The sequence below is a fragment of the Pseudopodoces humilis genome, chromosome 10 (genome assembly GCF_049639895.1).
Source record: "Pseudopodoces humilis isolate 2021_Gansu_Grassland_sample_001 chromosome 10, ASM4963989v1, whole genome shotgun sequence".
NCBI lineage: Eukaryota > Metazoa > Chordata > Aves > Passeriformes > Paridae > Pseudopodoces > Pseudopodoces humilis.
The window spans coordinates 24,369,690-24,436,245 of record NC_142209.1 but is presented as its reverse complement, the minus strand read 5'-3'; the positions used below and the strand labels follow the sequence as shown (position 1 = coordinate 24,436,245).

Sequence of the window (66,556 nt, the reverse complement as noted above, 5' to 3'; positions counted from 1 at the left end):
TCACCTCCCCTTTTCCAGACCAGCACTGCCACTGCAATGCCTGTGCAAGTGGTATTTCCAGTGGAGTACCTGGTGTACCAAGCAGCCAGTGACAGCAGAGAATTAAGGCACTGGAGGCAGCACTCTGTTCACAGATGCAGCCCTTGGACCGCAAATCCCAGCAAAGGAAAGCTATTTCTGTGTTTTGCCAGGGAGCAGTGGTGCAGGCAGCCCTGCTCTGCTGAGCTCAGCTGAACCACAAGCAGGCAAGCTGGTGCTCTAATGGAACTGTATCCATGACTGGTAAAAACAGGCTTTACCCACCAGTGCTTCAAGCTACAGGTCAGGTTTCTGTGCATTACATGATTTTTTTTTTTTATTTTTCCAGTGTCCTGGTATCAGATTTTGTCAAGCTGCAACGCATATAAACCAGAACATTTTTTCTTAATAGTACTATTATTGCCAATCCTTAGAGACTGATGCTTGTAATCTCATAAAAATTACTTTACTGAAACTGATATTTCTGTGTTTTTGCATCTCAATGTATTTTGATCTATAAGCAAATACACCTGCTAAAAAAAATATTCTGATTTATATCATGGATAGAGAAAACAAGACAGAAGAGCAGATGTGTGTGCATATCTACAGACACACAAGAACTGAGCTCCCCTTTAAGTACTTGCTTAAATCCCAGGTCCTAACAAATAGGAATGCTCTTGTTACTCCTTTGGTGAGCTGAGTAAATACTTGGACTGTGTTTGTATGGAGTAGAGGAAGCAGGCAATGGCCATTTATGGACGATTACTCACAGCCATGTATTCATTTCCTATTTACGGGTGATACAGTGGGCTGAATTCTAATCAGCTCTCTCTATTGCAGGGTTTCATGCTTCTTCTTTCAGCAGTTAACACTTTAGAGATAGCTGAAATTAAATGAGCAGAATGGCTATGGATCAGGATTACACTCTGGTCCTAGCAATGACTTTGCCTATTACTTTCAGAGAAGAACAAAATACTGTCTCGTGGGTGGGCTCCTGGTAACAGGAAACACTGGAAACAGGTGCAGGTAACAACTAACAGTGAGCTGAGCCCAACTCAAACCACTTCTCAACCCAGATATTCACTCTCTCTACCTAATGCTGTTATGAAAACTAATGCAAAACAGAACAAAATGCTATGACTGGCATGCAGGGAACATTCTTATTTGGAGGTGCTTTACAGATGTTCAAGTGGGATAGTGGTAAGTGAAAAAAGGAAGTTCAGCCTTGTTCCCCACTCATCAGCAATTCCTCCAACAGCAGGAATGCCTACAAATGAACACAGGTTTTTAATGTTTTCTGAACAGGTTGTTTGGTAGGAAAAACATTATTTTCTTAATGGTCAGAACTAGAAACTACCCCTGCCTGGAGGAGCAATGCTGCCCCCTCCCTGGCCTCTGACTCTGGTGCAGCTGTAGTTCAAAGGATTGGCAGACCAAGTGCTCCAAGGTTTCAGGCAAAGCTCAGGAAGGCTCAGCTAAGGATTGTTGTGGGAATGATTCCTCTATTTTTCCTTGTTTTTAATTTTAAATATGCAGTACCTCAGAATGCTCTTCAGCAAAGACACAATCTTCACCCCTTTGTTCAAGGAGTGAAGAATAATTAACAGAGCCAGTACCTCTTCTCCTTGCACGATGCTCAGTTTGACCTTTCTACAGTGGTATTAAGATAAGAATCATGTACTGTACCCTGACCTCAAGTTACACCACAGCCCATCTGAATTTGGAGTCAGTCCACTCAAGTAATTAGAACTGACTGGGACTACGACTGGTGCACGCAGTGTTTGATATTTCTGGCATTTATAGTGCAGGCAGTCGGTGGGATCCATTACCTCACCCACACCTGCCCTCATGCCGCTCACAATGTGTTTATTACGCGTGGCACTAATCGCACAGCAGGAGATTAAATTGGAGAGCTTTTAAAAGGCAAATTGGCCTTTTACATCACCTAATTTGGGATGGGGGCCAGATTGCTCTGGATGATTTAGATACCTAACTCAATCAATGAGTATGAGACATTGAAATGCTTTTGTAAAAACAAAACAAAACAAACAAAAAAACCCTGCAGTCCCTAATCTTTAAATTTCATCTTTAATTTTGGAGTGAAATTGGTGCTTAGAAAATATATCTCAGGGATGGGCAGGGAAAGAAGAGTTCATTGAGCAAAAGTGAAATCTCACTGAGCCAGGGACTGTCATCAACCAAAGAGGAGATGGGAAATTAGCACACAGCTCAGGCTGGCTCACTCGCAGAAATAAACTGACAAAATCCATGCAAGAAGATGACGCCATCCAGCCCCTAAAAAATCTAAAGTCCTTTAAAATTAAGGCCCTAGGTGAGAGATACTTTTCCAGGCATTAAGACTCTGGCAGCCCAACCAAAGTACAAGATCAAGAAAATAAATTTGAAGGAGTTGCTTTTATTACAGATAACACTCCTTTTTCCAGATAGCCATGGTTCAGTTAAACTCACTGAACCAAAGGCCACATTGCAATTCACTTGGGAAAAACAGCTTGGCCTAAGATATGATACAGGACAAGAAAAATTAAAAATTTTGAGACATGCCATCGTAGGAAGAATGTGAGGAAAGTTTTTGATCTTCTTTTTATTGGGACTCTTGAGATCTCCTCCTGGGCTACTATTTAAGGCCAAACTTTCTTTGTGCTGCCTGGATACATTTTCCATAGCCTAGCACAAAAACAGGCCTCAGAAAAGAAAGCAGCACTATATTCTGCCATATGCAGTGGACCAAATGGAGAAGAGCCACTCACTTGGGTGTTACTCAACAGTGGGAAGAATTTAAGTGATTTTCAAGAAATGATGATTTAGTCCAAAAAAGGGCTTGGGGACATGGAGTCTTGAAAGATTTGGAGGCAAAATAATAGAGCTTTGCTTTAAAGTCAGCTTGAGATTGCAGAAAACCACTCTCAAATTACCTTCTGGCTTCAGGTTATCTTTGTGCTGGGAAGGAGATACTTCAGCTGTCTGTTCTGGGGCTAGTGAAAGATCTCAGCCTTCAGAGCTGCCTGTATTCAGCACTGCAGTTAAGTTGTGACAAATAAAATGGGATTTACAGAGGAAGAAGTGCCATTGAAGTGCAGTAATGGAGGTAATAAAGACTTTCCTCCTGCACACAGAAACAGGAATTCCTACTCACTTGACCAGCTTGAGAAGAGAAATGTTGCACATTTGGACACATTTGTTTGAGTCTAAATAAGAACACACCTGTTTTTGCATGGGCAGTCTGGGGTTAACAAAAGATTTCTGTCAACTTCCAAGCACGGCCAGTTTGTCCTCTGCTACATCTAGGAAATGTGAACAGCATAGAAATTGAGATCTACTCCTCATGAGCTCAGCTCTTATAGCTCTACTTTCATAACTTAGCTCCTTTATGTAACATGCTGTAGTGAAGATTATTAAAGCTGTCTTCACAATTTCCAAGTCCAATTCTTTTTCATTTTGCCAGGAATTAAACTTTCAGATCCCAAATGCACCTTTAAAATCTCCGTTTGTAGGTCAAAAACATCAGAGAGGTTTGTAACAACTTCCTCCTTGCCACAGGCTTTGTCCACAGACACAGCTCAATGAAATGGGACTCCAATGATGGATGCAGAATGTGATCAACACTTTGACCCTTCCAGGGCCTGGGACCACAATCCAATGGATGTGAGAACCCACAGCAGGGGGATGCAGCTGGCAGAACATGCACAGGCCAGTCTTAATGCAGGAAAGCTTCGTCCAGTTGCTCCTGTTGCTCTATTTTACCGTATTAGAGCAGTTATTTGATCTCCAAGAGCTGGACCATGCAAGATTCAAAGCGAGTGAGCAAAATTCCTGTCCAACACTCAGGCAAATGAGTATTAAATTCAGGTGAGCTTTTGATTGCACAGTGTGGCAGGCAGAGGACTTAAACAACAGGGAAGGTTGGAGTCAGTCACTACAGCATCAGCCTGGGTTGTGAGGATCCTTATACTAATTCCGTTCTCTGACCTCTAAAGTATTTTTTTTTAATATTGTTTCTATCTACATCAGTGTTCACAGACATCAAAACTAGATAAGAATAGACCAAAATCTGAGCTAGTCCAAGCCACCAGGTCAGTGAAGACACAGTTCAAGACAGCAGCATCATGGCCTATGCCCACGTGTTGACTGGAAAGAAGTCAGAGAAGGAACTTTACTTTCTGTAAAGTCCCATTCTGCTGGGGTTTGTGATCCATCAGGCCTTTGCAAGTCATAGCAGTTTAAATGTGGTCCCCAAACCCCAACTTTTTGGAAGAGAAATCTACTTTTTGGAAGCAGCAAAATTGCAGATTTAGATTGATGTTCTTTTTTATTTTGTGATCATAGCTAATTTAAAAACAAACAACAGAAACATATACAGATCCAAAAGTTTACTAGAAAAGAAACATTTTAGTTTAATTATGCCACTATGTTGTGTATGACACAGAGCCCACTGAAATCTGAATATTTGATGATCTCTGGAATTTGACTAAGAGCTCTTCAGCCTTAGGGAGAAACTTGACAATTACTAATCTACATATGCTGACAATATCAGGGGCCCCATGAGGGTCTTTAATTGCTCTGTAAACTTCAAACTGGAGTGTTCTTCAGTAGGACAAAACAAGATGATGCATTTGAGCTAAAGAAGAGTGGTAGTTGACATGTTTATTAAATACCCCCAGGCCCCGAAGGATTGCAGGGTGGAAGGTTCTCAGGGTAGAAGAAGTTATAAACACAGCATCCGATTTATTCCAGACAGAATAATTAAGCATTAATGCTCAGGTGCAGCTACAGCACGATGGATATCCAGGAAAACTTTCTGGATTTCCACAACTCCTAACTGGTTTTCCATTCTCTTGCTTCCACAGCTCTTTTTGCTGCATTTGCTTAAGCTTTGTGACTGAGCACACAAAATGTCTGCATGATGTGAACAGAAGTGGACAGTGGGTTCTACAAGGTGCAGACCTGACCTTTTTCGAAAGCAAAATGTGTGACATTTGCCTAGTACTGTTGCTTAATTGGAGGCAGTGAGTTTTGTCCATGTATCTGGCAGGGGAGGGAGTTCTGTCCTCCAACATACCTTCAATACAGGGCCTGAATTTTTGCCAGAAATTTTAGTAGGTCTGTCTCAAATCACAGCTGCAGGAAAATGGATCGTTTCATAGGAGAACTGATAGTTTCTTATTCTTTCCCTTTAATTTACAGCTTAGCACAAGCCCACATTTTGATGCTGAAGGTTACATGTGTGTTATGGCCAGCATAGAAGGTTATTCTAGCTCATTCTCCTGTTGCTGTATTAACATTGATGTTTACCTTGTAGGTTGTCAACATAATCACCAAGCAAATTCTGATTGCTCCATTTCTCATTTTATTTCTCTTTCAGGAATGTGTAGAGTTATCCTCCCACTGCTGTGAGGGTTCATTACCTCTGCTGAACTGGCCATAACTCGTGGAGAAAGAAATAACATTAACCCCTCCAGAAGCCACCTGAAACAGCAGCATCGATCTTGGAGAGTGCTTTTACAAAATCTTTCGACATTTCTGGGGAGCAGAAGGAACAGACAGAGTTTGGATCACAACCCAATGGGATGTGCAGCACTTCCCATTAGGGAAGCACCTTGCCTTGCAATGAAGTTGATCAGGAAATAAAAGGATGGAATAAATCCAGAAGGTTCCTGTGCCAGCTTCATTTTGGGCTCTAACAACACAATCCAAACCTTTCAATTTGGGATGGGAGAGTGTTATCGACACAACATGTTAAACAACCTTAACTCCAGTGAGCAATGGCACCAGTAAAACACTTGTTTATTAGCAGAATGCATCTGATCTCAAAGGCCTGCATGACAAGTTCATTACATATCAATTTAATTAGCTGATTTACATTTAATTTACATTTCAATTAATGTCTTTAGCAAAAAAACGTTGCCTTAATAGGGTAATTGCCTATTAGGCAATATGTAAAAGAATAAATAGTTGCATTCTGAGGAAGAATTCCTATTTTCAATTTTTTATTACCATAAATAACCTAAATAATTATTGCTCTTAAGGGGCCACGTCCTAGCTCCCTTCTGGGCCTAATTATAAAGACTTAGTACCTCATTAGGCAAAATGGTTTCAGAGTCACAGAAAAGCATTACTCTAATCGTGACTCATTAGTTTCAACAAAAGAGGGGAAAACTGAAAAGTCGGCAAATTTTGCCATATTAGTCTTGTGGCTCACAAGCAGCGGAACATTTGAGAAGTGGCTCTTACAGCTGTGTAGGTGTTTCTGCCACAAAATCCTGTTTTCAGAGGGGGTTTTTTGTGTAATTTTGGTCATTAAGAGAGAGTCACGTCCAACAGGAAAACCTGGCACACGCACCCCTGGCGTGGAGAGAGAACTTGAGCAAACTTTTGTGTTTCTGTTCCCTGGGAGCTCATCTTTTCCCCTCATGGCCATGAGCACGGGTGGCTTGGTTTGAGGCCATAATGTAGGGTTCATCTTCCACCACGCTGGAAGACTTGCTTTCATCACCATAATATATTCCAATGCATTGAGAATGGACAAATGATTTATAGATTTCATTTGAATTCAATAGCGTTTTATCACAGTGTAAAATTTACTGCAGGCTTGGGAGTGACCAAACTGCAACTTTAAGGCTCTCAGTGTTGCATCTACTGATGTAAAGCACTGATCTCATATATGCCCACTCAGATGGTTTAAATTTGTTTGAAAAAAACATGGAAGATTTGGCATAGTGCTGGTGGGGTTTATGCTACATTAGGCATCACCTCTCTGTGCTAAGCTAACATTAAACTGGATCCATAATCCTCTGTTCCTCTGGCAGCCAGTGTAAAGCTAACACGAGAGCACCAAGCTGGCACAAAGTGTGTGTCAGAAGCTCTGGCTGATTTGATGGACATGTCTGAGCTTTGTTTGGATGAAGTTTGTTCTGCTGGAGATTCAGTGGTGATTCAGAGATTCAGAACTGATGAGTGGAACTAAGGGCACTGATTGCAGTTGCTTAAAATTATGCCATGTGAGGAAATAAAAGGAGACTAGTTAAGATATTGTTTAGCAAACAATGAATTAATAATATTCTAGAAATATATAGAGCTTTTAAAATTAAAATGTTTAAATAATGAGAATACAACCTTTTCATACAGTGTTAGTTTTCTCCTTAACCTTTAATAATGATTCATCCATAAAACACAAACAGAGCTAGAAATAAGATTGTTAATTATAGCATTGTACAACCTCTAAGAATAGATGATCGGTGGGGTTCTCCTTTTTCCTCTTTTTTATTTATCCCTTTCTTTTCTTTTTTCTTTTTTCTATTTTTTTTTTTTTTTGTGACTAGGTGTTAGTGTCCTCATTTTACAGAGTGTTAAACTGGCAGCTCAGAAAATGTTTAGGGATGTTTCATATCTTAGAGCTGTAAGAAGACTCCCTACCCTTATACTCCAGCCATCCTGCTCTAATGTTTACTCAAGTCAACAATGTCTCTAGTGGATTCTGGAACTCATTTTGAACCCCAAGATCTTCAGACCACTCATGACTGTGCCACAGTGTGCCAGCTTCTTGCCTGGTGTAACTCACCCAACTCCAGAGGCAATTCATCTGCACTCCATGTTCAGGCAAATTTATTGCCAGAGACTGGGAAAGTTCTGGTAACTTTCCTATAACAAGGTTCTGTGTGTATGTACCATTAAGACAGTGAAAAAGAAAACAGGTAGGAGTCACTTTCTTATAATTTTAAGTGCACTCTTTCACTAGGGTAACAGTGCTAGAGCGAGAAAGAGAGGGGGAGAGAGAGAGAGAGAGGCTTCCACTTCCAAAAAATGTCTTATTACCTTCAAAAGTTAATTACTCGGGATTCAGATGTATCTTCTGCTATTCTGCATTTTATTTTGCCCCTACACCTGATGGATCTGGAATTCTCTTTTGAGCTGCTAACCCAAAAGCTCATTTAAAACCTTCCCTACTTTCCCATGTCTCTGATTAACACTAATCCACTCTACCCTTTCTTTTCCTACAGCTTCTTATGCTCACTCCTTGCTGCAGCCTGCAAGAATTCTAATTGGCATCTGCTCTTCTTTGTGGGTTACCATTTTTTTTTTTTTTTCATTCTTCCTGCTCCATTTTCTCTCTGTTGCTATCTGGGCTGCTTTATACCATCCTGTTATACTTTTTAGCCCAGATCTGCCTAGTGCTGTAAAGGATTTGATGATTTTCTTTAGGAAGAACTCTAATAATAGCCACAATCCTGCCCCTTTACAAATCTTCTTACAATGAAAATGTTCTGCCCTCCAAAGTGAATTCCATTGAAAACCAAAAGTTCTTGTCATAAAAAAATAATAAATATATATATATAATATTCCTCTCCATTCCTGATGGATTGGAGACATTTTAAAGGAGCAATGTTATAATTTAGGGGGAATTTGAGCATAGATCTCAGAGCTTCCTATTAGAAACTAGAACTTCAGTTATTATTTCAAAACATCATTTTAGCTTTTTTTTCCCTTATATAAAAAGCTAAGATTTCTAACAGAAAAACAAGCCAGCAAGAAAGTCCTTGAGGTTCTGTAGTAACTTTGCTGTTGTCAACCAAAATAACAGGAAAGATGCTCAAACATTGCTACTTTAATGGGCAGAGGGACAAAACTCTTGACACACTGCAGAGGCTTTTGGAAAACAAGTGCCTGATGCCATCTGAGCTGGGAGAGGCTGGCAGGAGCCAGAGCCTTTATCTGGATGAGATGGATTTTGAGCTTTCACTGCTGTTCCAGGTGTCCTGTGCCAAATCTGGGACTTCTCAGCCCCTCTTCAGCTGCTGCCTCAGCCTGGCTGCCCAGAGGTGAAGCTTTTCCCCCTGCAGATTCAGAAGCCTCAGAAGCTGGCATTCCCTGCCACCTCCCGGCAGCTCCCTGGGCACTGCCAGGTGCTGCAGGGCATGAGCTCCAAGCAAATGGTTCAGAGCCCTCTCTCCTGATCTCTGCTCAGTAAGAAGTGCTTTACCATTATTTGTTAAAATGCTGTACGAAGTCACAACATTTACACACACAACACACTCTTAGACCATCAGGGCAGCCTCCTGTACATCACAGGCCATTAAATACTGTTTTCAGTTCTCTTTTTGTTTGGCTAAAATATGTTTTGTTTCAACAAAAGCATTTATTCTGTCACCTTCTCATTTTTCTTTGGTATTGTCATGAAATGGAGAATTCACTTTGATAGCCTGTTCCAGTGGTCACTCCCTTTCTTTGTTGCAATATAATGCCAAATATCTAATTCAATTTTTTTCTAGCTTCAGCCTACAGCAACTGCTTCTTGCTATGCCTTTCCCAGTTAAATTAATTTCCATGCAGTATTCTGTTTTCCAACACAAAGGTACTATCTCCTATAATCAAGCCACAGCTTCTGGTTTTCTGCTCAGGCCACTGGGCTCTTGCTGCTGCAGCCAGAGTCGTCGTAGCTGATTCTGTCAGCAGAGAATCTTCTCTACAGAGCACTTTTAGACACTACCAAGCTGCTCAGAACTATTGCAGGACAAGAGTCATTGTCTCTGGGATGGCAGAAGAACAGACAAGAATAGTGAGCCATTTTTGCATCCTCCATGACCGTTGTCTTGAGTTGCTTTGCCAAGCCAACAATGTTCTCTTCTTTGCTTTTTAAATACAAAGCTGTACATACATAAGGAATAAAAAGCTCTAATTTATTCTGTGAAAGTGTTCATCAAGTGAGAGACAGGACTCTGGGAAAAGATTAAGAGCTTACATTTTTCATTTGACTTATTTCACATAAAATTTCATAGAGGATAAAATGATGGGAGGCAAAGAAGCAATGATATTTCTGTTTTATCTCTTTCTAAGGACCATAAATCTTTCTGAAGTGTCATTAATTATAGCAGCGCCATTCACAACGCTATTGTTAAGGGTCTATCAGCAGTCCCATTATAAAGCCCTATTTTCAGGGGTTTATAACTTGGTTAGAATTTTGTTTCTGGCAAAAAACTTTGCTGGGGCAATGTCTCCATCTAAGACAATTTATTTTAAATATAAAGCACAAAGAAAAATGTTACCTCCTTTGAACCGAGTAAGGGAGAGACTAGGAACTTTCTGGGGTACAAAGCTAATGCTGTCTTGGCTGATTGAATTTGTGCCATCTGTGAATTCTTAAGACTGTATTCAAAGAAGTTATCTCTTAGATGAATTTAGATGACTCCTTTACAGCACAAGTTTCCAATTACTACAACTGAATTCAAGATCTGGAATATTCCTCTAGTGAGTGTAATCAAATCAGATTTGATTTCTTTAGCTGCAGCCAGTCAAGAAAGAATTTAGCAGACCTGGAAAACAGCTTACATGTTAAGAAAACTTCAGTGTCCTTAGATAGCTCGCCTATACTTTGTTACAGGCAGGAGACACATCACGAATGAGTGAAGCTAACGCTCACATGCACCAAAGTCAGTATTGACTTAACAGCAATATGGAGGGATTGCTCTGTCATGGCTGAGCCATGGTGACGTGTTAAAGAGCCACTGAGTTTCTCCAGATGTGCTGGAAAATGCTCTGCAAAAGGCACAGGTGAGACTGGGAGGGCGTGGCAAAGAAAGGTCACTGCTTCACCTACATAAAAACATAAACAGGTGGCCTTTTGCCTGTAGCAACTCATAGATTCATCAAGAAAGATTCACCAAGAGCTCTGCCCCGTTGTGTCTTTGCACGTGGGGAAAGAGCAAGACACTCAATAAGACAGGATCAACAAAATCATTGTGGCCTTTTTTGAAAGTAATAGATATTAATGAATGGGAACTTCTGGGCAACTTTTTTTCCTAAAGTAGAAAAATTAGATGAAAATGTATTTTGTGAGGAGTGTGCTGACACCCTCAGGTAATCTCCATCCTCTGTCCTCATCAATAATCTAGCACTCTACCTTTCCCTGTTACATTACTGTCTGCAGTAATACAATTCATTTTGGTCCCCTCAGATCCTATTAGAATCTCTCACAAAATTTTTCCTTCTCTACTCTATAGTGTTCTAGGATTATTTAGTCTTAACTTCTGCTGCTGTTTTCCTTGACTACAATTCTTTGCACAGGGACTGACTTTTGTGGATTGCACATTTAACCTCACAGTGAGTCAGAAGATCAAAATTAATGCATGGGGGTATTTTCCTGTGGGGTCCCCAGAGCACCCTAATTGTGTTTAGAACACTGTTGAATGTATCTTGTGATAATAAGTTCCACTATCTAAAGTACTTCCTTTATCAATTTTGATTTTCTTGTCTTTTAATTTCACTGCACGTGTCCTTTGAAAGGATAAATAGGCATGGGCAAACAGAAGAACTTATTTCTACATATCATTCAATCCCTTATGTACCTCCTTTGAATTACATCTTATTTTTCTCCTCCCTAAAGTAAAACAGTCTTAATGTTTTGTTTGTTTGCCTTTCTAATGTGGAAATCTTACCATCTCCTGTAATTTATTGCTGTTATTTGAGCAGATGCCTTCCTGGAATTCTCCTCAGTTATTAATGGTAAGTCAGTCATGCTCGGTGATGATATCTAAATAACAGGCTCGACATGCAGGAACAGAGATGTCTCCTCTGCTGCCGGGCAACATCAGGGGCTCCAAGTAGGCAGAAATGGACCCCTGACAACATTCCTAAAAACTGTAGCAGAGGGTGGCAAAATGGGGAAAGTTCCTTTATTCCCCTCTGATTGCCAGGATGACTGTGAAATACCACTTTGCACCCAGTGTTCTGCTTCCTAAGAAATGGAGAAAACCACTGCTGGCTTCTTAGCTGAAAGCGAGCCTCTGACAAACTCAGCCATGTTAGGCTGGCTCTCTGATCCCCAGCCTGATCTGATCTAATTCTGTCTCATCCCCAGTATTTTTTAGATGCTGAATTGTACAATACCCACTGTTTGCAAACCTGAATATTCCTATTTTTCCCACTTTACATATTTGGTAGCATATTTCAATGCACTGAAACTCCTGATGCTTGACCATCACAAGAACTGCAACAATATTATATAAATCTTGTGATAATTATCTTAAACCTGTGCAACTTCAACCTTTTGACAATTACTTATAGTTTGCAGTGGTAGAAATAAGAGCAAAATTGAGTACTTTGATGACCTCACAGCTCTTCTGTAGCAGCCATGTAGGAGGGCCCAGAGGACAGGAAAAGCTGATGCCCATAACTGGAGTAGATTGTAAAAAAAAAAATAAAAAATAACACAATGCATAGCAGTCATTCAGAGTCTTTTAATACATGGAACTAAGTATAAGTAGTGTTACAAGAAGATTTACTACTGTAAAAGCAAAGGAATTCATGTGCTTTCACAGCAGGGAACTTTACAGCAGTTAAAGTCTCAGGTCTATTACAGGAGCAAGCACTTTTTTTTGTTGTTTTGGTTAACAGTTTTTTCTTATTAGAAATGGATTTTTGCTAAAAGTCGGGGTTTTCCCTCATTGTCCCCCAGATTCCTGCACTACTGTTCCTGCAGTGGAAATGCAAGTGTAAATCATGCATTTAACAAAAATGAGCAGGTTCAGCTGGGTCTCGCACTGCTGCAGAAAGGGCTGGAGCACTGCAGCAGCAGCAGCCTTTCTTCCCAAGGCCCAGCAGGGCGAAGGGGCAGAAACTCTGCAAACCAGAAGGTTGCCAGGGAAAAGCACTGAAATTCATCACTGCCTTATCACTTTGGAGAAGCTTTCTGTCCTGCCTTGGCTTTTTTTCCAAGGGCTATAAAGTACTTCTGTTCCAGGGCACTGCATATGGATATTAAATTCTCATCACAAACATGATACCATTTTTGATTTCAGTATTTATCTATCTTTTGTTCTTATATGGCCACACTTGCCATAATATCTCATACTTCGCAATCTTTAACACATTATTTATGCCTCCAAAAAGCATGTATATGAAAGGTAGCTGAAAATAAGCAATAAACCATTTTAATACTGTTACCATCTGAAGCAATGGATCTGTGAGAATTTTCTTCTCATTAACTCTGGAATGCTATTCATAACCTTGAGACTGATAATGCTTAGGAAATTATTTTATCCAAGAGTAAGCCTCTCCTTAATATATGTACTAGAAGTCTTCAGAGAATTTTCCAGGCCCTAAACAGAGAATCCCTTGCTAAAACAAAAAAACTCTAAAACAAAAAAATCCAAACCACCCCCTAAAAAACACCCAAAACCACCTAAACAGAAACAAAAAAAATCCTCCTCCACACCTTAGAGCTGTTACAGAAGTCACATTAATGAAAACAAGGCCTGTCTTTCCAATCCATTATTTATTTTAAAGGATTGGTATTAAGTACTAATAATGGTATTTAATCCATCTATAGATTTCTCTTTTGTCTGCACTGGCACATCATGTTCTTTGCCATTTCCCTTAAAAAAACAAAACAAAACAAAGAAAAAAGAAACCACCAAAAAATAAAGAGGGAAATCAAAGCATTTTGAGAATGCTGTTTCTTTCCAGATCACTTAGCATGATTTTTCTTTGAAATTGTAAAATTTAAATAAAGAAAGACAAGAGATGAATTTGAGGCACTGCTTTCTTTCAGAAGCAATTAAAATTTTCTGTCCTCTCTACAGCTGCACTTGTGAGCTTGGAAAGAACATTTAAAACCTGAAATCCCCTCATGGTCTGAGGCTGAAACAACTTGCACTTGCCAAGACAGAAAATCAGACTATTTTGGTGTTGGATGGGATTGTAAATCCTCTGAAAACAACTGAGCAGAAGAGACACTGGGGAATATTCTTCATATGACCAAAATGGTGAAGATCAAGAACATAAATTTGAGTTTGTGGGAGGGTAAGAATAAACAGTTTCAGATATGAGCTTGCAGACAAATCTTCGAAGATGGCACCACTCAGAATATACCCTGTGCACTGTGTCTCACGCACAGAGGACATTAAAATGGGATACTTGAGTCACAAGGGCCCAGATGCCTACAACACTATACAGGTGAATTGCATCAAAAACAGAAAAAGGAAATAAAAAAAAGGAAAGCAAACATGGAAGTCCAGCGCTTTTTAGCTATTTAAGCCTGGAGCTGTATAAAGCTTGGTTGAGTTTCATACTGGTTGGGGGTCCCTTGGTTGAGACCCCTCTGCTGAAGAGAAGGCTCTCTCTGCACCTTTCTGCAGGAGGACCAAGCAGCTGGAGGAATCTGACCCATCCCGAGCTTCACATTCCTCCTGGGTGCCCCAAAACAGCCCTGTCCTTGCCTGTGACCTGTCTGGTTCCCTGCCCCACACTGGACACTTGCACTTTCACACCAGTGTTCCATCACCAGTCACTGTCCGACCTTCAGGAGGCAGAGGCTAGACGCTGTAGTTTACCTACTATTTTTCACTAAAGAACTCCAGCAACCCCCAGCATCTCCTCAAGTCCCTGTGGGGAGTGCCACGCCAAGCCCGCCCGAGGTCAGGAAGTGGGAAGGTGGGGAAACCAGAGAAGGTTGTGGGATGAACAGGGATGAGGGACACGGTTAGCGACAGGACCAGAGGACATACTCTCAAAAAAAAAAAAAAAAGGCACCAGGAGACATTCAGGTTAGAAATTCTTACTTCTTCACGGAAAGGATGATTAAACACTGGAATGGGCAGTCCATGGCGGTGGTGGAGCCACAGGCCCTGAAGGCCGTGCCACGGTCTAGCTGAGACAGTGGTGTTGGGCCATGGGGTGGGTACGGCGACCTCAGAGATCTTTTCCAACCTGATTTTGTGAGTGCAAGAGGCCCTGTGAAGAGCAGTAAGGGGCTGAGGGGAAGGGGACATGGCCGCTCCGGGGACACGTGTGGGCAGGGCAATCACAGCCTCTCATCAATACAGCGCGATGGCGGCGAGTGCGGGGCGGGCACGGAGACGGGGAGGGAAGGGAGGGGAAGCCGCCCCCGAGCAGGGCGGAGCGGGCGCCGCGGGCCGGACGCGCCCAGGTTACCGTGACAACGGCGTCGGCCGAGCGAGCTGCCCGGCCTCGGCGGACCCCGCTGCCCGCCCGTCCGCCCATGCCGCGGAAAGCGCTGCGCTGCGTCCTGCAGCTGGAGCTCCGCTCGGTGAGTGCCCGGGCCGCGCTCCCCGCCCGCCTCAGCCGGGCCGCGGCCGGCAGGAGAAGCCGCGCTCGGCTCTTCCGGCATCGCTTCCCGCCCCGCTCTCCTCTGCCGGCCGCCGCCCCGGCGGATCTTCTGGGGGGCTGCTCTGGGCCCTGCTGCCGAGCGGGGGCCGCGCTCCGGCTGCCATTCCAGCCGCATCCTCCGGCAGCCCCCATGAGGTGTTGGCAGCAGCCGTGGCCCTCCGCAGCTCCCATTTTTCTGTGGAAAAGTTATGGGGGTGTTTGTCCCTGTGCCCCCGCGCTTCCGCTGGTGTTTAGCCACAACCGTGCCGCTTTAGAATTCTCACTTTCCTGTGGAAAATGTGCGCTTTTTTTTTAAAGCACACTTGGGGAGCTGTAGGCTGTAGGAAAAAGCACTCTCGGGAAAAAAAAAAAAAGCCAAACAAACAAAACAAAACTCAAAACAAAACCCAAACAAGTCCCAAGAAAGAGCGGGCTTGCTCATGGCATATGCTGCCCCGTGAGGGGCAGGATGTGGCTCTGGGCAGGTCTGCCTGTTACACGGCGGGGAGTGAGGTCAGAAAAGTGTGAAAGTGCAAAATTTTGACATTAATCATGTTAGGATTGTAGTCTTTGCACTTTGCAAAGTTTTCTACTTATATCCAAGCTGGGAACACAGCAAGGAGCTGTAACATTCTCCTGAAAACCTTGCAGAAGTAGCTGTGTTAGGCTGTGCCCTGTTACCCTGGAGTTGGTGGCTTCATATGCCCTCGTCCTGTAATCCAGAACAAGCGCTGCCATGCATTTAAGAGTACCTGCTGCTGAGAGGAAAACACGAGATGCCACCCACAAAACTCGAGTGCAGATCCAGGAAGTATATATGGGGAAATGGCCCAGGTATTCCTGGTTTCTTAGCTACCCTTGTTCCCAAACTTGAGTGGCTGCTCTGAAGCAGAGCTGTGGATTTCCACACAAGGATGGCGAGGGTGTCACCCTGGCAGTGTTGCTGTGCTGCTGTCTCAACAGCTGGTGTTTGTGTCCACAATGCCAAGGCCTGCTTGGTTCCTGGAGTGGAGCAATGTGCTCTCCTTTTCTGTTCCCGCTGGCTGTGCGCTGTTCCTGTGCCAGGAGTGAGTACAGGGAAGACATTTCCCCAGGGTCAGGTTTTCCGCTCTGGGGTATTTGTTATTTACCCTGCTCTCAAGGCTACAAATAAAAATGGAAAGAGACTACTCGTACACAAATGTCTGTGCTGGCTTTTCACTTAAGGAATTACTTCTTTCCTTGCCTTTTGCTCACTTGATGTGTTTTTTGGGCAGCAGTTCTTTCATTTCCCAGTTGATCTTTATCAGCTAAAGCAACGTGGTATTTTTGGTAGTGTTTTGTGTGATGGACTCACCAGCCTTCTAATAATCTTAGGGATAGGAGCTACTCTTCCACTTTGAATTTACATTGATCAGAGTCAGAATTGAAACCTATAGTCCAAATGGATACTTGCTTTTGTCTTAGGTGATGTAGTGAAAAAAAGCCCATCTTTCATCCATATACCTTAATATGAGTCAGAGTCATAAAAAATGTTAAAAGACATGAATCTCAGTATACAGAGAGGAATGTTTTTAATGATAACCTCAACTTGTTTTTACACATTATTGATGCTATCCTTTGTCCAGTTCTGTACCACCTTTGATACCAACTCCTCCACTAATTATTCTTACCTTTTTCATCATAAATAATAATTTCTCATGGTACTATATGATATTCTTTATCCAGAAAATGGATTTTCAAGAAAATGTAGAATTTTGCTTGGTTGATCCATTTTTATGGAACGTGCCATGCTGGGATTTTTTCTAGTGATGTTTTCATCCATATCTTTATTCTTTATTTCTGAATATTTAAATATTTTGATCAATGGGGTCATCAGTTTTAAGATCTCTCTTTCTGTCTCACATGGTCCTTATGTTGGTTTTTTTCCAGGAGATTCTACCTTCCCTGTTTTCATTACGTTTCATTTAAGAAAAATTACATTCTTTCACAGCGTGTCCTGAAGATGATTCAGCCTCCCTGTGGCTTCTTGGTCCAGGCCTAGTGCATATTGGATGACTTCTGTTTCCATCATTTAATTCTTTGACTTGTCTTTTTCTCCTGTGTTAAATTTTGTTAAAACAAAGGCAAAACATTCAGTTGTGTTTGGGACATCGATTTGTTAGCTTTCACATCTTGGCTGATTTATGCTTTGTCCATTAATTCTCTCTTTGTTTGCTTTATTTGTGACCAAAATCTTGTCCAAATTTCTGATCTATTTTCCTGCCCTTTTTACAGTGCTCTGCATATTTCTCCATCCTCTTTGAAGTCTGTCCAGTTGTGTCAGAAGTTCTGTCCTCTTTGTTTTTCCCTTGCTTTAGGATACAGATGGGTTTTGCTCCCTTTGACTTAATGAAATTCCAAGATCTTCTCTGATCTGAGTCCACTGGCTCTTTGGTTTGTCTTGCTGATAGTTTTCTTCATTTCTCTTCTCAAATGGAAGGCCTTACTTAAAGACTAAGTAGTTCTTTAGTTTCATTTATCCTGCCATGGGCTGTTTGTAGTAGGTGCTCCAGAGGGTTAAGATCAGTAGAATTCTGCCCTTTTCCATGAGCTTTAATTCAGTGATTTTTTATGGCTATTTGTGATGTACTGGCAGTGGGGTTGGTGCACATTTTCCAGACCCCTGGGAACTTTTATCAGAGACGTCCAGGATAACACTCTCCTAGAAATTCCTCATGGTCCTTGGGGTTGCTTGTGAGGTCAGTTAATTGCATCACTGATACCCTCTTCCTTAGCTGATCCATAGATAACACTATTAGCGTCTTTAAAATAGTCCTTTATCCTGCTGGAGCAGTCTGCAGTCAGATGAGTGCTTCAGTTTCTCTCCCAAGGGTTATGCAGCTCTGCATGTTACAGAGTAGGTGTCATGAACTGCAGATCTGCATGTGTCATTCATTTTTGGAACTGCTTTAAAGTTACATGGCCACATAGATTTGGCTGATTACAGCCCAGGTAATGAATTGTGCAGTTTATCTCCAGGGCAGTAGAATCACAAGTTACCACATGTGCTATCTTGGCCCACATGCTCATTTGTAAGAATTTGTTCTCTTTTTACAGGATAGCCAGAAAAAAAGGCACCTGTTGTTGGCAGGTTTGCCCATTCCAACATCTTCACATCTCTTTTCATCTCAATAGACGGCAAACATTGGTTCCCTTCTCTAGGGTGAAAGGCACAAAACTCCAGCTAAAAATGGTTGTAAATTCTACAAAAATGTCGAAGACAAAAGTGAGAAGTAAAGCTGATATGACATGTACTAGGTAGTTTGGGGGATCTTTCCTAGTATGAATGAAATCTGTCTCTCACTCCTGTTCACACTTGCAACTGCATGAGTGTCATACAAGCTGTTTAATGCTCGACAGACTGTTTCAATTGGGTTATCCATTATTCTGGCACTTGTCTTGTAGATTTGAAGCCCTCATTTACATGGAGAGGAAACCCTTTTTTTTCTTCTCAGGTATTTATGAGTAGAACTCTTTTTTACCTTACACTTTATCTGTAGTGATCTATCACACACTGTTTCCATTTAGTTCTTGCACCTGTTTTCCTACTGTTTATGTAGTTTTCTTTTAAATCCAGTTAAGATTTTTCAAGTAAAATGTTCACTTGGGAGTAGGAGACTGTAACCAAACCACTTATTTTAATTGCCATCACTTTCCTCCTTTGTCTTTCTACCTGGCATTTGAAAGTCTGAACACTTTCTCCAGAAACCTTATGTTGGAAGAGACAACCTCTTATTTCTAATGCTGACATAAAAGAGCATGAGACCTTAAGAGAAAGGTGTCAATTCTCTGTCAGGGAAATAAAATAAAATAAATCCACGTGGCTTGGAGAAACTAGCAAATAGTTTTGTAATGAGTTGTGTACATTCTTGCAATCAGAGCTTTAAAAACAGACTGACTTCTTACTTAAAGAATTTAAGAACTGTGCAGAGAAAGTTGAGAGATATGTGGCAGCCTGGCAAGAAGCATTCCCTGCTTTGAGTTTAAAGATGGCCAAACTTCACAGAGAAAGGAAGAAATGTGTCTGGTAGTAATGGAACAACACTTGCTTTTTCTCATTTGCAGAAAATTTGCCAATAAACTTGCTCTTTCTGGTGGCTAATGGCTGAAGAATATGGATATCTAAGCATGTAAATTTATCACCTTCATTCAGTTAGGCTGAAGTTTGGGTGGGGTTTTGTGTGTTGGGATCATGTAGACTTCATTCTACATGAATCTTCATATAGAAGATGATTATGCCTTACACAGTCAGAATATGCCTTTAACTGTACTAAACTGTCCTTGGGTTTCAGTTTTGGTTGAAGACAATGGAGTTTGTTTACTTAAGCAAGAAGAATTTGGTCACAATTGTTTTAAAATGGTGATGATTTTTTTTTTGCTGGCCAGTCAGTGCAAATGGTATTGCTTTAGAGAATATATTTTTTTGCTCTAGTCTGTTATATCCTGACTTTCACAAATCAACCATTTCAGCCCTGACTGTTTCTTTTTATCTTCAAAACAGCCATTGCTTGTCTAGCTAAAGTTCAGTTTGTTTAATGAGTGTGTTACTTCTACAGATAACTTGTCCTGGAGTGCTGCTGAAAGACAAACAGGAGCTTTATCTCGGAGTCTTTGTACTGGGGCAGTACAACAAAACTGAATGTGTCCCTGCAGTGTTCCCACTCTTCTTTCAAGAGAGACTAGTATTTGAAAAGGTAAGATATGTCAAGGGCTGATACAACCCAAATAAACCCCATCACAAATTCCACAAAAATTGTCTGCAATACCCATGAGCACAAATAACCGCACTGAGAGCGGAGCAGTATTTTACCTCCTGCTTCTCCTTAGCACAGAGGAGGGGTGTGCCTGTATTATCCATATGGGGGCTCAAGAATTATGTGTACTGAAGATTCTAATGTATGATGAGACTTTTTAGGTGTTAGTTGATTCTTTTGTGAACTGTCCTTCCTCAGTGTCTGTTTTCCTGGCTTGAAAGGGTCTGAATGTTTTTGTTCTAAAAATTATGGCAAGGTGAAGAACAGAGACTGTACAATATAGGAGAGGCAACTCAATTTAGTAGAAAGATAAAATAGCAACTCGAGCCTTTTTGGTGACTTCTTACTCCCTTTGAGATATTTCTTTCATGGTTTATCACCAGAATTCCCTGATTGGTACTCTGGCCCTGTAATTTATAGTTGTTTATCACATATTCTGAGTCCCTACTAGCTTCATTATTAGCACCTCAGGGATAATGAAACCCAGTATCTTACAGATATGATCTGGCTTCTTCACTACCTGTGAATAATAATACTTTGCCCTTTCTAGTTCTTTTCCTTTAAGCATTCCCCAGCACTTTGAAAACCAGGCTGAGTATACTTGTTCAGAGTGATGCTCTGGTGAAATGGATAAGAAACAAACAGTGATAATTTCACTACCTAAGAAGAGTAGAAAAGACCATCATTCTTTAAAGGCAAACGTAACACCAACTTCTTAAGGGTAATGTACTGAATGCTGTTTTCAGTGTAGTGTAGAGGACCTCCATCCAGTGCAACATCCTCCCCTATTCTCTGCTATCTCTTCACACAAGATTCCATTAAAAAAAAACTGAACAGGAGACTGAAAAGTCACCTCTGTGAAAATGAAGCTTAAAGTGTTACTAATAAATTAGAGAACATTGATCTGTCAGAACTGCACTACATTCAGCAATTTATGTTTCTCTCTTGAAATTCTTTTAGACAGTGCTTACCTTTACATCTTCAACTCTTCACAATAAATTATTTCTGTTATTTACATACAGAGAGGGAACTCTGTGGAGAGAAAGTATATAACAAGAACTGCTGGCTTTCAATGAATTTGATCATGTTCCAAATGATAATTTTATTATCATTTGTTTTTCCAGTGGGGATAGGACTCTTGGAAACCATCTTGGCAAGGAAGAGCATTGATTTTGAGGGGGTTTTTTTCCTTCTCTTTCCCCAGTGGTCCATTTGAATACTTTGACTGTGCCAGTACTACTACTATTATTATTATTATTATTATTATTATTGTTATTATTACTACTACTACTACTATTGTTTCTTTTTCAGGCATTTGCTAATATAGTTGATCCTGGAGACCTTATGAAGTTACTGGAGTGTATGTTCTGTTTTTTTGTATACTATATTGTATCCATTAATGCCACACATATAGGGGCTCTAAAGATGTTTTGGAGGTTTAAAGTATGTGATAGTTTTTCTATCAGGAGCGTGTTCTCTGAAAAACTAGTGGGTAACCCCTATTATCTAACAAAATGCTTCTATAAATGTATTTTGCATTCTTTGGAACAGGAAAAGGATAAAAAGTCATAAGTGATTGAAAGTTCATCTGGTTATTGGGCAGTGGATTTATTTATGTGGTTGTTTATTTGATTAATTTTCAAATTATAAAAGAATAAACCTCCAACTTTTGTAAAATTATTAATTTCTTTTTTAAGAAAGCTGTCTTGCTACATGTGTATAATGAATTGTGGTAAGAAAACACTGACCCAACCTCAAACTGCAGGAGTATGCACCCTCACATGGGAGTTATCTGTAAAGGGGGAAAAGCTTGCGTAATCTTCTTTAAAAGAGGACAAACTTGGCAGCAGATAGAATTTACTAAGTCAGATTTAGTGTTGTCATTTGTACCCTGCTAATGCCATTGTGTTCATCTATGATATTTATGCAAGCTGTACTTAATTTTATCTTATTATTGGTGTGGTGGAAATAGTGCAGTGAAGCTTAAATCAGTGATCCATTTTTCTGGGGTTTTGACTATGGGAATTTTCATTTTAGTGTTTTTTTTAACTCATGAAAAACTTTTTTCCCTTCTAGTTGACACAGCAGTACTTGAACTAATACAGCTCATTCCTCCAGGTATTGTATCAGTCTTTTCATAAATTATGCAGTTTAATAGGTGAATTTCCAGGAGGACATTGCCCATTACAGCACAATCACTTTTTCCAACACACAAACAACATAGAAAGCACTTCAACAAATAGTCCTCTGAATAGAAAATGTTAATAGATCAAGAGGATCTCATTCTTGAAAGTGAATAATAACTGAATATTTAAATGTACCATACTCAGGCTTAGGAAAGTGATAATATTTTAAAAATGGAAAATAAACTGAAATCATCCAGTGCATAATTATTAACTGCATCACAATTCACTTGCAGACATGCTGTCTGTGAAATTTCAGAGTGCATAATCTTGTTCTCAGAGTGACACTTTTTTTCCTTCCATTTTAATGGTGACCATTGGGAAAACTCTTATCCTCACTATAAGTATTACAGGTCTCTTGGGATGTGTGAAGATAATAAATACCGATTTGTCATACTTCTGTTATTGGTTTGTGTGATTATAAAAATCTATTTTAATGAAATTCAAGTGTTCCCATGAATAATGTAGATCTGCATTTTATTAGAAATAAAGTCAAGTTTTAAAGAGGACTCATTTGGCAACTGTGGTATTAAAAGCACTCTCTGTCACTTGTCTTTAGTACTTTCAAGGAAACTACTGCTTCTCTCAGGTGACTTATCAGACTGTTTACTTGAAGAAATGTAGTGAATGGGGATTTTTTTTGTGGGAAGGTAAAGGATCTAGCATAAGGAATTTATTTTCAGGGCTGGGACATAGGTGTGATACAGCCCAGCATAAGCTAGCAAGATGTCTGCAACAGCACAAGTTACCTTTTTTTTCAATATGCACTGAAAGGTTTACCTCTAAAGAAAAGCTTTTTTTTTTTTTTTAAAAAATAGGAAGCTAGAGTACTGAGAAAACCTTGAAGTAATTATTTTGCTTTCTTACTGCTATTACTGTTCTGTAGTATGAAATGGTAGTTTTTCATAAGGAATTGGCTACCATTAAAAAAATACTGGTTTTTTTCTGTGGCATGGAAGGGAAAGAAAGAAGAAAAGTCCTGAAAAGTTCCCTGAAGAAAACCTTTCATGTGCCTGGTATAGAACAGTTAACACAATTGTCTTTAATTTTTTTTCCAGTAACATTGAAGCATAGTTTTATAGTAGATTCTGCCCATTTTTGCTGTTGATTTAACTTGATGAGGTTATTTCCTAGTGCTATAGGAGTTTTAGAGCCATGCTGTTAATTTCTAAAGAGCAAAATTTATCCTGGTTTCAACATGGCTCTCTGTGTGGTGTCTGTGCTGTGCAGCTTTGTCTATTTTCCAATTAAAATATGTATTTTCTTTTTAGTGGGAAAAGTTCTAGCTACATACGAAGAAAATACAAGAGATTTCCTGTTCCCTGACCCTAAGCTTACCCATGGGCACCGTGGTTTGGTGCGTGAGATTTTAATGAAGAGGTCCCCGTCTTTCACAGTGAGTGAATGTCTGTGGATTGTATTTATGATACAGTCTGCTTCACTGAAGAAACCCCTTGAACTGCTTCAAATGAAAAGCGATTACTTCTGACAGATTTTGCCATTTTAAGGTGTTGAATGTACAAATCCACAGTTGAACTTCAGGGAAAGTATAATCTTTTTTCAAAATGCTTCAAGAAATTATTTAATGTGGAAAAGTTAGTTTCCACTTGGTTTGCAGTGTGGCACCATGACATGTCTCCATTCAGTCTAATCTGTGATGCAGCTGGTGGCTGAAGGGATGCAGGAAATGGCATATTGACTTCATGGTTCTCAACAGAAGCCATGCAACCCTCCTTGGTCCCTCTCCCTAGCATTTTGGAACAACAGCTAATTAACAGAATGAGTGCAGTGAATTAATGCTAATTTTCTGGAGATAAGGGCTCAAGTACATATTAAATGAAAATGAATTAATTTCACATTGCCCTTTCATGAAGTTTGACAGTTGACTCTTAATTGTCAGCAGAATAACCCAGGAACGCACTTTAAGGAGGATGGTGATGATGTGTTATAAGGTTTTTGTGGAGTTTTACTGGTGGATTGGCAGGACATTTGGAAAATAACTCAATTACCCTGTCCATTGTGGTTGGACTAAAGGTGCATGGGAGGAAGGAAATGCTGATTAAAGTTCATTCGTGTCTTTTAGCTGGTGTAGTCTTTCCCCTAAAAGGGCAACCTGGAAACTGCCCAGACACTTGTAATTAGAAGTGCTAATTTGGTATCTAATGCTGTGTTACATTTGAGTGAATTAAGGTTGTGATTTTGTGCTGCAAAATGTCCGATTCTGCAGAAGCTTAAACTGTCCCTGCAAAAACAACCATTATTTTTTGGCTGTAGTATCTCTTTGCTATGGCTCATCCCATGCATCGTGGTGCGGCTCAAGAGATGGGGTGGGACTGTTTTGCTTTCATACTGCTTATAGAATAGGTACTTTATTCCTTTGTTGAGGAAGAATAGGGAGGTAGGAACAAATGAGGTGGTATTACCTAAATGCTTTCAGATTTTTTGTGAACAGAGTATATAGTGAGTCTTCATAGAAGCAGAGCTGCTAAAGGAGTTTGATGGGTTTTGTCAAACTGAGTTCTTTAAAACAAAAGTTACATATTTTCTAATAAAGAGAAGGTGCCATAATTTGTAAGCTGTGAGGAGATCTGGTCAGAGTAATTTGGATGTGTAGCTGATGAATCATCCATATCCTTGGGAGCAGCATAAACAAAATCCATCTCTGCCCTGGAACTCAGGCTGCAGAAACCTTTGTTGCTCCATTCCATTTCCATAGCTTGAAAGTACAGTTTAAGTGAGAATTTTGGCATAGTGACCCCTTTTTCAGGAATAATGCAGAAGCTGTGATTGATGGCATTGGAGGGAGGCTCCCAAAAGGAACTTCTTGTTCCTCTCCTCACTTGTCAAATGGAATAACTGTGGAGGGATTTTTACCTCCAGTAGAGATGCAGTCTCAAGTGCCTCCATCTCCCAGTGTTCCCTGAGCTTTACTGGCAAGTGTCTCTTGCTGAGTCTGTCAGCACGAAGTGCTGGATGTGAATGCTAAGCAAAAGGAAGTGTTAAACAAGGTTGTGAGTACCCTCCCGTTATTCCTATGCTACTGAAGATATGTTCTTCCCACATGAAAAGTTATTTATAGCCAGCTGAGATGCTGAATATTTTTGAATGGCAGCTGTGCTTCAGTGGCACTTTGATTCCAAATAAATTTGTCTTTTATTAAAAAAATAAAGGTAGCAACAGTAAGGTTACGGTTGTGGAGTTCAGATAGGCAGTGACAAGTAGTGTCTGATTAACACTGCTAATCTGCCAGTTGGAAGGAATCCCAAGTTGAGAGGATCAGAACTCCTCCAGAAATCTGGCACTTGGCTGATAATGTCCCTGGCTAAATGTCTTACGAGGTTTACAAACTCAGTGTGCATACAAGACATGCCTCGAGTTATCTCTCCTGGTCCAGTGTTGCCCAGCTGAGGCTCTTGCTGGCTCTTCTGTATTTCTCTGCAGCCTTTGCCTTTTAGAATATGTTTATGCCTGGACTGTGGTAGTGATTTCTTACAGATGTTCTTATCTCCGTTCCCCACCTTCATGCAGTATTTGCCACATTACTTAAAACAGTTTCTTTTTAGTTATGTTATCTTCCATTAACAGGCCAGTATAAGGCCTTCTGTTATATTCATATATGCTTTTTTAAGCTAGAGTTGTACTTGTGTTCCTTACAGTCAAAACCACATATTAGACTTGCATTCTTCTAAATATGAACCACCTTTATACTTTTTTTGTGATCAAATTGATATTATGTCTCTTCTGTTTAATGATTGGTGCAGAACTGTTTAGGACTGCAGACACCACTAAGCCAGAAGCAGAAGGGATCCCAAAAACTTTCCAGCTGGGTTTTCATTTACAGATGTGTTTGGGGCTATATGATGGTCTTTACATAATTCTGTGTTGAATATCCTACAGCAATCCCTGATCTGGGAACTGCAGAAAACAGAGCAAATCCTCTGATGGCTTTGGCCTGTGAGTTGCTTTTGACATATCCATGCTTGTGCATTCAAATACCATCTCATATTCCCTCTCCACAGACTATTTCTCTGAAGAAACCATAGTTTGTGTAATTGTTTAGGTATGAACACTTAACAGTTTTGTAATTATTTCCAGTCTCTGTAAAAGCAGTAGGTGCTCTATTGTTGTGTTTTATAGTAGACTTACTAATTCTGATGTGTCCTTTTTTAAATTGTTGATAGTACTTGAAAATTCATTAGTAATAAAAACAAGTTGATTAAAGATGATCAGGCTTAAAACCCCTTTTATATGTGATAACTTGACTTGATTGAATCCTGGACTCTGTTAATTGCTGTGACTGAGCTTTCTTGGCATTTTTGTCATTTGATTTCCATAATCTATCCTGGGGCCAGATCATGTCCCACAATGGGAAATCAGTGTTTAGGCAGGTGGTAGAGAATGGTTTGGTTCATCAACAGACTTCACTCATGAAGTTCCTGCTAATTCTTATGGATGTGGGACAGAGTCGCAAACAGACCCAGCTCCCTTTCATGTCTCAGTGATTTTGTGTGTTCATGTGCACAAATGCCTGTGCATTGAGATGCCTCAGGCAGCAAATTCTGTCCATGTTCAAAGAAGAAAGGGTAGAAATTTCTGGGGGCACTTGATTCTCACCTGGATTCTGCAGAGCTGTATAGGACACACATAGATGATTGCCACTTGTTATAGCATATGTGGCATTTAGTTCTTTTATGCCTTTTTTAATGCTGCTGTTTGGGAAATAATGGTTATGTGTTGTAAGCCCTGTCCTTTACACCCAGTAAATTTGGAATGCATTAGCTGATGCTCCGTGAATAGAAAGGCAATAGTTGTCTGAGGTGCTATGTTCCTAGCCATGGCTGCAGTAAAAGGTGAGTAGAACAGAAGCTGCTAATCATGTGAAAATGCTGGCCATTGCTGTGTGTGTGCTGTGCTTCACCAGGAGGCCCAGCTGGACCCTACTGATTCTAAGCAGGACAATCTAGGGCTGCCCCATGGGCAGGAGAGGATTGTGAGCAGATGGAACAAGGGAGGCATCCACAGAAATCAGACTACAAAGATTACAGAATGGTGTTCTTAGTCATACTGTTACAAAGAAATAGTTAATTGCAGTGTGATTGACTGATTAAACAAAATGTTTTTACAAAAGAGTTGGCACAACTGAGATTGTTCTCAAACAAGTTTGCAGAGTTAGCATTAATGAAACTTCTAGAGCATGACTGAAATTTTTATTGATGCCATATAGCATGGCATGAAAAATCTTTAAAAGTGCTTTTGACAAAAAAAATGTATTAAAATAAAAGTCAGACCTTAATTGTTGCACGAAAGCAGAGTAATCATCTGTAATTGAATTGTCAGAAATGCAAATGTTAGCATCTTGACATTTACCATTGCTGTTCTGTCTTTTCTAATTATCTTTATTAAAGGCTGAAATTAACAAAGGAAATGGCTGAAAATTAGGAATGGTTTGTTACATTAGGTGACATTTACCTCTTTGATACCCTTTATCTTGAGTTGGAGCTTGATGTTCAATTATTGTCTCTCTTCTAGGGAATTGCACCAAAATTGAGATTTTCTACAAACTCCCTTATTTCAGACAGTCTGTTAAGCTTAGGAAGGAGTCACATACAGGTTAGCACAATTTAATTGTTTACAATTTAATTTCTAGATTTAATACTGATAGCCTTGCTTCCAATTTTTGCATGTGCTGCTCACTTCAAACTTTCCTCATTCTTTTGTTGTGGTTAAAGCAGGTATCATGGGTGCTTGACAACTTGATTAAATTTTTAATCAAGTATGAGTAAAGAGTGGGTTTGGTGCATGACAGTAGATGCTGAGAGTTCCTTGAATCTGAAACAATTATCAGCTGCTGTGTTCTGTGATCAGCTGAAGTGTCAGTCTCTGGTGTATTTGTACATGGGAAGATGCCTTCTCACCATTTGTTACTGACATTTAAAATTAAAGACAGTGAAAACTAGGTGAAGTTAGAGAAGGTACATTATTAAACCCGAACCAATTAATTTAATTGTTTTCCATAACTGTATCATTGGCAGTAATGGAAATGCAGATTTTTGTCAAAAAGGCTATCACCTATATTAATCTGGAAATGCTGCTTTTGCAGCAAGTAAAGTTAAAGGTGAAGTATCACTCTTCTCTGGTCTCACAGATTGGAATTTTGGTTTGGATTTCTGGCACAAGCTGTCATGTAAAGTTACTCTTACATCCTCCCTTTTTTGCTGTACTATTGAAAAATGGTGCAGCATCACTGAAAGAGAATGGTTGTCAGGAAGGATTGTGTGCAAAGTCACTTAGGTGACTTTAACTTGGTGGCGTTGCTAATGATTTCAATGAGAAGTTTCTTCCAAATTTAGGAAATGAAATGTATTGAGACAGAAAAAGAACTAAAAATCAGTGAAAATTGTCATTGTCAGAAAAGTGGCTTCAGTGAAGGTGCCTTGAATAAGGGCAACTTGATTTAAAATTTAAGCTGTTCCTGAAAGTATCCATGAATGGCAGCTCAGATTTACTTGTGTTGCAGTGAAGGTCCAGTTTCACAAGTGGTGTAAGCCAGGAGCAGCACCACCTGCTTCTGATGAAGCTGAGATTAGTCTTACAGAATTAGGTCTGGCTTTGTGTGGGCCAGGTCCATGCTGGACCAGTGGGAATTCGGAGAAGTGGTAGGAGTGGTCTCTGTGCTGCCAAATTCACATTCTGTCAATACAAAACAAGCACACAGCCTTGCTGGTGGCTGTGTGTGGAGGGAAAGGCTTGAAGGCAAGCTGGACTTTTTATTTCTGGGTTCCTCTGAACCAAAGCAGTATGTGTAACATTCAGATTTAGGGCTAATGTCAACTAGCTCCAGCTTGAAAAAAAAATTCTAACAGGAAGAGTATTATTTTTTTCAACTAAACTTTACAGTGTAAAGAGCTAGTAAATTCACCATCATTCAAGAAAATGTAAATTTTAGAGAATGTAGTTGCACTTCTTTTGGAGCTTTAGGCAACTCTAAATGCATATAATTTAAACTACTAAATGGGCTCCTATTTTAATTTATGCCTTTTATTCAAAGGGTAAGAATTTTATAATAAAAGCTTAAATAGATGAAAATATGCCTCAAATCTGTGTATGGCTAATTCAGATAAACTTTGTGTTAAAGGAACTCGTGACAAAATTCAATTTAATTTTTACAATCTCCTCTAACTGTGAGAAAGCTAATGAGGTATCAGACACTTAACATCTAACATGTAGTACTAGGTGTTTAACCTTTTGGTTCCAGAGAAAATGGTAAACACATTGTTTTTTACATTGCTGTTTGCTTATAGTTCTGTGAGGGGAACTTCAGCTGCCATGACATCTCTTTCTGGTAAAATTATTAGTTCCTTGTTTGCATTATGTTCAGCGATCTTTATCCTACACGCTGTCAAATCAGATAATTTCTCTTCTTCACTTCAGGCTGATATGAACTGGGTGCATCATTCAGCCCTAAATGGAAAAATGCAGACAAAGCTACCAAAGAAAAGCTCTCCTTTGGCTGAGAAGGGCAGGCAGAGCTCGGCAGTGAGGAGCTACGAGCAGCCCACCATCGCCTCCAAGTCGCACTCCCCCTCCCCGTACACCAAGCGCCGCATGTGCGAGCTCTCGGAGGAGGCCAGGCAGAGACTGGCCCACCTGAACCTGGGGCCTCACGAGTTCAGGAGAGACACTGACAAACCTCCCTTTGTCATCAGACGGGTTTGTATTCGCTCCAAGGTGCTTCCAGCTTAAGCTCAGTTCAAATATTGTTCTTTCACTAAATAGCGCTCCAAAAATTCATTCAGCTCTTAGTTTAGATGAATAATTTTTCCTCTCCTTAAGAGTCTGTCACAGAATGATTTAAATGTAAAATTAACTAAAATAAAATTTCTTTTATCCGCTTTAGTAACAGACAAAGATCAAATTCTTTCATGAATATCTTGGTTAAATTCTCTGAGGCCCCATTTCTTTTCTTCCAGCACACTAGACAGGATAATAGGTGTATAAATTCAGCTTGGAAGTAATTGATATTAGTATTAAAAAATCCTGAATAAGACTTTAAAGAAAGAGTGTCTAGTCACATTATGAGCACTTACACTTCCTCTCTTTCAACTTTTTTTTATGTTGGCATCCTGTGATCTTTGGAACACTTCCTTTGCTCAGAGCTACATCTCAAACACTTTGACTTAGAGTTCATAACATAAGAACATTCTGCCATACATGAAAAATTGTCCTGAAATTAGGTACTTATTTAAAGAAATTGTGTGTAACTCTTAAAATCAAAGAGCTACGTTTCCCAGACACCTGGAGGATAATATACTCATTTTTTTCCCCCCTCTTAATTTTTCTTCGTATTGGAACAATACTCTGTTTTTAGAAAATCACTTCAAATTTGTAGGGGCAGAAATGGGATTGTTCATCTTCTGTGCTGTGACATTATGATTTCTCTATAGTTCTGGGCACATACCACAACCAGTTAGATAATCTAGTGGTTGAATAGTTTGCTTCTACCTTTTTACCTAGTATCAGTACTAATTAATTAATAATATATAGTCAAAGTTTAGAATTCTTTCCCAAGCTTTATTCTACATATAGCTACCTTTTAGAAATTCAAAAGAGCCTGAATAAGTCATTAATTATTCATCAATCTACTGTTTCTCTCAAATATTTTTCTTTTAACTCCTTTTATTCAATTCTTCTGGTTTTTGATCTATAGGTGAAGTTCATAGTTTAATTATAGTATCATTGACACTGATTATTGATTTTCAATGCTTGGTTATGTTTGTACAAAAAAAGGAGAAAGCTTGTCTCTTCATTCAGCATGTCCTAGCTGTCATGGCCTTTCTAGATTGAGAGTTCTTTTAGGGAATCTTTACTGCTGAGAACTCTTTTGGCCTGGAGATTTTGTGTTACACGAAGATCAAAATTGGATTATATTAAATGTAACTTTTTAATTAGGAAGAGATTCAGATCTCTCTTGGTGAGCTCTGAGCTGTTTAGAATAAATATGAGATATCAGGAATTGTTTAAAAAGACTGCAGACATTACAGATGAAGGAGAAACTATCTGTATTTTTCCTTTCTTTGAACAATAGGACATTCAGAGTTTTCTAGAACTTTCTAGCACCATTTCTGTTTATGCACAGTAATGCTAATAATGCACACAAGCCAAGTGCTATGAAAATAGTCTAAAATCATATTTAAATAAAGTAAAATATTTTAGAAAGTACTAGTTGTGGTCTTATGAACAATACCAGAAAAAAAAAAAAGGAATTGATACATCTGATACTGAGCATTTTAACAGTATTTTTGCTTCAGGTTGGACAACCAAGTCCTGGCATTAAACTTCATCCCTGGTGTTCCCTGCGAGAAAGCACAGCAGAAGCCTGGCCCAAGGCACCCCATGGTAAGTATTTTCTACTACATATCTCATTAATGCCTTTGATTTCTGCAGGAAGTAGTTTTATTTGGGGTTTTTTATTATTACTTTGGTTTTTTATTCATTATGAAAATGTCAGTGTGTGATGGAGAAAAAGCTGTTAGTTCTTCCTAGGAAAAGGAAGAATGCTTAATAAATTACTGCTTCAGAGGGTGCCCTTGAACAGTTCTTTACCTCATAAAGCTTGGAACATAGTTCTACATGATAGGAAAATAGGGGAGAATTCCAAAGCTCAGACGAGTGCTCTGTTTCACTCTACTTTTTTGTTGACTTGAATGGTGGAGAAAATCTGCACCATGGTTTGTGGGTGTGTTGATCAGACTTGGAGTATGGATTATGTTAAAGTTCAGGGGCTCTGTTCCTTCAAAAATTAAAAATTAAAAAATTAATAATGCTTATTTCAGCAGTATTTGTGAGCAGTGAATGAGTGACTTACCATTATTAATGAGCATCCAGGATATGCTGCAATATCTGCTTTAGCATCCTTTGGTATCAGTAAGTGAGAGTTTAATAAAAAGTGTGGGACCAGAAATTTAAGAAAGCACCCTAAAACTTGATTTTATTGCACGTCTTACAATATGAGGGTTTTAATGAATCTCATCAGTATTTGTTTATGTGTGCTTTGCCTCATTTTTATTTCATTTCCTCACTAATTATAATTTGTTATACAGCAAATCATTACGAACGTGCTATTTTACATTTGTTCTTTGTCGTTGCTTTGGGTGCTGGATTTTAAAGGTTTCACATCCCCTTTGGGAACAAATTGGCCAGTCTGTGATAGCTGGATAATGGAACAGACCAGATCATCTGATACCATTGCACACTTACAAAATGAGCTGGTGGTTTCTGGCCAGTATTTAGGAGACCAAGATCTACCTCACTATTAATATCCAGAGGGTTCTTTGGTCACCTGCCTGTGCCATGAGGCTTAACTGTAACTTCTGAAAAGAACAGATCCCTAGGATTAGAAATCTTAATGCAGACAGTACAGTTTAGTCCCTTTTTGCTTTTCGTGGGTCACAGGACTGTTCAGTACAAACTGGTATACCAGATGAAGAAAGCAGATTTAATGTCAGCTCCTTGGGGATGAGGTGCATATTGACACTGGTGAAAAATCCTAACCCAGTATGGGCTTGAGAGTTTCTCCATGGGTTTCCCTGGGCTTTGTATTCATTCAAATGTTTGTGAGTCAGTGGTGAAGGAAGGAATGCAGAGGTGATAGGAGGAGGGAGAGATGCTCACATGGAAATTTTTTCAGAGATGATTAGTAAGGTAGAGGAATGTACATGAGAATTTTTGGGAATGGTAGAGCTTATTTTGATACTGATTTAAGCAAAAATAGTGTAACAAAATGTGCTACTTCTGTCTGTGCAGAAGATGGTACCTACACTGATTCATTATTACAAACACTGTATTCCATTCAATGGGAAGGTACGGTTTTCAGCTAAAGAAGGTGATTTCCTGAAATACAAGGAGGAGGCAAAATAATAAATTGTTTTAGTTTTGTTTGTGAGGACAGATAGGATGCTTTGTAAAAGATTTCATAGAATTTAGGAAATGCAAATATCTTTTTGATTTCTTCTGTCATGGACCATTTTTCTTTCTCCAGATCCTTCCCCTCTCAACAGCTACAGACCCAGGAAAACTGAAGTGAGTACTCTGAAGTGTTTTTGCTTACACACTGTTTTTTGGGAAGCTCCAAGCTTCCCAATCTTTTCTTGGATTGTCTTGCGTAGGTATTTTTGAAACTTTATCTACTGTAGTATTAAAAGCAAGAAAAAGGATATTTTAAATCTGATCTAGGCTGTTTAAGGTCTGCTGACAGATTATTTACAAACAGTAGAAGGAAACTTAGCACTCTTCAAAGATGCTTATGCCTGCACATACAGAATTTGCTTTTCCTTGGCATTAAGGCTTGCAGCAAGGCCATAGAGGAGCCTTTAAAGGTCATTAGCATTTGCCTTTCCAGTTATTCTATGAGCATTCTTAATTCTGGAACTGTGTGCAAAGGTAGCACTGGCACTACTAGGAAATCACTGTTGTGTTATTTCACATCCTTTCTTTTTCAGATTTTAGCTTCTTTCTGTATTAAATTAATCTAAAGATTAATTTCAGGGATGGTTTGGGTCTGGGAGGTCTTATTCTTTATGTCCTCACTTAGTTGTTTTTGCCTGTGTTCCTGAAGTACTGCAAAAATAGTGGGTTTAGGCATTTAGTTATGTGTACCATCCTAGATTTCCTAATGGCTGGGAAAACTGATGATAATAGGGAGGAGGAAAGAAAGAGAATTATGAGGGTAAAGTTTGATATATATGTTAAGCACACATTTCTCAGAGTCTGAACTTTTATTACCGAGGACTGTAGTTCTGTTTACCATATGAGTCTAATACATTGTGCTGCCTCTGGATTGTTCCACGGGTTGTTTAGACTCTCAGGCACTATTCTGAATCCATAAGATTCCTGGGGAGGGTAAGCCTTTAGGTTGTACACTCAGAAAAGTTGATAAAAGGGCTGTTGCAGTAGTTTCACATAAGATGGTGTGTTAGTTACCAACAAATTCCTCTGAGACTTGTTGGTTTACTTTAGGCCATGGATTTTTGTATGAAATTCGGGTTCTTGTTCTTTCCCCAGCAGATAGATATTCCTGAATGAATATACAGTGTTTAACCTTTCAGGTTGAGAAATAAAAGCATGAAAATTGTACATCTTGATATTTGTAATAAATTTTAGTTTGGTGGGGTATTTTTCAGGCAAAATCTACCAGTGGAAAAGGCTTGGACAGTTCTGCTCTTTGCAAGGAGGATGTGAGCCCAGATCCATCCAACAGGGAGTCCCATTCTGCTGCTTCTTTGGAGCATTCAGCACCTCCAGCAGGTCAGGAGCCTTCTCCAAGTTCTGTGCTGAACCGATCTTCTCTGAGGGAAAGGTAATGCCCTGGTTTTGTTTGTGACACTCTGGAATTAGGAACATGAGACAGTGATAGCAGTGCCTGCATGACTGTAGTTTGCATGTTTGGAAGTGTGAGGGCTGAAAAAAAGACTGAAAAATCTTCCTGCAACAGCTGTGTTGTTGTTTGACTTTTGCTGTGTTTGCCATCACCTCTCTGCTTGATGATTACAGTCCTAGTAACATGGCAGTGAAAATCTCTGGAATGGTGACACCCCAGATTTTAGGCTGCCAATGTCCATCTGGAACAGAGAATGAATAAATCATCACTTAAATGAATCATCACTGTTTCAGATGTGATTGGAATCTCAGGAATGTAAATACAGATTTGTAAAAATGGCAAGTAAACTTTACAGTAGGTACTTGGAAACGTTTTTGCCATCTGACTTCTCACAGGTGTTTTTGAGCACACACTTGGGGCTGTGCTGTACTCACATGTGTGATTGGAGTGCATAACATGCTTGGGCTAGCCTTAATCTACTCAGTGTGTTATTTTCAAATCTTTTCACTTTGTTGACATCCTAAGATTTTGGTTTTGATTTTTTGAGTTGAAGTGTGGACCTCTGCCACTATTCTGTGTAAATTAATTGCTATATTTCAATTATTTTTCTTAGCTATGTCCACTGACCCCAGTGGGACTGGGTTGGGGACAGTTTCAAATATCCTTTAATTCAGTGGATTTCAGTCCCCAAGGTAATATTTTGGGCCAGTTTCCCAGCTTCGGTGTCTTATGAGGGTGGAATGGAAGAAATGTCAAAAAAGCAGCAAATGATTTCATGCTTAAGCCCTCCAGTTCTTCAAGGAGAGTATTTCCTGCTTCCCGCTGAGTAGAACATGTACTTGGTGCTTCTCTTGTACATTCAAGTAACAAGTTACTGGTTGGCTTTCTGGGAACAGAAAAACTGTATGCAAAGCTAGTCCTGAGTAAGCAAATAGGTAAAATAATTGGGAGAAACTAAGGATTAAACGGATGACCTGTCCTAAATGCTGAAGATGTGCTTTGGTGACCAGTTCACACTGTTACCATTAGTACCAAGTAAGTCAATGCTTGCAGGTTGCATTTTACAGCCTACACACAGTCTAATGCTTGTTTCCAAAACAGAAAAACAGTCTCAGTTTTTTCTTTAAAAAGAAAAATGACAGATGGCAGGTGGGGACTGAATTTTTAATACTCACAAAGATCAAGTTGGTGTTTTAACATCTTCCTCTGCTTGAAAACTTGTTTGTTAGTTGTTCTGTGTAATAGTGTATCTTGAGAAGTGTTACACAGCGATTAGGATGTATCTGGGGTTTGAAGGAGGTTTCTTTGTTGTCTTGTCTGCCTCCCCACTCTTCTCTGACAATGTTTGTGCATTAGTTACCCATATCTGGGGAGGAGATATTGTCATGGTAACTTTTTTATCCTTTTTTCAGCTGGACTCCTTTTGGAGGGATTTGGGCTAAATTATATAGACATTTTATTTAGAGCTGATGGGGTGCCTTCTATTGATAGCAGGAAAGTCTTGTATGTTGTGAGCTGATGTTACATGCATAGTAATTCAGTCGTCTGCCAGTTAATCTTGAACTTGTCTGAATGTTCTTGCTTTTTTCTTTATGAGCCTCTCTCCAGAAGAGATTTCTGATCTTGTGAAATTATGTTTTTTCTTCTTATTAAAGGAAATGTTCTCAGCTCTTCAGAGCTGTAACATCTCTTTATGTAAAATATGTAACCATTTACTTCTGTCATCAGAAAAAAAAATCAAAATGAGAAATAAAGGGCATAGTCTAAAAAAAATTGATCTCTGTTTCATGCTGCTGAGATAACAATGGTTTTAGCTGATTGTGTACTGAGAGTTATACTTGGAATGACAAACATGGTTTAGAGGTCAATGTTTGGAAATGCATGCAAACGCTGCTGTTCAGATCATACAAATACAGAGGAAATCAGTGCACTGAAAGAAAAGCAGTGTTAGTGTAATTGAAAGAATATGGAGTCTTACCTCACAGTATTTGTTGTTTATTTCCTCAATTTTATTTTGAATTACAAAGACAAATTGCTTAGCATATCCAGGCTACTGTTTTTAATGCTAGTCAATCCACAGTCAATATGAAATTTGACTCCCCACCTCGACCTTTAGTTCCCTCTTTTCCCTTTCGTTTTTAAAAAGTAGTATGAAGTGACTGTCTGCCTTCTTGGGAGTACCTCCCAGAGCCCTGCTGTGTGGTTGTTAAACCACTGCAATACTTTTCAGTGAGACAGAAATTGGGGTCTTGTGCAAGGTCCTCTGAGCCCTTTTGTATCCTCCCTGGCAGTTTTCAGTCCCTTTCTTTGAGCATGCTAGAGACACCACAAATCAATCCTCTTCCCCTTTCCTCTGTGATTTCAGTCCGAAGCAGAACTGTAAACAGATTTACTATTGAACAGGACAGCCAAGTTTTGAATATTGATTTTTCATACTTTCTTTTTACATTTTTCTTTATGGAGGCATTTGCTGATGTTGGAAGCTGACACTCAGCAGAGTGATGTGGCCGTACAACCCTCCAGAGGTCCCTTCCTGCCCTCACCATTCCGTGATTCTGTAGGTTTGGCTGCAGCTCCTGTGCAGACCAGTGGCACTCCCAGACCCCCGAGTTTGCCACACCCTGTGCCCCACAGTGTGCCAAGGCAGTTGTTTGCTTGGTTGTGCAGAGATCAGTGGCCTGATGTGGAAAGAGTATTCATACTCTGCCTTTTCAGTGCTGCTTCAGGAAAGCAAAATTGGAGTCAAGTCCTTGCTTTCATGGTGCACAGACATCCTCATGCACTCCTAGAAGATGGGGTTTTTCTTGGGGACTTACAAGCTAAGCCTTCCTTGCAGCACTGAAACCTGCAGCAAACTACCTGTCAGAAAGAAAAGGAGAAATAGTGAGATGGATTCCATAAGGTCAAGAAGTCCTTTGAACAGAGCTGTGTGCTGGCACAAGAAAAATCCTTTCCTCAAGAGACTACAACAATCATGGGAGTATTTGACTGCTTCTGTTATGTGAGAGGCAAAGCTACTTCTCGTGCATTTGGGATCAAAGGAGCCTTTTTCCTACTCTGGAAATAGCTTGCTTCTGCTTTTGTTTCCAGATTGAAGTGCAGTTCGATAGCTTTTTTCATGTTCTCCTGGTTATGCTGCTGGTATGTGATCTTACCTGCTATAAAATTTAACAAAAACCTGAGTTCTCTTTGAAGTGAGACAGAGGTTAAGTGTCTGGATCTGATGCCCTTCTGTAATACTCCTCTATTGTTTTACTACCATCTTTTCTTATTCTCATTTTCCTACTCCTAGGGAAATAACAGCATGAAGTTAGATATTGGCAGTGATAGATATAATGAAAGATACAAATAGATATTAATGAAATACTGGATCCTATGTGAAGTCCTTGAAAACACCAGTTACCAGAATTTTTGGCTTCAGTGATCTTGAAAACAATCATGCCAGGATCTTGGGGGTTATTTTTATTGCGCAGCAAAAAGCAGAAACAGGTGGTTCACCTGGTATTTTAGAGACTGGCATGCATCCTGAGACAGGGCTTGCTTCTGTGAGAGGGTATGCTTTAAGAGAGCTTTTGAGAACTTCTGCTGCAAAGTAGAACACTGAAAAATATTGCAGGTTTCTTAGGAAAAAGAAATCAGATCATGAAATCTCAGGAGAGCCTGCACCTTGGCTTCCTGTCTGTTTCTAGCCATTTAAAAGTCATTACTTCTGATTTTTGGAATTTACTTCTGTAGGAATGTTTTGGGTTTACCAATCTCACCTCTTGGGAAAGTTTACTTCTTTTGTATCCTTTAAATATTAACTTCTGGAATCAGCACTTGAAAGTCAGTTATTTCATACTGCATTCTGCAAAAGTGAGCAATACCTAAACCTTCTTTCATATTTTTGACCAACATCTGTACTATTTGTCATCTGCATTGGTTGATTTTGCTGCAGCAGTAAGTAAATTTGAAACTGATTGCTGTCAGAGCCATTTTGTGTATAAATTAATAAATTCAGAGAAGATAGAAGGTAATGGAAAATCTTGCAAAGAGCATAAGGAGGTGCAGCCAATTTGTGACATACTAATGATTTAGTACCAGAAAGACTTCAACCTTTTGGGAGCAACTGCTTAGCTGGAGTATTGACTTTCATTGAAATTTCGGAAGCTGTCTGCCATTAACTTTCTTTCTACATGATGTATATTGCCACAGTTTTAAGGGCTGGATATGAAAAGGAAGAGGAAAAAAGCATTTACTGATTTAAGAACTCAGCACTGAACGTGTCACAAGTGCTTCAAGGCCCAGCTATAAACAGGGCTTTCGAAAGTAAGAGAAGCTACATAGAAAGCATGAGAAATTTTACCTTTTTTTTCCTGTCTTGGTTTAGAGGGAGAGAAAATTGGTACACAGCTGAGCTGTCAGCTTCTGCTTCCAAATATTTAGGCTTCTGTGCTCTGATTTAAGGCCCTGTGTGTGTGTGGTTGTTCCTGCTTCATAGTAATATCCTGCTACTGTGAAAGCAACCACACTCCTCCACTTCCAACATTGTGAGAATGTGGGGGGTTTGTGTTGGTATAACTTCATTACAATTCAGGCTTCTATGTATAAACAGAGGCTCTAAAACACTTCTGGGCTGCATCATAGCCATCGGTCGCTTTAAGAAAAAGCAAACCAAAATTGTGTCCTTGACTAAATAGACCTGGAAAACCCTGAAGTGTAGCCCAGCTTTTCTATTGTGCCTCCTCACAGACCAGTATGTGCTGAAAACCAGGTTCATCCTGCTGAATTACCACCTCAGGTCCTCTAAAATGAGAGTAAAGCCATGTCCTTCCCTACTATGAATGCTGAATAAATACCTGCACAGATATAAAATATGTGAGGTGGGGTTTTTTGTGCAAGTTCTTGCAGATTGTGTTTTTTTCAGGTTATACTCAGCTATAAGTGTTCTTACTCTCTCTTCCCCCCAATTACAGTGGTGAATCTGGTACTACAGGACTCCATTGATTTCTGCCCTCTGATAGTTTGTCCTTGTATGGGGTTTTGCTCAGCGTGAGGACTTTGTGTCTTTGAAGCTGATGAATTCTGTGGAGGCCGCATGCACGGAATTGTTCCCAAGGCAGGGAGGTGCTCTGCTGGGGGAAGGGGTCACAAGAGCCACTGCAAGTACTCTGCACAAGGCTCTAGCATTAATTCTGCTGATGTGAAATGTATTAATATCTCCTGCTGAAATGTGATATTAATGTTTTTGCTACGTGCAAGTGGATGATTGGATTGTCTGACATTTAAAAATTCCTATTTATTACAGCTCTCAAGTTTGCAGGCTGCTGTTTGAGTAGAGTACATGGGTGGATGTATCCTGTTTGCATTTCTAATGGAGTATTTCATCCTAATGGATAAAATTGTACATGAAAATCATCTTTAGCACAAAATCTACACTATCTGTTTGGCTTCTTTTTTTTTTTTTTCCATCAAGGTAGATGTTGTCAGTATGACCTTAAAAAATCCTTATCTCATAAAAGAAAATAAATGCCTTTTAGTCACATTACAAGGGAAAATGGTTCTGTTTCCTTGATCGGACTCAACACAACATCTTTGAAATTAATCTTGAAAAGTTCTCTGATTGATCTGGCTTTTTCTAGGTCACTGAGCTATATTTCCAAAGTGTTTATACAATCTATTGGAATCAATAAACAATTTAAACTGATGTAACTGCAGAATGTTTGCAAGTCCCAGGGAAAATTGAAAGTATGACAAAGAATACAGCTGTAGAAGTTTATTTCGTTTATCAGGACAAACAGTCATTGAAATGAAATGACTTTCCTTTGAACACTGCAATATGATAGTGACACTTTAATCACATAAATAAGTAGCTGTTCATTTTAAAGAGTTGTTATTGGTGACTTTGGGCAAATAGAATCCCTTTATTTATACTCCAAGAAGCTGTGCAGTAAAGCCCATTTGATAAAGTATTTCCAATAAGAGAGTTGGAATATAAAAAGGTTTCACTTCAGATTATGGTTGTTGTGTTTCAGGCATGATTTTATTTTAGTTTGTACTTTGTTTGGTAAATATTAACATTATTCTTTAAACGTGGATTAGACCCTATAGTTGTTGCTAAAATTAGACAAAAATACTAGAAAAGCTAATTAAAAAGAAGATGATACCATTTTTAATCACACTTAAGGTTTTTTGGGGTTCTTTTTAATTTGTTTTTTTTTTTTGGTAAATGAAGTTTGGGGTCTGTGTGAGGGTCCAACATTTGTTATACCACAGCGCACACTAGTGGATTGATCCATAAAATCACCTGGAGAAAGAATTTAATAGTTCTCAAATTAAGTACTTAAATCTTCTTCATGCAGACATAGCCATGTATTTTCTAACTGAATACAATAGCAGGCTGGGTTTTCTTTTTTTTTTCCCCAAAAGTAAATACATTTATCTCAAAGGATATTCGTAAATTTACGATTAATAACAATGACCCGAAATCTTACATACGAATTTCATAAAATTTATTTCCCAAAGGCAATGTATTCCAGTTTCTCAGAGCAAGCAACCTGAATGTTGGAAGAACAGCAGCTGCTGTATAAATAAGGGAAAATGCCATGACTTCATGGCTCTATCTTTTATTTGTCAAATGGGAAATGACTCACTCTTAGTGCATCTAGGATGCAGATTTTTAAACATGCATTTCAGCGGTCCTTTAATATCAGTAAATGTTGTAAATTCTAATGGGAAGCCGTAAGATGATAGTATCACTGCAGACCCTTTCCCTTACCTGTCTTCTTTTAAAAAAAAAGTGGTTTTTTTTTTCAAAACAGGTGGTAGAGCACAAGCATTGTAATGAAGTACATCAAATGGGGTTTGACTGCATTAGGAAAGTGAACATTCCTTTCTGCTTAAGGGACTCAGACTTCTGTTTCTTTAAAGGCAGTGCTTTTCTACCCTAACAAAATTCTCAAACCATTTTACATTCTTTTAGAAGAAGGTATGTGAAATCTTTCAGTGCAACAGATTGCTGGATTCTAGTATGCAAAAGAATTGTACAGTATGGATTTGCCATACATGCTCTTGGGTTTGGAATTCATTGCAGAATTCTCAGGAAGGTAATATGAATGCTGTAGACAGCTTGGTGAAAATTCCTGCTTGTAGTGATGCGAGGATAAACAACAATGAAATCTTTAGAAATCATATGGATTATTTGTTATATACCTCCAATATTTTGTCATTTCTTGGCACCCTTTCCTGAAGAAAAATAGAAGCATTCGCAAGTAGATGAATTGATTTAAAGAAGCTCATATATAAGCTGAAAATACTGCTGCTGTTTAGAACAACAAGAGATATTTTGGACATACAAGCAACAATAATGAGTCCAAATAAGTTGTTTAGATAGAAGAAAATAGAAGAAGATTACTCAAAAGCAAGGAACTGGTCACTTTCTAGTTATATTTCAATCTTTGTCCCTGGTAATAAAAGGAATGATCCAAAAGATTGCAAAGAACACTATGCCCTGCCTGCAACCTTCAAGATAATCTGGCACGTCCCATTTTCAGCATCCTGTTCCCATTAATTTTTACATTTCTAAGCTGCCTGTTTTGTACTGAAGCTGTCTCTGTGTACTTGGTTTGTTCTTTTTGAAAGGAGCTGAGCAGTTCTTGAGCTTTATTGAAATTTGTGGAGGTTTGGTGAAGGTGAACTGAGCCAGGCGCAGTCAGACTGGGGATTTGAGAGTGATAGACTGGATAATGCAGAGAATGTGATAACTCAGAGAGAGGGGGGCAGGAGAGCTGGCACTCCCAGTCCCTATACAGAGCAAACTGGAATCTCAGGGCTCAGAGACACGCTGTTTCTCCACTGCATCAATTCTGGGAAGCCACCAAAGCATGTCGGTGTTGCAGGTGCTCCTGATCCGGGCAGGGAATGGCAGCTCCGTGCTGTTGTTGGCTGCTGTTCAGCAGCTCAGATTGCAGTGCCTGCTTCGCCAGCTCACAGCTCGCCCACTGACCCGTGCTCTCATTAGCATGATACCCCATCATGAGTTGTGATTTTCTTGGTGCAAAGTCAAGCTCTCAGAGCTTAGGCAACATTGAAATGAAGATGCAGAATCTTCATTTGATGCTCTTTCCAGTGTGATGAGCTTATGTAAGTTAGCGTTTCATAACTTTACTCAAATTATTCTTTCCTTCTACTGATGTCTCTTTTTGAAAAAAAATACATTTTTTAATGTTGCCATGTAAAGGATTCTGTTCTTAAAGTCTTAGTTGCCTCCCTTAAGAGACTGGGGATAACTATAGATATGAAATTTCTGCCATCTTATGAACTTGCTGAGAAGGATGAGGGCATTTTAGTAAAGTGGAAAAAAATAATCCAAAACATAATAAGGTAAAACCCAAAAGTAGATGTTTGTTTTAAATTACTCATACCAAGCAAGCTACTTAGTTTTTAATATTAAAAAAAAAACCAAATCAAAACCAAACAAACTTAAAATGAATTTCTTCTTGTGAAATAAAGACTGCAATTGCAAGTTTTTGACTCCATATGTTTTCCAATTTGTATGCATTGGGGTTACCTTCCTTTTGATTTATTCCAGTGAAAAGAACTTCATGTGTGCAATACTTCCTTTAAAGAAAGGCAAATGAAACCTGATCACTGGGAATAGTATAGCTTTTTTATTCTGTAGGGACCACACAAACGTTACAGAAATATTACTCAAGTTACAAAATCATCAACATTTTCTGGTTTTCATCTTCTGTTGGTGTTGTGGCTACATACTGTTTATGCACTGCTTTGAAATGTTTCTTTACTTGTACCCCAGAGAAGAATAAGAATCAAATCAAAACATGGTGTGTGTTCCAAATAGAAGGAAGTAATGCATGCTTCATAATTAAAAGGAAAATGAAATCTCAAAGAGTTCTTCAACAAGAAAATATTTCTTCACTTCATTTTTCCTCTTCCTCTTGCAGATTTAGCACTGGTTGGCCTTCACCAGCAAATGGAGATGAGATCCATAAAAGAGTGAAAAATATTTTAAGGACACACAGTGCTAGACAGCGCCTAGTATTTGTAAGTTTGCAAACTAAATCATTTCTCTTCTCTAAAATGGCTGAAAAAGTGAACTGTGCCTACAGTCTTGGATTTATTATAATGTTGTCCTTTCAGATAGCCTTGATTGTAGAAATATGGATTTGGTGTGTGAGCTCAACAGTTTCACACTGATTTCAGAAGTCTCCTTATCTTTTGCCTTTATGAGAAAATGGTACAGGCAACCCCTCTCATGGCTTATTGAGAACAATTATATTGGGTTTTGGTTTTTTTTATATTCTTATTTTCCACTCCCAATTTAAGCAAATGTGTAGGTGATTCATCGGTAGATTCTACAAATCTACAGATGTGTAGAACATCAAGGCTTAACATGTTGTGCAGCTGCACATCAGCAGCTGCATGTATCCAGCTATTTCTAGAGCTAATATTATTATTCAGGTGTGAGCTTTTTTTCCCTTAATTACCTGGCTTTCAATGAACAGAGCTCTTTGTCTAATGAGATTATACCTGGGAACAGAGTACTTTACCCATGATGAAATTTTGAGGTGTGGTTTTAGACAGACAAAAATTTTTCCTATTGTGATTTTGAGAAACACAGTTTCTCAAAGAAATGCCTGAGCATTGTACCAGGTGAATAAGAAGATTGTTCATCTGCAGAGAATTTAGAATCTTGAGTGTGAGGTGAGGCAAAAGAATGGTAGAATAAAAAGCTTGTAAGGATGAGATTTGATCATGATACAATGATCATAATGATGATTATGATATAAGATGATGAGGAGCTCTGGCAATCTAACTCAGAAATGTTATTGATGGGTTAGAAGGGACGTAAGTCTCCCAAAGTGGAGAAAAGCATCTTTTTTTGCTTCAGTTTCTCTCTTAGAAAATGAAATGTTGACAGAAATCTGCTTTTGAATGTTGATGCAATTTTAAGTTGTCACTGTCCCCAGCTGTCCACCTTCCCCCTCGGCTGCAGGTCCCTGTATCAGTGGGAAGTGGGATAAAAAATGTGGGAGCCCTGATGTCCCCCTGTCACATTGCCCACAGCCAGGGCAGGTGCAGCACTGCTGTGCTAGCAGGGATGGGGCTCTCCACTGGCTACAGGAAATCCATGGCAGAAATGATCTTTATTGTCATGATCCACTCCTGCAAGATGGATTGAAGAACATCTGTCTTCACTCTGAAGTCCTTATTTATTTGTTTGTTTGTTTGTTTGTTTATTCATGTCCCCAGATTTAGCCATGGTGGGCAGCTCATTGTCTTGCCTCATTCTCACTTAATCTGATTATTTTCTCATTTCTGTTAAGTGTTCATTTTTGGCTTAGTTGTTATGGGTTTTGTTTTTAACTCAGAAAAACCTTGTCTCATGCATACTAGGACTGCTAGTTCATGAGGAGGTACAGCTAGTTCATGCCGTACCTCCCTGAGTTTTTATAAGAATGTTACGATTTTGTGAGCTGCTGCCTCTCAAATAGAAGATGCCCATGACAGTTTTCTGTGTTTCAGCCACTCAGAATAGGTACAAATCATGTCAAATGCTCCCCTGATGATTCAACGAACTTAAGATAACAAACTGGATTTCCTGAGAGTCCAGCATGTACATTTAACGAACGCTTGCACAGCCTGAACTACCTCTGGTGGTTCTTGCCTGCTTTCCTCAAACAGTAGACCATGACTTTCTGATCAGGAGAGTTGGATGATTGGTTACATGGTCTCTCCATGCAGTCAAAAAGACTGCAAACATTGTGGTGGAATTCTTGAATTGTAGTACTTTCTGTTGGCTTTCTCTAGATGCACCTTGTCACTTCCAGAATCAAATGCTTGCTGAATCCTCACAGGAATGAATAAGCAGAGATGATACTTGGTCCTCTTCTGTTGGAAAACTTTGTGTTTCTGCCCTGAAAAATCCAGCTATTAGGGTACTGGCTCTTTAATTACCAACCTGATCAAACCAGTGCTGGCAAAGGACCGCTTTTCTCACTCCATTTTCTTCCACTGAAGGATGCATGAAGGCAAAAGGAGGGGAAAGATGCTACAGAGAAGTCTTGTGGTGTCAGATAGTTGTGTAGAACTGGCTCATGAAAGCTGTGCTAACAGCAGCTGACATGATTAAAAAAAGAAAAAAAATCAGTTCTTCTTGCAGTGAGTGCTGTAAAATACACCAGAATTGATGTATTTGATCATTTGATCAATTGATGCTCCCCCACATGGCCCAAAACCAAGGCTGTGGTGTTGCATAGTGGATGGCCAAGGTAAATGGGTCATCTTGAAAGTGAAGGAGTAAAGCAAATGTATTGGCAATGTGGTGAGCAGATTCTGGCTCCAATCTAGATCCTCTTCAAACTTTGAAAGGTTAGAAAGTACCTCTTTCTCTGTTTCATTCCAAAGAGCCTAATACTAAATAACCATTCCCAGAAGCATACAGCTGTGTCTTCCAAAATTTCATTTTCATAGTGCTTTGCAAAAATAGTGTGACTGGAGCTCTGCTGGAGATTCCTTGGGGTGTCCACTGTACCCTTCTGCTGTGACATTCCGACAGTATCATAATGCTTCCATCTTCTTTTGCTTTCCAGAACATAATTTGCCTCTGGCAAATGCTGCAGAATTTTATTTACGATTGTACCCCATTTCCTCTTTAGTGCTTTGTTGTCTGTGACTGCTGAAGGAAGAGAGCTCTCCTGTTTACAAACACACTTATTACCTTGTATTTCACCACAGTAAATTCTCTCAGGTTTTTCCTCATCCATATGCTGCTGTTCAGCTTGCTCTGCATCTTATTGCCATCTACCACTATATTTATTGTCTTTTCTCCCAGTTCTGTGTTACCGGCAAATGTGATTATTTTTACTGCAGTCTTTTTTCCAATTATTTCTCCTATAGCATGAAAGATGACTTTGTTTACTAATCCTTACAGCAATTGACTTGTGCTGAAAGCATCACTTAATATCACCCCTTAAGTAGGGTCTTTGCTCTTCAGAGTAAAGTGAATGTGATTGTGTGTGCTGGAATTTCTACCATCCCATCTCAGGTGAGCAGCTGGCTCCCTCTACTTGGGTGTTTTGTTTCTTTCTTACTTGAAAGGGCAAATTTGGGTTAATTAATGTCTAGATAACATTTGGAAGGTAAAACTGCATTCTAGCAACTGAGAATACTTGACTGAAGGGTCATTAAGTGTATCAGATTTTTTGAAGTTCAATAAGCATGTGCTCAGCCTTGGATATGAAATTGAAGAATTGAGATGTGTGGAATGCTTCTGCCTTGTAAAAAATATGAATGGATAACATAATAAGTTTTAGGTTCTTTTTCCCCTTTTCTGCAAGAAACACAAAAGCAGTAAGCAGTAGGTTTTGTAGCATTTTGCCAATGTGTTTATTGGGGTTTCTTGAAGCTTCTGCTGTCTGCACAGTTCTCTAGATTTACACTGTCTAGAAATTCTTTCCAGTTTATTACCTGAAAATTATTGGTTGAATTGTACTGAATTTAATTTAAAGTGTTCATAAATGGCATTTGGCTCATTACATTTTGTCCCTTTCTCCCCCAAGAAATGTAAGCACTTTAATAGTCCTCTAAATGGAAGGAAAGTATTTTTGCAATAAGATCATTGTAATCAGAAACCAAAGTAATGTAAATTTGATTTCTGGGGTTTTTTTTAGGATGATTTGCCTCAGACAAGAGAACCTCCTTCAGTTTATGTGCCCTTAACCATGAGTGAGCTGCAGAGCAGGTATGGAGTTTTTCTCTGGCCAAGACAAAACAGTCATACTCAATATTGCCCTTTACATTTAGCTAAAAATTTCTCTTCCCATTTTGAGCTTTGTCCTGTATTACACAGGGAAAATGTTTTGGGAGGCATTACTCATACAAAGCTTTCTCACCTAAAAGCAAAATAGAGTTAAATATAATTATGCCTTTGATGTTGTTTGGCACTGTGTCAGTGTAGCCTTCATAAAACACCGGGTTTGGAACTGGACTTGGCTATAAAAATCATCCTTGAGCAGAAGTTTTTGGAATTTGTCAAGCAGAGAGCAAATGTCACTTTTAAAATAATCACTTGGTTATTTTTTTCTTAAAACTATGGGAGTGCAAAAATAAATTTAAGTTTATTTAGTAATATGGTTTGAGGCTGGGTTTTTGGATGTGTTTTTGTTGTTTGTTTTTTGGGTTTTGGGATTTATTTATTTTTTTCAAAACAGATATTTGGAAAAGAGAATTATTTTCCAAAAAATACAGCAAATTTATATGGTATAATTCAGGGATTCAGCATGCCGTATTTCAAAGCTGTCTTGGAGACCTGAAATCTTAAAAACTTGGTTTAGGTACATTAATTTTTCTGTGTACTCCTCACATACATGACCAGGGTTTAATTTCAACAATTTACTTATTAGATACCAATTAGATTGATTTTGATGACTTCTGTAGTAGAAATTACCAGTTTTGATGTTCTATGTGTATGCACACAGTATTTTGTACAATGTTTTGGGTACCTCTTGGAGGGAAAAGAGTAAGTATTGGTAATCTTTCTTGGGCTCCTGTGGCTTTTCTGGTTTTCTTTATATTAAGGGAGAAGCCCTAGAACTGTGGTGCTGTATTTGAGAGGTGTTGCCATTAGAAAAGGCTTTATTTGGATAATTAAATGTCACACACTGTTTCCTAACAAAGGTACTCCAAATCACCACTGTACCCCCCTGACAGAAGGGTATTTCAATATGGGTGCCATAACAAACTTCTACTTGAAATTTATAAGCTAAAAAAGTTCATTTATGATTTGCTGGCTTCTTTAAAAATCCCTGTGATTTGTTTTCCCCTCTGTGCAAGGGATTACTTGGATTTCCATATGGTTGTGACATTGCTGCTGCAGTTGTGTCTCCTGTACCAGTGCTCACTCCTGTATCTGCATAGCCTTTCTGCTCCCTTATCCTTTGTCCTGACTGCTGGGGCAATTAAATGGTGTAGGATGTGTTTGTGAGAGAGAAAGTTTAAATGTGTGTTTTGAGGCAGCTTTGGGACTTTGAGATTTATGCTGAAACTGCAGACCATGAAAAAAATGGAAAACAACTCTTAATACTCCAGAATCCTGAAGTGATGGGAAATGAAATGTGGCACTCGGGTTGGCTCCTTGGGTTTAGGGGCCGGCAGCACTGGGGGTGAGACATAAAGGCCTCGAGGACATTCAGATTGCTGAGTGTTTGCCACAGTGCTCGTAAACAGGATACAAGGACAGAGACAGAGTTCATGGAAGGACAGGGTACTGTCGACCAAATGCTGGCAGTAAAGTAGATGGATGATTGAAAACCGCTGGGAGTAAGGAAAAGGTCTGTGTTTTGTGAAATATTTAGTATATGATTCACTCAGAAAAGAACTTCTGGGACTCTTAAAGGAGATGTATGAGGGAACAAAAGCATATGACAGGTATTTCAGAGCAGGGAGTTGCGTGCAGAAATCCTGCTGTTAATATGATTTGTGAGTGTAATTCCCAGATTGCTTAGCTCAGGTTGTCAGCTGGTTTCCAGTTGAGACAGGAGAGGGAATCTTCCCTAACTTGACTGTAGCTTTATCCAGGTATCTCGTGGACAAGGGCTGGCTAATGGAAATACATGACAACACACACCCCTCCAAAAAGAGAAGGGAAAACGAAGCTTTTTTATAAGTCTTTGTCAGTACCGCCATAAAGAACTTGTCAAAGTTACTGTTGGGTTTTGAGTCTTTACTGCAATTAAAATGTTGGATTTTGAGTGTCTCTAGGTAAATTCAGCTTTTAGGAGAAGAAAAGGCAAGCACAAGGCTGGTGCTGGAAATGATTCCAAGGAAAAGAGTGTCAGAGCTGTTCATTGTCTAGTTACAAGTGCTGTGCCTGCTTGTTGGCCTGAGAATGCTCCATCAGAAGTGAGGTACCACAAACTGCAGGAAGGAGGAGGTGAAACTGCAGTTATTGATGAGTCCCAGGGTATTGACTTGTCTGCATTTGACACAGGCCTGTGTAACTTCTTTATTGATTTTGGTTAGCAGGTTGGTTTCTTTGCGTCCAAACTGTGAAGCACAGTTAACTCGGGGTGATAAACAGGTTTAAATTCGCTCCATGCCATTGATTGACTTGAAAGGTTGGAGCCTTTTTGAATAAGGGTGGAAGTGGTCTTCCTCTCTTTTTAATATTGGAGGTCTTGTTTTATTTGGTGTAGGTTGGCATTACCCTAATATTTGACTGTAAGAAGTTTAAAAGCAAAAGCTGTTCCTTCTTCTTTTTTTTTTTTTTTCCCCATGAGATAGTAGAAGCTTAGAGATGTCAATTTAGAAAACTGATCCTACATCTTACTTTTCTTCCCCTTTTCTGTTTTTTCAAATGAAAACCTTGTGTTTTGATGCAGCTGGATATGTGTATTCATGGATTTGGCATAAAGTTTCTTTCAATTTTGTCACATGTTAGCTGATACTAACTTGAGGATGAAATTTTAAGTACTGGTTTGATTGCAGAAGACACTATCATTAATAAATGACACATATATAAGAAGCTGTGAAGCTTTCCTGTGAAATATAATCCATTTCCTAAGTGAAGATGGTCACTTTAAACTTCACATTTCCAGTTTTATTTCTCAGACGGAGAACATTTGCAAAAGCTGAAGATAACTCAGTCCTAATTTTAAAGTGTTTTAAGTGCCTAAATCTCTGAGCAGATGTGAAAAATGTCATCTCAGTTGTATTTTTTTTCTGATGATTTTTAAGCTTCTTTTTCATGCTTTATTACAGGGAAATTGCTCATTTAATTATATGACACAAACCTTTGTTTTGAAAGTATCAAGAGGAAGCAGATAGTAATGATGTTTAGATATAAACTATTCAGACTTGTCAGTGTTTTGTAATGATTTGCAGAGTATAAATTTCACTTCATAGATCAAGGGAATAATTTCTCAAAGCAACTGAAAGATGAGCCTGTATTTGTGTTTAGTATTAAAACAGTGACACAGAAGATGGGGTGGGGAAGGAACCCTGGATTGCCACTATATCAAAATGTATTTGGTAGAAAACTTAATCCAAGATGCTTCTGATAGAGCACTTTACAGCTGCAACCACAGTAATTTAATATCCCCCTGATAGATTGTCTTCATATTGAAATAGCTGCTTGTGGTTACTATTTCACCTTCAAAGGACACAAAAATCCTACCGTGTTTCTCTTGCCTAGTCACACAGCCTGCAAAAATACAGCAAAATTACTGCAGGTTCTCTGAACATTAATTCTATTTGGGGGGCATTGCAAAGTGTACTCAGTTAAAAGGGGGAGGATTTGTGTGAGTGAAGAACATGGGGGGTTTCCCATTTCTTAAAAGTAGCTGCAGTTTTTTAATAAAACTAAAAAATATTTTTTTTTAATAAAATAGTTTTTATTTTGGTTTGTGGAGGTAATCTGTGCTAAGCAGCTCTACCTTGATATTTCTGCTGGTTTTGTGCCACTAATTCCTCTTCCATATCTTGATTGGATCATTGTTTCTTATCTTCTTTCCTCTGACAGTTCTCCAGTGCAGCAGAACGCTCCTGTTCACTTGGATAATGGTGAATGTTGGTCTGGTCCTGCAGCTGTGTACAAAGAGAAGCCTCACAGAGCAATCTTGGAGGAGACTCTCGCAAAAATATATGGAAACATGTACCAAAAAGCTGCTGGTGCTGTTTCAGACCACAAAACACATTCCTGAGAGCAACTCACCTGAAAACGCACACTATACAGTATTTGTAACTAAACCTATTTTTATACAACAATATTTGTACTCTATTTTTTAAGGTGTCTTATGATTAGGCAGGGTTTTGGAGAAATGGGGATTTGGCCTGGGCTGAAAAAAGGAAATTATTAACATTCACCCTCCCAGAAAAGAAACAATCCCTAACAAAAAATCGTCTCCACAGTTAAGCAGGATGGTGTTGCTCCTTTGAGAGTCTGGGCATTGGGTCATTTGAAGACTAATAGGTCTCCTGGACATTCCTGTATGACATCAACTCAGGTTTCAGCTGCAGACAGTTCTTACTAAATATCTAAATCTATTTAGTAATTTAAACAGAATTGGTTGAAGAAGCAATATGCCCCGGTTGTCCAAGAGGGGACCTAAAGGGGAAAGTGAATGTGAGTGTTGGTTTAAAAGTGACCCACCTAGGACAAAGAGAATTGTTCTGTAGACAATTGCCTTTGAATTGTTGATTTTGGACAAACTCTGGTACTATAGGACCCATAGGCATGTATTTGAAGTGCTTTTGAGCCCCTTTAGTCAGAATTAGTTCTAATACTTTGAGATTTTAAAAGAAAACCACCCAGCCCAGAAGCCTTTGTGTGAGATGAAAGGTTATCTTCACGCAGCTTTGCATTTGAAAGCTTCCATGTTCTCCTAAATGCAGCCATGACATTTGCCAATACACTTGTCATTTTAAAAATATGAATGAGAAAGGATTGTGCAGGGGGAAAGACCAGAGCTAGTCAGCAAGCTCCTTGTGTTCTGTACAGGCCTTCTGAAATTTCTGCATCACAATCCCACCTAATTTGGAGCCTGTCCTTCCCAGTCTGCTGGGATCCTGTTGGCAGCAATCACTTCGTTTTTGCTAAAGGCCACCAAATGTTCATCAGCAGTTTGATGCTTTCCCCAGGGATGGAACCTTTTCAGCCTTGCACTGAGCAGATCCCACATTAGCAGACCAGGGCAAATTGCCCTTCCATTGAAAAGCTGAATGTTTTAAAAGGGCAAGAGTGTCCATCTCCTGCTTCCCCCCAGAATGCTGAAAAAACAAATGCCTGTTCTGGCTGCCTCCCTCTCGGAGCAAACAGAGGCAGCTCCACCGATGCCATTTTACCTGTTGTGATTAGATAGAGGATAAAGCTAGCAGTACAGATGGCACAGCATATGACTGGAACCTGCCAGCATGCCTACATAAACAAAAAGTTGGTCTATTCTGCCTTCCCTCCTTTAATGCTGAGACAACATAATTGATTTGAGAAAGCAGTTGGTGAGCAATTCCGCTGGTGGGAGAGCACGTGGAGAGGCTGTGTGCTGCTGTTTCAGGCAAGGGCACTCTCAGAGGAAGTGTCTCACATACAGACATTTCTATTTCTTGTAACTGTTGGACCAGTTGAAGTGGATTAACACTGATAACTTCCTGTCCCTGCTGCCATTTAGCACATTAGTGCTTTCAGAGGGCATTAGTGGCACCATCTCATGCTATGGAAAAGTGCCGAGTCACTCTGTGAGGTAGCAGGACGCTTTTTTTGCAGAAGGGAAAAGTAAAACTTGCCTAAGCTGTGTCCCTGAAGGCATGGAGGCCATGGAGGGTTGTGCTACCAGGACCTGGTGTTCACTGGCCTCTCCAGTGACCCCATATTAGTCCACAAAGGAATAGTTTTCTTTCTGATCAGAGTAGCTGTATTGAAGTAGATCCTAAATAGGCAGGGCAGATTCTGAGAAAAATTTTCCAAGCTTTTGGTGAAAATTAATCTGTTGATGCCTAAAGGTTTGTGCAGTTTCCTGTATGTGTTTGAGCCATATGATTCAGTGTTCTCCTGATATCCTGCAGTTTTCATTCAGTATTCTCTGTGCATTCCCTCCCCAGTGTCACAGCTGAGTAAAAAGTTAGTCTTCTGAAGATTGGCTTCTCCCCTTTGGCCTGATCTGGCTCTGTGACATAGAAAACCTCTTTGATTTTTCCCTCCACAGCAATCCAGCAGATTTCAGTCCCTGTTCGTTCAGTGTGTGAAAAGTCCTGAATGCTGAGGGATTGTTGTGGGTTTTTTCTGTATGTTTGATGAAGGACACAAGTTGCCATAAACTGAAGACACAAGGGGATGAGAAAGGTTGGGGACCACTACAAAAAAGGAAGGTGGCATTTTCAAAGTGTTCAGGGAATGGCTGGAGGATATCTGTATGACTCCCCTAGCTAAAAAAAGGAAGCATATGGTAATATGACAACCTTCAGTTTTCAACAAAAATGAAAAACTTTTCAGCAAAGGTGAAAACTGAATGGGAGAAAAAAATGTCATTATTGAATTTTGACCAGTATGAATCTTCTCAGTGTAGCCTTCTACTGCAGCTTAACATCAAATGGAGCAGACAGACTCTGAGTATCTTTGGCCCTGCTCCAGCTGGGAGGGAGATGTGTGTTCAGTGTCTCTCTGAATCAGTTGCTGTAGGAGATGTACCTCTCCTGGGTCAGAGTCATTCCACAGCTCGTGCCTTCATACAGCAAGAGTGCTCTCTTCCAGGCACTGTGCTGGAAATACAGTTTGGTAAATGGAGAACTTTCCTGTGGAATGTGATTTCAGACCCAAATTACTCTGATCTGTCCCTAAAATCTTCAAGGCACATTGTTTTCAGAAGCATTTTCCCCTTGCATTTGCTCAGGTGGCCCTGGCAGCACACACAGCTCTGAGCACGGCTGCTGCTCGGCCCCTGCAGCCTGGGAGAAGTGGAGCTTCAAGCACTGAGCCAACACAGCAATAAACTGTAATTGTTTAGTGCACCTTGCCTTCTGATACAATTTAAATCCCTTCTATCAAATGCAAATTTCTAGGTTCCTGAGTGGAACTTTAAATAGCATTTTCTGTGCTCATTCCTTATCTTTTGCCATCCACAAAGTTCTAGTGACAGTGGGATGGCATAATTCCACTGCCATCATTTTAGTTCCTAAAGGAAAGCTGCCTACTCAAATCTGGCAGTAATGGGCCAGACGAGGAGTGAATTGGTGCTTTTCTGTAGAGTCTGCCTCTCTCTCTTGCCCGCCCTAAGTTATTACAGCCCACGAGTGTTCTCACCAAAAGCTGTTCAGCATCCAGTGATGCTTGCAGGATGCAATCAGTGTAATATTTTAATCACTTTCATTTTAGTGAGTCAGACTCTGCTTCCTACTTGCTCCCTTCCATGTCTCCTATGAATAACTTGGTAGAGTTTAAGATCTTGGGCTGGCTTTAGACAAATTGCCTTCCTATGTTCAGAAGAAATGCAAATCCTTGGCTGAGGAGTAGCTGCTTTGGAAATCACGCAGTCATTGACCTGACGTGAATTAAAGGTAAAAATGTCAAACCCTTTAATGATTTGCCTTATCTAAGTTTTTGACTTGGAGGAAGAGAAGCTTAAATTGCTCCACTGAGGACAAGAAGCTTAGGGATCGCTGGAGTAATGAGAACAGGTAGGAGCAGCTTTGTAAGATAGATGGGGAACAGTGTCTGTGCTCCAAAACTGAGCAGCTTGGAAGTGATGAAGGCTGTTCTTTAGATTGTGCATCACATGTTTGAATTTTACTATTACTTCAGAGGCTGACAAAATGATCAAGGGAAAAAGAAATCTACCTGGAGATGTTTGGAATCTATTTTTGGGGTAAAATAACAGGACATTTAGCTTGGCTCAATATTAAATAGTCTTTTCCAAACTCCTTCTCATTGTTACCTCAGCTGTAAAATAGGGAGTTTGTGCTCTGTTGAAGCTTAATTAAATGACTGTGAAGTGCTTTGGGATCCTGAGGTGAATGTTAAAGAAATTATTTTATGGAAACCTAGCTGAAAAGTCCCATCTCATGTCCAGGTTACGAAAAAGACTTTATTTTAATTTTCCCAGGTTTATTATGTTTTAATCAGACAATTATTAAACAAATCTTAATCAGATTTAATAGATTTCTATCTTGATCAGAGAGGGCTAGAAAAGATAATGAGCTGCTTTACTACATGTGCTCTTAGGAGCTAATCTTTGCAGTTGATGTCTTGCTCAGCTTCTGTCTCCTGCATGATCCGGGTTCATATCCTCACACTGATTGCTCTTATGATACCTTTTTTATCTTATTTTTAATATAATCTTTTTTGTCACACTGATGTCTTAGTGCTGTTTGCTCTGTGTACCAGCACTGTTAACATCTCTTGCATCATTTATCCTCAGGCTTTCCCCAGGAACAAAGGGTGCAACGTGACAGTGGGAAATTTTGTGTGGTGTGCCATGGGTTTATCAGAGAAAGCTGGAAGGAATCTCTGTCTTCCTACTCCATGTGTAAGGAATAACTTGGTACATAATTCTGCCATTCCCAATTTTTAAGCTTGAAATGTTTTCTGAAGCACTGAACCATGCTACAAAATTCTCAGCCTTTTAGTAGTGGTCTCCTGCTGTATAAATCTGGTAATGTGGAATCTCAGGTCATAGGAAAGGCCATGGTGTTAATTACTTCAGTGGTCATGGAGTGATCATTATCAGGATGCTGAGAATTTCTCATGAGATTTGTTTAGTAATCAAGGAACTTGAGGAAACTTTCAAATCAGTGAAATTGAGGCTCTTGGTTCTGGTGAGAACACTTGAAGCTGAGAGAGGACAGCACTTCTAGGTCTGCCTCCCTGACAGAAGGGGTGTCTGCCTTGGGTGATGTCTCTGGGAGCAGCAGAGAATTGATCTTTGCCCAGCTCCTTTCAGTTCCAACAAGTGCAGCAGCGTTGTGGGAAGTGATTGAAACCCCCAATGTTCCTGTTTCCATTGCACAGGAGCTATTAAGCACAACCCCCTTGATTACTGTTGGCTTCTGCTGCTTTCCCCATGGAATTCAAAACATCATCAACCAAAGCCCTTCAAAGATGTGGCTGTAGCTCCTTTTATCAGTGTTGGCTTGCCAAAGGCATGGGGTTTGTTCCCATTTTATCTTTGTGAGAAATTCTCTGAAGTGTGGTGATAATTTGTCTGAATGGCAGCATAAAGGAACTGTAATCTTTCTCTTTGCTTGATCTATGTGGAGATTGTGCTTTTTCCTCATGTGCATTTCCCTTCACTTCTGGGTGATTGCCTCTGGCCCAGCAGAGAACTCCCCACAGCCTGAGCAGTGGGATCTGAGCCACCTTCTCACCTCCTCAGGGAAAGGAGTTTGCTGCTGCAAAACAATATCCCTCCTGGTTCATAAGGATTTACTGATGCTGAGGAGACAGCACAAAAATTCTGTTCTGCGTCCAGGCCTTTGCATAACCCTGTGGAGCTGATGGCATGGAATGAAGAGAGCTTCACACAGAGCAGGGTTGGAGGCTGGGAGCAGGGCAGAGGAAGAGAGTGTTTGATGCCTGGCATGCCATGAATTATGCACTTCTATACCATGAATTATCAGTGTAGGAAATAGCCTGGGCAGCTCCTGAGTAACAAAAGCACCATTTACATCACTGAGTGGTGGTGAATTCTAATGCTTGTATTTGTATTGTTACCCTGACTGTAGCTGTAGGAACTGTTTCATTCAGGATTCCAGTAGTAAACACTTGCTAAGAGGTTACTTTCCCTCCCTGCCTTGTTTTCACCACAGTCATCTAGTGTTTACATACATTTTAGCCTCTGTGCCATTTCTGAAGGCTTTATTTGTCTCATTTATGTTTCTGGTTTGGATAATACTTAAATATGAAATCCATCTGGGAAACATATTGTATATTCACGTCGAGGGGTAAAACCAGTTTTTAATTAAAATTTTATACAGCACTTGTATTTCACTTTGTCCTGTTTTATTATGAAACACTTCAATCTTCTTCCTAAAACACATATGTCTTCTGCGTTTCAAGATGTTCCTTGTTGCTCACGCAGAACCAGTTTGGGAGCTCTGTCAGCACAGTGCCATATGTTCTGGGCTTCATTTAGCTTCTCTGCCGTTTGTGGAGGCAGCAGATTGGATGGAATGCAGCTCAGCTCGGCTCCATTCTTCTCTTTGTAAACTTGTCAAGAGATAAAAAAAGCAGGGAGAAGGAAAACACTGAATATTACTCAAGTGAGTTGAATTATCAATAAGTTATGGGAACGTGGCCAATCAAAATTGAGGTTTCTCATGTGTTTGAGGATTTTCCTTAATTGCAGCTTTTGCAGAGCCTATAAATTGATGCATCCCTTGCTGCTACCCAGTCTTACACCCAAAACCAGTGCTGAAGATTGAGATATAACCCGAATCATTTGGAAATGGCAAGCATGAAGTGCTCGATTTTGCATTGATCTGCTGGTTTAAATTAAAAAAAAAAAAAAAGTGAGTAGATTTCACAGAATATTCTGAGCTGGAAAGGATCCATGAGAATCATTCAGTCCAACTCTGAAGTCTGTGGCTCGTACAAGGATCCAACCCTGCCCTCAGTGTTGTTTGCAGCAAGCTCTGATCCCTGGAGCAGGTGGATGTGTGGAGGGGTCCTGCTCCTCTTCGGTGTCTTCTGGCTCTGTGAGGATAATGTTCCACTCTTTAAGTGCCTGGCACTGAAAAGGGAAAGCTCAAGAGTGATGATGCCCTCCTGCTGAGAAAAACACACACAAACCTAAAAAAGGTCAGTTTTCTTACCAAGCCATTCCTGCTTCTTCCCTGCCCCCATCATCTCGACCAGGAAGCAGTGGGTGCCCTCAGCCTTTAATCCATGGCTGGGGTGGAGACAGTGCCCAGCTGGTCTCTGGTGGTATCCAGGGATTCCAGGCACTGCTCTGCTCTGCCCACAGGATTCAGGACCACCGCAACGGCTTTGACAGAGGACCAGAATATTTCTGTGATTCTGTAACTACAGCTTAAAAACAAAACCAAACTCAAAAGAATAAGCCAGTGGCAAAAAAGGAATTCATATTAGTCTGCTTCCCCTTTGCTGAGGTGTGAGGCCAGAGGGGAAGGGCACAAGCAGCAGCTTGATGTGGCTCTGGATGTGGGGAGGGAGACTTCTGCAGTCCTGACCTGAGGTCGGTCAGAAATCACCAGCTGGAGTGACATGAGTGTGAACCTGCTTGAAGTGACAGGCAGCTCAGCCCCTGGGACTCTATTTACATATGTTTAAAACAAACAAAAGAAAGCTGCCTTTGTTCCCCAGGAAAATCTATTTACTTGGCATTCAAGTAGTGTGTAAGCTGGAACTTCTTTCACAGAAGTAGAAACAAAGCGACTGACATTTCTGCTTTGATGTGAAGCTGCAGCTAAGATTTGATTTTGAAATATGAGAGTAAACTGAAACTACCTCCAATTTAAAGGTGAATTTTTAATGACCTTAAAAGTTTTGAGAAGTTTTTTTCCCCCTTCCCTTAGGGACCAGAAAAAATTATAACAGTAATCTTACTCATAGCTGCAAGTCTACAGAGAGAGTGGCCGTAGGTTAATGAAAAATTGACACTGCTACTTGCTGTGCTTCTAGCAGAATATTTTTTTTTCTTCAAACTGAAGTGAACTATTGCACTGTGTGAGCTGGTTATGAGTCTCACATACTAAACTGGATGCTGCTTTTGTGGAAGCCACAGGAGTAAGTCACAGAACAGCATTTCTGTTTGGAACACATGCTGCAGTAATTACTGGGTTCTTAAAATGGTTACCCTGATCCTTCCCACGGAAATAAAGAATTAAAGAATTAAAGAAATGAAGAATTAGAGGTTGCTGGGTTAGTCTACACTAGGGAGTGGCAGAGGAGCCATTCCCAATGATCTCCATCCCAGTGCCTGGTCCCCAGTGCTGTCAAGCAGCCCCATCACAGTCCAGCAGAGAAACCGCAGTGCAAGAGCTGGGTGTTCTGTGTGAAGATGCTTCTGTTCTGCACACAGATGTGCTCTGCTCCACCCTGCTCCTGTGGCACAGGGACTCCTCAGGGGACACCCTGTGGCTCACAGTTGTTCAAGTGTCCTCTCCAGGAGCCTCTCTGCGGTTGTTTTGGGGACAGCTTGTTCCTGGGAATCAGAAATGGCAGCAACTCGGCAACTCAGGCTGACTTTGCTTCGGGCTCTGACAACTTAATGACTGTTTGTTGTCCTTGGCATGGTGGTGCCATCTGGCCCTGCTTGGATGGCAGGGCTGTGATCCTGCACTGCCTGGAATTCCAGCTCCTGCTGCTGAGATCTTGGGCTGTGCTGGAATGGCAGCAGTGGCAGCTCAGTGCCAGCCTGTGGCAGATGGAACTCGCTTCATTCGCCCCCCGTGAGCTGTGCTGGAGATGGACACGCACAGGGGTTGGAATTGCCTGTGAGACAAAGGGAGGGAAGGCATGAGGGTGGCTTCAGGTGTGATACGGGATTCCAAGGCAGGAATTAAAGAGCCACTGGATGTCTACAGGCCTCCCAGCTCCCCTGGAAGGATTTTAGACCTGTACCAGTAAAAGTAGGAAGGGAATTCTGACAGATTTTTTGGTGTATATTTTTATTATTATTATTATTGTTGTTGTTGCTGTTGTTGTTTTGTTGTTTGTTTTGTTACTCAGAAGAGGGGAAGGGAAAGTAAGAAGAAAGTGCAAAAGAAAGGAAACCAAACCATGTAAATTTTGTGAGTTTGTTTATTTTCCTCCTGGGGAGCAGGCATACAGAAGGGTGCTGGCACTCGCCCACATGTGCCCACCTCTCCCTGAGAGCCCCACGTAGGATGGCACGGAAGGCAGTGCTCCCTGCAGGAATGGGAGCTGTGGGTTAGGACCCACTTTAGCTGAGGAACAGGGACCTCCAGCTGCCATTCCCCTGGGCAGGTGCCCATCTGTGCATGCCAAAGATGCTGTGGCTGCCCCTCCCTCCTTGTCCCAGAACTCCAGTGCCAGGAACCAGAGAATTCACAGTGCCCTGTTTGTTTACTCTCCACCCTGCTAAAATGCCTGTGGTTTGATTCTTTGCCTTTGTAATAAACTGTGCCCACCACAGCGTACATTCTTTTAAATAACATTTTTACATATTTTCCGGTAAATTAAAGTGATGACATGTTTGTAGGGCTCATTGTTAATTTCATTTCCTTTGGCTCAGCCAGCCAGATAAAATGCAATGTTATTAATCTTTGTTTAAAAGAAGATCCTTTGCCGAACAGTAATAAATGATCTTGATAGATTTGTCAGGAAAATGAATGATAATCATTTGCAGATAGACACAAGCCTAGTATGGAAGATTAATATGAAAATATGTATTGGCATCATTAATAACATCTGCTGCCAATGCACTTGGATATTGGTTACAGCCTGAGAGCAATGTGTTCTTGTTAGGACACCACAACTCGTCCCCTGCTGCCACAACCAGCCTGCACACTGCTCCTGTTCAGCTGGAGTTTCATTTTTTGATTGATTTCATTTTAATTTATTTTTTTCAGCTAATTACATTGTTTTCCTAGAAAACACAAGGAAAGGTCAAGATGTTTTGAGACAAGTTTGCTTTATTTCAATAAAATCGCTCAGACTTCCCCTCCCCAATCATTCTTTTCTCTTTTGTTTCACTTCAGTGCTTCAGAGCAGAGTAGTGAAGTCAAGTAAGTTTACCAATGAAATGTGCTCCTCCTGGGGGTGCACAGCTGGCTGCATCTGGCAGTGTGGGTGTCTCCACTCCTTCTCAGGGCCAAGCTCAGAGATGCAGTCAACAGCACTCAAAGTGCATTATTTTGTTTAACCAACATCAACATCATCATTTTAAAGGAAAAGTTACCTTCAAGGATCCGTGGAGTGAGATGGGAAGAATTCATCACATAAGCAAAGGTCAAAAATATTTTGTCGTTAAAAAAAAAAAAAAGTTTAGTGAAATTCAGTTCTACTCTCTGCAAAACCAAATGCTTCTTGGGGAAAAAAATAATCTCAAAAGTTTAAAAAACTGCTCCAGTTTTCCTATCCTACTTGGTGTTGCTTTCCCATGCTTTAAGGGCATGTGTGGTCCAAAAAAGCCAATGAAGCCATGGAGCTGAGAGCTGCTGAAGGTGGCCCAGGGTGAGGAGGTCAGAGGCCTGGTACTTCGAAATGCACTAAAAGTGTACCTGTTATTATTAGACATTTGACAGCTGTTAATCACTGCTGGTAATTTGATTTTGTCTAAATGTTTTGAGGCACCCTCTAATCTGGGCACTGCCTGTTTGAAACTGAGTATTGGAAAGGCAGGACCAGCTCTGTGTGATGTGCCTCTTCCCATGGGGATGGATGGGCAGCTCATGGCACTGGGAGCTCCCTTGTCCAAAGGGAATCTACTTTTTCCTCTTAGAATGAGCAAATGAGGCCAGCACAGACCCCATCCAGCTCCATCCAAACTGAGGATAAGACGGGAAATCATGGCCCAAACTTTCCTGTGCCTGGTGGAAACAGAGCCTTTTTTCTTCCCTCCTTGCTGACTCATGACTCGTTTTCTTTACCTTTATGCTGCTGTGCTTCTCTGCTCACCTGCCCACACCCGTGGTAACTTGGACCTGCCCTCTGGATGCAGGGTCACATCCTGTGGGCATTTTCAGCCTTCTCAGGCACAGATGTTATCAGTGGGTGCTGCTGTCTCTTCGTGGTTTCCACGGTTTTGGCTGTGCCACGTTACATGGTGGCACCAAGACGGGTCAGAAAAGCCCACACTTGCTCAAGAAAGTGAGATGCTGACCCAGGCCCCAAGGAAGGGTATTTCTTTTCCCTGCCACAGCCAGGGAGCCCTTTGTGTGTCAGAGCAGGACAGATCACCACAATAACTCACAGTCAGGACTGGCTTGGTTACTCAGGCACCTTTATTGCTGGAAATGCTGTTAAGGGGCAGCATCAGCACTGTGAGCAAACAGGCACAGGCTGGTGTAAGCCCAGAGAGGGAAGGATGGGGGGCTCAGGGAGCAGGAAGAAGCCCCTGTACCCACTGCTGATGCCAGCCGGGGGTGGGGTGGGAGGGGTCCCCCACAGGTTGTGGGGAGGCTGTGGGAGCCAGGGTTGTCATGCTGAGTTAATCCAGTGCTCCCCAACTGATCCTATCTGAAATTTGGCCATATAAAAAAACACAGCTAGTGTTTAAGTCTCCTTCCCCTAACCACAGCAGAGCAAAGTCAGCCCTGAGAGAGGCCCCAGCCATGCCACGGCTGGGCTTTCCAAAGCCTTTGCTCCTTGCTGGGCTCAGCTCTGCACCCTTAAACTTGACCCCAAAGCTGCTGACTTGCCCCACATGCTATCCCACACATCCCCTGCATCCCAGATGTGACCAGTGCTGAGTTCTGGTACCCCCCAGGGAGAAACTGAGCCCCACAGTCATTCCCAGCAAGCGCTGCCTGCAGGGAAGGGCTGTGCTGCCTGATGGTCCCAGCTGGGACAGGAAGGGGAGAGCAACCAAAGCCATGCCTGAGCCAGCTCAGCCAAAATATGCCCACAGGAAGACACTGACAGCCAGCAGGAGAATGGCATTAATATCACACACAGTCCTCCACAGGGGCTTTTCCTCGATGCTGGTGAGTCTCTGCTCCAGGACAGCTTTCTCCTCTGGGGACAGGGTGGGCGTGGGGCCGGAGGACAAACCGCACAGCCACATACACACCACCTTCCAGCAGGGACGTTTGGCTGCTGCCAGACAGGGACCAAAACATGGCTGTTAGAACCTGCTGGGACTCCTCCCTCCCTTCTCCCAGTCCTTTGGAGGTGCATTGGCCAGTCTGGAGTGGGGCTTGAGAGGAATGCTGTGTGGGAGATGCAAGATGATGGAAAGAAGGGAAAAGGAAAATGGAAAAGGGGAAAAGGAAATGAGGAAAGGGGGAAAAAAAGGAGAATGAAAAGAAAAAGGAAAAGGAAAAGGAAAAAAAGGAAACTTCTCCCTAGACCATGTACAGCACAGCCTGATTGCAGTAGGTTGATTGCACCACTCACTCATTAGTTAATTAACAAACCTCTTCCCCCTCCTCCCCAACCCAGATTCCATACACTTTTAAAAATTCCTGACAGCATGATGGTCCATTTAGAGATATCCCAGCTTGTTCATTACACACAGCATGCCAGGTGAAGTGTGTGTTTTAATTGTCATTCCTGTGCTGTGTGTATTTCACTCACTGTTCTTTCTAAATAGAACCTTTTTTTTTAAATGCATGATGTTATAGGGCCTTGAAAAAAGGTGTTACCCAGGAAAAAACCCTCATTAAACTGTCAACTGCTGTGTTTCACATTTCCTTCCTCATCTCTGCTAATTACCAAAATACCAAGATATTTGTTTATAAAAATCTGAGCTAGTGAACTAGGAGTTGATAAGAAATAATGCTGAATAACTGCACTCAACTTAAACCCAAATTTACTCTATTGGGGAAGAAAAAAACAAGGGATTTGTTTAGATGTTCACTTCTGTTAAGCTTGGTTGTGATTGGTTCCAGTGCCCTTTGGACTGACCAGCAAATGGAAGGAGTGAAGAAGTCTCATGTGTGCCTTTATTCTGAGATTCCTGCTCTGTAACCTTTGAAGGTTAAGCTCAAAACCAGAAAGCTGCATTTTTTCTGCTTTATTTGCAAAATAAAGCTCTGTCCACTCAGAAAAGAACTAGCCTATGTAGCATCTCCTGCTACTGTTCTGTCTCCTGACAACTCTTTCAGTTCACTTTGCTCTGCCTTCCTATCAAATACCTCTGGGAGGACACAGAGCTGTTTAAGGTCTGAGTTTTAACCATGGCTTACATCCTAAGGGAAGATGAAAAGATCCTGTTGGCATCATGGAAATGAGAAAAGTGAGGCCTGTGGGTTCATTCTAGGGCATCCACAAAGTGCACATGTCTGCTCCCAGGGTCTCTTGGTCCCCTCAGACTGTGCTGCTTTTTTTATTGTGCTCTATTTTTTCAGGAATGGCAGCTCTTCTGAGCCATTCAGAGGGAGCTGACATCAAGGTATGTTGGGAGGACCAAGAACCACAACAATTTCATTTGTCACAACCTTAAAACTGTAAATACAAGCCCCAGCTCAGTGAATGCACCCTCATGTACTTTAGGGATTAGCATGGGATCCTGGCTGTGCACTCCCAGGCACATGAGTGTGTTTGTTCACCCCTACCTGGCTCCTCCTCATCTCCTGGAGCTGCTGTTTCCACCAGCTCCTTCTCTCTGTGTTCTGAGGTCTCTGCTGCTTCACTCCCATCATTTTTCAGGTTTATGGCAGGTGGTTTTCTGTGCCTGGTCCACCACGTGAGGCTGTCCAGCTGCAAAGTGGAACAGAGAAACTGGTCACTGCCTGTCTGTCTCAATGTGACTACCCAGACATTTCCCTCCTTGGGAGGCACAGGTCCAAGGTGATGCTGAGTCCTATCTGGGGTGATCTCCCACGTTCCCTCCCTCCCTTCCTGCACAGGTGCCCACATGCTGGCTAAGAAGGTTGGCACCATCCAGCTGGAGTTGAAAAGCTGGAAAAAAAATGTGAAATAGTCTGGTTTCTCTCCTTCCGTTTTTTAAAATAACTTGTTCCATCCCTGTCTCTGAGGAGTAACCCTTTAGTAGAAGTTGGAGAAGCAGCTTCCTATTTGCAAGGTTCATGTGATTGATCTGAAATAATGATGGTCTGCATCCAGACTGGCAGCCCTCCAACAGGGAAGGGTAATAAAGTCAAATAAATTTAAAAAAAAAAATCGAAAAAGAAGCCAAGATACCCCCTCTGCATACAGTCAGTCACAGACAGCTGTTGTGCCCTAGAATATTTTTTTTAAATTCCAGATTTCTCTGATGGGCCAATACAAGACATTGTCTGTATCTGCAGAAAGACACAAAGGACAATCAGTCTGCTTTACAAATGCCCAAGTTCTGAAACTCTTATCCTAGAGCAAGCCTGCAAGTCTTCTCTCTGGAACACAAGGAGTGCACAGGAGACATTGATCTTGCAAACCTCAGTGGCCCTTTGTCAGCTGTGGGGGGGTCAGACACCCCAGGGGCTCAGGGATTTGGGGTTAAGCCAAGCCTGCTGCTGCTGTGGCTGACCTTGGCATGCCCAGGATCTGGGTGGCTCTTCCTGACCCCTGCCCTGGCCAGGCCAAGCAGCAGGGACAGGCTCATCCATCCCTCCCAACCCCACCTCCCAAGTCCAGCGGCTGCCCTCCCCCTCCAGCCCACGCTCCCTGGCAGAGGGGCACGGGGGGGACAGTGCAGAGGTGCAGTGGTGACAACAGGACAGGCAAAGTCACACACGTGCCCCAGGAGCAGCTGCCTCCCTGCTCTGCCCATATGGAAATATGGAACTTCCCCAGTGGGTCACTTACAAAATAACGTGAGTTTAATTTTTGAATTTTGCACACAAAAATCCAGGCAGAAGCTTCCAGCTGACACAAAATGTTGCATAATTTCCAGAAGATTTATAGCTTTATTTAAATCATTTTCAACCAAGATGAGCATTGGGCAGGGCTAATCTTTCTTGTCATGAAGTGCTAAATTGCTTTGATTTGATGATCCTCATCTTTCTCGGGGATTTTTTTTTTTTTTTTTTTTAATCACTTAGGAAATGTCACTGGAACACAGTAAAGTTTCAGGGTACTAAAGAATTTCCAAAACTTTTTTTCCTTTTTACTCTCCTTTGGTCATGTGTCACTGAACCACTGTCTCTGCATATTGCACCATAATCAAGGGTTGGGGTGTACTTGGGGCTTGGACTCTGCCAGAGGGAAGCAATTCCCAGTTGTGTATTGGCTATGCTGGAAAGCAGAATAGACACAGGGAACCACGTGGCATCATCCCACTGACCCACCCAGGAGCTGGTGTCTCCTCCATGGCCAGAAAAGCAAACCAGCACCCCAGAGAGCTCCTGGTGAAGCATCACACCAGCGCTCCAGCTTGGAGCTCCGCTGGGTTTGGGCTGGCTGCATATGCATTCCCCTTTCTCCCCCTTGCCACTGGGGCAGAGCAGCAGCTCTGTGTGGCCATGGAGGCCTCCATGGGGCTGGCTGTGCCTGCCTGTGCATCCCCAAAGGGATGGGGAGGGGAGGCAGATGGTGGCAGTGTCTTGGGTGCCTGGAGAAAGCAGGAAAATACCTAATTAAGAATTGCCTGCAGGGGAGCTGTGTCAGCTTTACTGACTGGGACCTTGGAAGTGCTGCCTGAGGCCACCATGCCCAAGGGCAGGGGAGCAGGAGGGAGCCTTGTGCTGGGTCCTGGGGAGCCCTGAGGCTCTGCTCTCACCTGCAGAGTCACCCTGAGCACTGCTGGGGGAGCCCTGAGACCCCCACTTAGTTTGCTCCTGTCAGCACCCACAGGGCTGAGTGTCTGGCTCTCAGAGCCGCCAAGGGATGCTGTGGGAGCTGCAGCACCTCAGAGCTCGCAGGGCGGGCTTGCTGCTCCTCCTAAGCTCTGCACCAAGAGGAGCCACTGAAGCCAGACCTCGAGACACAGGGAGAACATCCCAAGCCCAGAGTATAGCCGGTGGAATTGCCAATCCATCAGCCTGTCGGGGTGAGCCCTGACCCCTGGGGTGCA

The 66,556-nt window shown here is 40.8% G+C and overlaps 2 protein-coding genes across 3 annotated transcripts in view; one reads left to right on the top strand and one right to left on the bottom strand.

Annotated features, from left to right (window-relative positions):
• The first annotated feature begins 14,986 nt into the window (after positions 1-14,986).
• SPATA6 (spermatogenesis associated 6) lies at positions 14,987-56,889 on the top strand. The gene is made up of 13 exons (XM_088060236.1): positions 14,987-15,076; positions 19,713-19,850; positions 21,222-21,270; positions 21,987-22,028; positions 23,365-23,489; positions 27,623-27,703; positions 29,525-29,803; positions 31,402-31,489; positions 33,132-33,172; positions 34,273-34,448; positions 43,412-43,511; positions 47,141-47,211; positions 50,989-56,889. The coding sequence occupies exons 1-13, from the start codon at positions 15,029-15,031 to the stop codon at positions 51,167-51,169; spliced, it is 1,419 nt and encodes a 472-aa protein (XP_087916362.1). The 5' UTR covers positions 14,987-15,028; the 3' UTR covers positions 51,170-56,889.
• Positions 56,890-62,329: 5,440 nt separating this feature from the next.
• The window catches only part of SLC5A9 (solute carrier family 5 member 9), a 22,295-nt gene continuing 18,068 nt past the window's right edge, over positions 62,330-66,556 (bottom strand). The window contains exons 13-14 of one of the 2 annotated variants that reach the window (XM_005521293.3): positions 64,158-64,302; positions 62,330-62,697 (exon numbers count right to left, since the gene is read on the bottom strand). In XM_005521293.3, coding sequence (XP_005521350.2) covers positions 62,489-62,697; positions 64,158-64,302 — 354 coding nt within the window. In that variant the 3' untranslated portion in view covers positions 62,330-62,488. The remainder of the gene's footprint in view (positions 62,698-64,157; positions 64,303-66,556) is intronic. The other variant, XM_088060235.1, reaches the window with a different exon arrangement.

Excerpts from the sequence above, each read along its gene's own strand:
- SPATA6 (XM_088060236.1), top strand. The coding sequence starts at position 15,029 with ATGCCGCGGAAAGCGCTGCGCTGCGTCCTGCAGCTGGAGCTCCGCTCG. Across the intron at positions 23,490-27,622 it reads AGAGGTCCCCGTCTTTCACA|GGAATTGCACCAAAATTGAG; the intron begins GTGAGTGAATGT and ends TCTCTCTTCTAG. Across the intron at positions 47,212-50,988 it reads ATGAGTGAGCTGCAGAGCAG|TTCTCCAGTGCAGCAGAACG; the intron begins GTATGGAGTTTT and ends TTCCTCTGACAG.